Source organism: Panicum hallii, chromosome 2 (assembly GCF_002211085.1).
Source record: "Panicum hallii strain FIL2 chromosome 2, PHallii_v3.1, whole genome shotgun sequence".
NCBI lineage: Eukaryota > Viridiplantae > Streptophyta > Magnoliopsida > Poales > Poaceae > Panicum > Panicum hallii.
This window is the reverse complement of record NC_038043.1, coordinates 14,849,063-14,914,636: the sequence shown is the minus strand read 5'-3', so window position 1 is coordinate 14,914,636 and position 65,574 is coordinate 14,849,063. Positions and strand designations below refer to the sequence as shown.

General features: G+C 44.7%; 1 long non-coding RNA gene across 1 annotated transcript; it reads right to left on the bottom strand.

Annotated features, from left to right (window-relative positions):
* Nucleotides 1–21,527: 21,527 nt before the first annotated feature.
* Nucleotides 21,528–34,252, bottom strand: LOC112879737. The gene is made up of 3 exons (XR_003226152.1): nt 33,868–34,252; nt 22,749–22,867; nt 21,528–22,043 (listed from the first exon to the last, which is right to left on the bottom strand). It is a non-coding gene; the product is annotated as an uncharacterized LOC112879737 (long non-coding RNA).
* Nucleotides 34,253–65,574: the final 31,322 nt, after the last annotated feature.

Here is a 65,574-nt window from a genome sequence, read left to right as displayed (position 1 = left end):
TTGTGTTGGTGATGAATTTGTTTTCTGCATCCCACTAACTCATGGACATCCCAAGGACATTCATCAAAATCAGTATCAATATAAAAGTTCTCAAAGTGAGCCTGATTCATATTATGACCTGTAGTTGAAAGTGCATCTAGGCTCCTAATGGGTTTTGGTTAATTGAATGACAAAATGAAGGACTAATATTTTGTTAAGAGTTGTTGAGCATGAATTCATTTGTAAATCAATTCATGGTATTGGCTCTTGTGATATGCAATCAAATAAAGGAATATATTGTTGAATGGCAAGTGATATGCAATGAGAAATAGAAACAAATGGTCATGCACATCAAAGATGGTTTCTATCTATGGCTTGGCATCTTGGAAAGTGCTCTGTTAAAATTATATGATTATAAAGCAAGACAAGCATTTGAGGACATGGATTTAAAAGTTGGCTATTCATTGTTGATGATAAAAACAAAGCTAAGCTCAAAGAAGGCAAGATAGGATGTAAAAGTCATGCAATGAGATACTAAGCGAAGGTTGATCAAGTGACCACTTGGATCATGAGATCTTTGCTAGGGTGAAGTAGCAAGTACTTGAAGGATTTTGAAGCATCAAGTCAAGCCTTGGAGGGCAAAACAATATGAAGCATCAAGTCTTTATTGAATCATATGGTCAAGTGTCTTAGAGATCAATACAAGCAATATTGATCATAAAGGTTTCTAAGTCACTAGCTCAAGTTGATAAGCAATGTTGGAAGTCCTAAGAATAAGAAAGACAAAGTTGGCAAGAACAAAAGGTTTTCAAGCTGAAGTGGTTGAATTAGATTTCATATTTGATCTTGAGTATAGGTAGTATGCTGTACTATCAAGAGGGATGCAACATTGATTGATTGAAAACACCCAAAAGTGCTCATAGGTTTACCCAAGTGAGATTCCCTGAGAGAAAATCTTGTTTACTTAATTGTGAGCAACCTTGGTCGACCAAGTTTGGGTTGGTCCACCAGGTGAAGCTTTCTGTCTTGGAAGTATTTTTGCTCAAGCTCACACCGGTCTGATCGGTGTGAGGGACCGGTCTAACCGGTCTATGCTGCGTTGAGTGCTAACGGCTAGTTTATTTGAAAATCGGTATGACCGGTCAGTCCAACTGGTCTGAATGGTCGGCCTCTAACAGAACAACGGCTAGTTTTGAAAAGTTGGGTATTTATACCCCTTGGCCCTCTCTTTCGTGGGTTGTTGGTTCCTTCTGCATCCTGAGCTTCCCAAAGCCATTTCTTTGACCAGCAAGCTCTCCCTAACCACTCTTTGTGAGTTGTGCTAACTTTGGTTGCAAATCTTGAGTTGGGTTAAGAGATTGAGTGTGTGTGTGTGTGAGCACTACAAAGCATTCCATAGCTTGAGCACTTGTGGTTGACGTCAAGGCGACTCGTGAAACATTTGTTACTCTTGGAGGTGAAGCCTCCTAGACGGCTAGGCATTGCCGGCTAGCTCCCAAGCTTGTGGTAAGTTGCGGCAAGTTTGTGAAGGTTGAGATCTTATCTCTACAAGGGAAAAGATCACCTCTAGTGGAAATGAGGAGCGGTTGAAATAGACCGATCTCAAGGGACCGAGTTGAAATAGACTCAAGCCCAACCGAGTTCCTCAACGGAGATGTAGGGTTCACAGCGGTGAATCTGAACTTCGGGAAACAAATTCTCATGTCTACTTTGGTTTGTCTCAACTCTTAACTCTCTAGCACTTACTTGTTTAATTCTGCATTGATCTACTTTGTTGTCCTTGTCCCATGTGCAGTGACTTGTTAGAAACACTTGAAAATATCAACAGAAGCACTCCACCAAGTTTGGTGTGTGTTGGAGCTTGAGGAGGGAAGTTACTCTGATTTCTTTGTGCTTTCTGTGTTGGACCGGTCTGACCGGTTAGCGCAATCGGTCTGATCGGTCTAAGTGCTAACAGTTGCAATTAGTGTTGTAATTTGAAGAAAAGCCTATTCATCCCCCCTCCTAGGTGACATCAAGATCCTTTCAGTAGCTTCAATAGACCATTCAGGTCTGTCCTGAACATAAACTGAGGTTTTATGTGTTGTGGTGGAACATATAAGTGCTTTTGTACCATTGCAGAATTACCACCAACATGCTAAGATTTGTACAACATACGATTTGGAACAGAAAAGTGCCCTTGAGGTTGTTGTACCATAGTATTCTTACCCTTGACATTTGAGCCTTTGTCTTCAGGTTTTGGAATACTGGTTTGGCCACTCAGTTTCTTGACACATGCCATCAGGTCATCAAAGTTCTTCTGAACCACTTCATCATTCTGTCGCTCTTGAGTTTTCATGAAGGAATCCAAGGTTCTCCTGATGCCATCCACTTTAGCAGCCGTAGCATACTGCTCTTCTCACTACCAGAATCCCGAATTTTCGTGAGCCGAAAACAGTCATGAAAATAGCTAAAACCATCACGAAAATGATCCGTGACGTCCAACTCTCATTAAAATCCTCTCACGAATCAAACTCCATGAAAATACCATTATCATGGCAGCATTTCATGTCAATGGCCTCCACATTCTACCACCTGGTCTCTAGGATTGTTTTTGGCTCATCACAGAAACACTGCCATGATTTTTTTTCCGTAGGCCTATAACTCTCATGAAAATTTACTTTCATGACCATGTAAAAACCAGCACGAAATACATGCAAGCCGCCATGAAAAAACAGCTGAGCCAAAGGGCAGATTTCATTTTGATGAGTGTTCATCCCCTCATAAAAATAGTGTCATTTCCATGAGAGCTAGTTCCACCACAAAAATAATGTCATTTTCATGAGTTCATGCCACAAGAAAAATACACACAAAACATCTGATCTCATTCTGTGACATCCTAGGTACTAAATATAGCAAACCAATAGGAAGAATGTTTTGCATGTCTTGAATGGTGTAAAATTTGGGCTAAATCATGACAATAAGGGTAATTAGTTGAAGTATAAAAGTAACATCCAAAAATTACCAAGGGTCAAAGTGTAAAAAGGTATATGTCATCATGACATGTCATAAATGCTTGCAATTAGGTCCAAAGTTATAAGAAATTTACCTTGAGAAGGACAAAACTTATTTAAGTTTGATTTGAGTGCAAAATGGTAAAATAAAGCATTATGCTTAAGGGTTTTTGAACTTGAGCCCTAAAGAAAAGATGTAGGATTTGAAAATTTCTACAACTTCTATTTTGACCATTTCCTCAATAGAGCTTTGGATCAGTGGGAAAATTCTGTTTATAGTGAAGTCCCTGAGGTTTTTGCAATTTCCAACGAGGTCCCTCGGACCCCCTCCCCTCTTCTTCCTCCTCTAGCACATGCTCTGCTCCCTCTGCTTCGCCCGATGTTCCTCTGCCGCCGGTGTCAGCACCGCTCACCGCCGCGCCGGACCCTCCCCGGCGCCACCTCCTACTGCCGTCGCCTCCACGCGTCGTTCCCCAGCCCGAGCGCCGCTCTAGCTCCCTTCCCTGGCTCTCTCGCGCACGTGCCACGCCGCCCCGCGCCTCGGCCGTCCGCCACCTCACTGTTGCAGCAGCTGCCTGTGCACGCCCCCTCGCCTCCTCTTTTCTGGTTCAAGAGTAGCACTAGCTCCCTCTCTTCCCATTCCATTCGCTCGTTTGATCTCCAATCGACCGGAGCCCTGAACACCACCGTCGCCTCCTTCCTCCACTCCGGCGACTCTCTGTTCGCCGTGGGCCGCCGCCGTCCATCTCCCATTGCCCACTACAACCCCCTAGGAAGCTTCCCCTCACCTCACTGACGCTCCCAAGCCACCCCTTGTGGCCGGACCTCCACCGGAACTACCTCGCTGTCGATCCTCTCGTCGCCGGTAAGCTCCTGTCGCCATCGAGTCCTTACCTCCGTCCCTCCTCCGTCCAATTCGACTACCCCAACAACTTCCCCTCGTCCTGCTCCAGCTATTAGGCCCGGGCTTGACCATCCTCCTCGCCGGGAACCCCCTCGCCGACGAGCTCCCCTCCGCCGCCGCCTCGGCCGCCGTGGGAACCTCACCTCCAGCCATCCCCTCTTCCTTCCAAGGCCACCCATGGATGCGCCGTGAGCTCCTGGTGCCCGTAGACAAGCCCTTCTCCACCCTCACGCCACTCCTCTTGCTGGAATTTGGCCGGCAAACGCCCCTGCCCTTCTTCCCCGACGAGCCAAGGACCTGATTGAAATGATTTCGAAAGTCCTAAGGGTGTCCCTGCAAGATTCCAGAGCCCCCCCCCAATTCAAAAGCTGTGAACTTCAAAAATGTGTAGAAAGCTGTAGAAAATTTAGAAAAATGCCAAACCAGTTTTGTTTGAATCCTTAAGTTATATTCGACTACTTTAATATAGTGAGTTTGAGCTATATGTGTGTATTTTCTGATGTAGATTAAATACTAGGAAATGAGTGTTTTATTTGTATCTCCTGTTATATGCATGTGTTATAGCTGAATTTTGGAACTTAGGTTGTATGTTCCATGTGTAGCTTTGTGTAAAAATTTCGAGTTCTTTTCTACTCCTTTACTTAGAAATTCGAGTACCTTTGTTATATGTTGATAGAAGTTCCATGATTTAATTCTAGACGCATTCCTTCATGTTTAAAGCTGAAAATTTTACCTTAGCTTTGCTTCAGCATGCTTAATCCAAGATAAAACTTTGAGAGTCAGAATCCAAGTGTAACTCCAGTAATGAATTTAAGTTTAGATTCCAAGAAAAATTCATGAACAATAGCTCTAGTTCATGAAAAATTATGAAAATATTTTGAGGTGTTATTCTTAAGTATTGTGTCATGTCTATAAGCTTTCAACCCATAATCAGATATAGAACACCTAGAATAAATAGGACTTGATGTCATAATGCTATCTTCTTAATTAATCACAATAAGTCCCTAATTAAATAATAACCTAGGGTTATTAAAGACAATTAGCTAGTCAAATAAAATTAATTAATGTAATTAATCAAGCTAATCAAACATGTTACCTTATGCAGTAGATTAAATATTTAGGGTAAACACTTATGTTACTTAATGTAACTAAGTAAATGGGTTAATACCCGATAAATGACTGCCCAGTAAAGGGCAACTGTGTTGTTTGCTAGTTTGTAATGTTAGGTTCATTGGATTGCAACTTTATTGTGAAATAGAATAAAAGTCTATGCATTTTCTAAACTGCATCCTTTACATCACATGTAGACTCGACGCTTCTCGCCGACGGTGATTATCAGATTCTTCCGGAACCCGAAGTAGAAATCTCTGAAGATGCCGGGAACATCGTCGAAGAATTAACTGAAGCCCCGAACCCAAGTTCGGAAGAAATTGTTAACGTCTCTGACCCCAGCCTCGCCAGTGAAGGCAAGCCTCGGACAATAATCTACTATTTTATTTACACTGCAATTTACCTTTATATATATAAATACTTGTGCATTAAGTTCTTAGGAGTTATCTGGAAACCCTAGATGCATATTCCTAGGAACCTGTGTACTGAATGTTAGAAACTGAGTCCGACTAGTGCTATGCTAATAGGACCGGTAGAAGTCGAGTGATTTCCTATCATTCGCGCGATATAGGAATTGGTTGCTTACGATACTGCAATCACTATAAGGATGTCGGACGGGGTTATGTGTAGTATCTTGGAAAGAAAGGATACCCCGTCTGTGTTGATGAATTTGGTTAAGATCGCAGTGTGTGGTAGTGGCAGTTAAGCGTTTGAAAGTACTAGCCACATGCCGTGAAATATGGTAAGCGGTAAGCCTAGTAACCAATCGGCCCGGCACGTGGACTCATCCCCCACCACTCGACTTTTATTTTATGTTTACACGCACCAATTGTGGGAGTACATTCTGCAGAGCAGACGGGAATACGGTCATGTAGTCGCACTACAGATGTATGTCCTGCACATCGGATGTGCGTATGGTCCTGCAGTCGCTTGTGGTGGCTTTGTTCCACGACCCGGAATGAAAGGCAAACGGTTGCTTCGGAACGATCTGTTGGTGTTCCAAGCGTGTGAGTTAGGTTTACCTTGCAAGGGTTGAAATTCGATTCAGAATCGTCCGTTTCTCACGGAGATTGAGACTGCTTAACTCTTTTGCCACATAGAGTAACAAGAGAAACCTTATGAGGAGTAATACTGAGATATGTTTTAAAGAGGCTCTACCTTGCTTGAGTAGTTATAGGTGCTTACCTAGAATGGTTAAAGGAACTAGAAACTGAAAGCTAAAATATGAAATTAAGGATCTACTCTTTGTTGCTTTTAAGCTGAGACAAGACCCAAAACCCCATTAAAGCCTTCATGGTCTAGTTATGGGCTAAGTATACCCTAATTTCGGGTAAGCCTTGCTGAGTATTAGAGTACTCAGCCTTGCAATATGATTTGATTTCAGGTAATGTCTCTGAAGACCCTACTCTTCACATGCCTTGGCCGTATGCTTTGCCTGATGGTTGGTCCGTGGAGTGGGACCCGTCCCCGGCCAACACTGATCATAACGAGTGATGTCATGCCATGGCTTAGCATGATGTCCATACTGGCGACGTGTACAGTTATCGTACTTTGAATTCCGCTGCTATGAACTTGAATTTTTTTAAACTGGTTTGTAATAACTTCTATCAGTCTATAACTTATGCTATTCTATCAACTCATGTAATATAAGTGCTTGTGATTGTAAAAATATGATGGTGATTGTATCTCTGGACTCACCTTCGTGCGAGGTACCTTGTTGGATCCTGCTTTCGGTGGTTTATCGGGACGTTACCCGACAGGCCATGGGGTTACACCGTTTGAAGTACGATTGGAGCCCTTGAGAGAAAGGACTTGCGTACTTGAGCCGGTGTAATTCAGGTTGGTTCTGCCACAGCTGGTATCAGAGCTAACAAGTGTACCATGGAGGTATGATTAGCCTTAAAAATGCTTTGAGTGTAAAATTGATCAACAAAGTATTTTATAAAACTACGTTGGTGTCGTTAAGGATTGTACTTAGTACGTAAAGCCCTAGGGTGATATTTAAGGGAATTAGAGGTGGCTATAATATATGGATATAACTCTAACTTCCAGCACTACTTTCTGTTAAACCTTAAATTCATGCACAATGAACTTTGTATTCTGTAACTACACTTTCGACGATGAGGTAAGAAGGTAAGGATCCTCAGCTAACTAGAGAGTTAGCCTTCCCGTCGGTGATGCGAACCGAACGCTGTTTCTCAAGCAGTGGCCTACTTGAGATGCTGCCAATGTACCAACTTCGGTTGACTATATTGGGAGTATATGGTTAGGCGCAGGGTATGAACAGTAATACCCCCGCATTTTGCGGTACCTCGTGAATACGTTGTTTCGATAACGTATGTAAATGTTGTCTGTACGGCGGTAATTGTACAGATGCTGTTTCTATAGTGAACAGTAATGTTTGAGGACGCTTTTATGAGTGCTGGCATGGAAGGTTCATATATATTGTGATTTTCTGCAGGTACGCTAACCACGGTTAAATAGGTTAAGACGAATAAGGATATTCAACTAGCTATTATAGGGAGAGACGAATATATTGTGCCACCGAAACTAATCACGTAAGTCCAAACATATTTGGCAATTATTTTGAGTTGTAAGGACACGTAGCACGTGCATGCATATTCCTTGATTTGATTGAATGAGTGGCATGGTTGGTTGTTTTATGGATGACTAGAGTGTTGTTAATCATTAGTGCCGCCTTGCAATAGTCATACCAACAGCCTTGGGTTATAGTGATCCGCCCTTTTATTGTTTCATTCTCAAGATCTAGAATAATCTTCTGAATTTCAGATTCTGCTGTTATCAGAATAGGCCATCTTGTTTCTTTTATCCTATGGCCGAGCTTCCAAAGTTCTTTTGGGATTCCGCGGGATACGCTTATACCAATGCCTTGCATTGGGAGGGTTTTCCTCGTCTTTTGTGGGAATCTCTCCAGGTGTTTGGCTATACCGAGCCTCCACCTTATGATGGAGTAGAGTATGATGAAGAAGGTGTTCCTCGTTGCAGGGTGAAGATGACTGTTCCTCCGCACCCTACTTTATCTCTGTGGCAGCCCATTGAAGTTAATGTAATTGGGCATCGCCTCGCTGATACTTTTGAAGCGGCAGCAATGGAAGCTATCCACATCTTCTGCGATCAGCATCCTGAGGAAGTTGCAGGATATCCTATCGGGTTATTTCCTGCGATGGATTCTCGTGACCCAGAATGGACTTTCAGGGTAACGTACTATGACCACTTACTGGGAAATCTGGCTGGAGAGACTCTACGCACTGCGGTCAGATTCATGAATGCACAGTACCACTACCAGACACTTCAGCAGCACGGTATATACCGATTGACTAACATAGCTCAAGGGTATCGTAATCAGGTTGGCCGACAGAATACGCAGATTGAGGGACTTCAAGCCACTGGCACGGCCAAAGAAGAGGTTATTACTCAGCGGGAAGAAACCATTCAGCATCAAGAGGAACAGATTGTTGAGAGTGATGCTCTCGTTGCCCAGCGCGACACTGTCATTGACTTCCTCCAGGAACAAGTTCACGAGCTCAACCTTAATCTTGGCCAAGCTATTGACCATATCTACATGCTTCATGAGCAACCAGTACATCCTGATGTTGATGAGTTTGAGAGTGAAGGAGAAGAAGAAGAACCTGAAGAAGTTGAAGGAGTCTCCGAGATCGACTCTGAGCATGGAGATCCTGTTCTTAGTCCCTATCATTCCTCTTCTGGCAGTCAGTCATACATGGGCAACCTCGATGACTTCTAGTCTCGTTTGAGTTGACAGCATCCTAGATGTAGATAGTGTGACATAGTGTGACATGGGAGTGAGTAGTCAGGTGACCTGCGAGCCACTTGCTGTAATATATGTGGCAAACCTATGTACAGTTTGGTTTGGAACAACGTGATGTAATATGGAATAAGTTCAGTTGGTAATGTAAATCTGAGTTGCTGTTTGGATTGTTGAGTTAATACTCTGAGACTTGGATTATTACCCTGTTCAGTTTCAGTATATGTTATTTTGGTACCATGTGATTTCTGAAAGTAGAAGCAAGTATTGGTAAATGCTAATGGACAACTTCTATATTTCAGATGGTTGGCGCTACGCGCGGAACCCCGGAAGGATTCAGATCAGACCAGGCTAGTGGTTCACACCAACCACCTCCGCCACCGCCAAATCTAGCGGAAGTGATGGCCCGTCAGACCGAACTCCTGGACATGCTAGTGCAGGCCCAGCAACATCAGTTCCGTTTCCCCCAACGTGGACGTGAAGATCATCCTTCGGCTGGTTATCAGGATTTCTTTAGTATGCAGCCCCCGCTCTTCCATAAGACTGAAGAACCCCTTGATGCAGATGCATGGCTTCGTACCATCGAGTCTAAGTTTGCATTACTCTCCGTCCCATGTTCCAAAGCAAATAAGACTCTTTTTGCAGCCCAACAGCTCCGTGGTACTGCTTGCATTTGGTGGGACAACTACTATGCCATGCAACCGGATGGACATGTTGTCACATGGGAAGAATTTAAGGTCACTTTTAGGGTGCACCATATCCCGGAAGGACTCATTGAGTGGAAGCTCAATGAATTTTTGGCACTTACTCAAGGAAGCCGCACTGTACTTCAATACGCACAGGCTTTCAATCACCTGTGCCAGTATGCGGGCTATCATGCTGACACGGACGCCAAGAAAAGAGATCGATTCCGTCGCGGACTAAACACCAAGCTGAAGGAGCGCTTGAATCTGGTCAGGGCTGACAACTTCAACGAATTGGTCAATATGGCCATTATCCAAGAGGACTGTATCTCAGCATATCATGCTGAGAAAAGGCAGAAAGTATCGATTGGACCCTCGAATGCACAACCTTCGAGGTATTGGGTGATTCAGAACCCAGTTTCCCGAGCTCCACCCAGAAATGTTCCAACAGGCAGATGGGTAGCTAGACCTCCTCAGCAGCCCCGATTCAACAGGCCACCAGTACCTCAATCTCAGCAGCAGCAACAACCAGTCGGTCCAAGGCCGAACCCTCCGCAGTTTAATCAAGGGAATAACATCAATCGATGTTTCAACTGCGGTAGCCCGGCACATTTTGTTAAAGACTGCCCACAACCAAGGAGAACATTCCCTGGACAGGCCTCCAACTCCAACCCCAAGAACAAAAGCAAGAGGCAAGTTATGCAAGTTCGTCAAGGAAGAGTAAATTTCACTACTCTATCGGAACATCCGGAAGGTTGTTAAGAAAAAGTATAATAGCAGGGAATGTTCACCTTGGGGATGCCCTGCTCTGTTTGTTAAGAAAAAGGATAATAGTCTTAGACTATGTGTTGACTATCGCCCCCTCAATGCGGTTACTGTTAAGAATAAGTACCCTCTTCCCCGCATTGATATCCTGTTTGATCAGTTAGCCGGAGCCAAGATATTCTCCAAAATTGACCTTCGCTCTGGGTATCATCAGATAAAGATTAGGCCAAGTGATATTCCAAAAATAGCTTTTTCCACCAGATATGGACTCTATGAATATCTGGTTATGTCCTTTGGTCTTACCAATGCACCGGCATATTTCATGTATCTCATGAACTCTGTCTTCATGCCGGAACTCGATAAATTCGTCGTGGTTTTTATCGACGATATTCTAATCTATTCCAAAAATCTTGAAGATCATGCTAGACACCTTCATGTTGTTCTTCAGCATTTGCGAGATCACCATCTATATGCCAAATTCTCTAAATGTGAATTCTGGCTTGATACCGTCAAATTTTTGGGTCATACCATTTCCAAGGACGGTATATCTATTGACCCGAGTAAAGTTTAGGAAGTGATGGATTGGAAGCCCCCTACTTCGGTCCATCAAATTCGCAGTTTTCTTGGTCTTGCTAGCTACTATCGTCGTTTCATTCCAGATTTCTCCTGGATAGCCAAGCCTATGACAGAACTGTTGAAGAAAGGAGTGAAATTCTCCTAGAATGAGAAATGCGAAGAAGCTTTCCACACCTTAAGAGCACATCTTACCACTGCTCCAGTTTTGGCTCAGCCAGACTCATCTAGATCTTTTGATGTCTATTGTGATGCCTCAGGCATCAGACTTGGGTGTGTACTTATGCAGGATAACCACGTGATTGCCTATGCCTCTAGAGCACTTCGGACACATGAGCAGAACTATCCTACTCATGATCTTGAGCTTGCAGCCGTTATACATGCACTTAAACTTTGGAGACACCATCTTATGGGTACCAAGTGCAACATTTACATAGATCATAAGAGTTTAAAGTACATCTTTACGCAAGCGGACTTGAATATGAGGCAAAGACGTTGGTTAGAGCTTATAAAGGATTATGATCTTGAAGTACACTACCATCCAAGTAAAGCCAATGTGGTCGCGGATGCACTTAGCCGCAAATCACATTGTCATTGCTTATCAGTAGAAGTTTTTAGCAACACTCTCTGTTGGGAAATGAGGAAGCTTAATCTGGAGATCATTTCTCAAGGCAGTCTGAATCATATAGCAGCTGAGCCTATACTCCAAGATAGTATCGTTATGGCACAACAACATGATAAAGGAGTCAGAATTATCAAGCAACAATTAGCCCAAGGAGAAGAAAAGTATAAATGTTTCCAAGTGGATCCTAAGGGAATTCTACGGTTTAATGGACATATGGTTGTACCCAAAAACCATCAGCTTTGCAAGCAGATAATAGATGAAGCACATTTATCTAAGTTTGCTATGCACCCTGGCAGTACGAAGATGTATCAGGAATTGAAACAGAATTTCTGGTGGACTCGAATGAAAAGAGAAATAGCAAAGTACGTCTTTGAATGTAATAATTGCCAAAGATTCAAGGCCTGTCACTTAAGGATTTCTGGTACACTGCAGCCTTTACCTATTCCTTTTTGGAAATGGGAAGATATCAGTATGGATTTTATCGTAGGTTTACCCAACACTTCCCAGAGACATGATTCCATTTGGGTAATCGTGGATAGATTAACCAAGACCGCTCATTTTCTTCCAGTACATACCACTTACACTGCTAGGAAGTATGCGGAAATATATCTAGACCAAATCGTGCGTCTCCATGGGATACCTAAAACGATCATCTCTGATCATGGAGCACAGTTTGTTGCTCATTTCTGGGAGCAATTTCAACAAGCTCTTGGAACTAAGTTAATCCGAAGCTCCGCATATCATCCACAAATAGATGGGCAAACAGAAAGGATAAACCAAATTCTAGAAGATATGCTTCGAGCTTGCGTGATCCAGTACGACAAGCATTGGGACAAATGCTTAGCTCTAGCAGAATTCTCCTATAATAATAGTTATCAGTCAAGTATTAAAATGGCTCCTTTTGAAGCCTTATATGGTCGCCAATGCAGAACTCCTTTAAATTGGTCTCAGACTGGTGAACATGAAGTTTTTGGACCTGATATTATTACCGAGGTAGAAGAAAAGGTAAAGATCATTTGGAACAACTTAAAAGTAGCTCAATCAAGACAAAAGAGCTATGCAGACAAAAGGAGGAAACTAATACAGTTTGAAGTAGGTGATTTTGTATACCTGCGAGTATCTCCTACTCGAGGTGTTCAACGATTTGGTATCAAAGGCAAACTCGCTCCTTGCTACGTTGGTCCTTTTGAAATCCTTGAAATTTGTGGACCCGTAGCCTATCGACTTCAACTTCCTCCTCAGCTAGCAGCCATTCATAATGTCTTCCATGTATCTTAGCTGAAGAAGTGTATCAGTGTTCCTACCAAAATCATTGATACACAAAGCATCGACATTGAGCCCGACCTTTCTTACAAGGAGCATCCAATCAGAATCTTAGATGCCAAGGAAAGAAATACCAGAAGAGCAACCGTCAAGATGTTTAAGATCCAGTAGAATCATCATACAGAAGAAGAAGCTACCTGGGAAACTGAAGACTATCTTCAGAAGAACTTCCCAGACTTCCTTAGGAATTCTTAGGTATCTACCCTCTTATTGTATCATTCCGGTAATCTCGGGACGAGATTCCTTTTAGGGGGGAAGGGTGTGACATCCTAGGTACTAAATATAGCAAGCCAACAGGAAGAATGTTTTGCATGTCTTGAATGGTGTAAAATTTGGGCTAAATCATGACAATAAGGGTAATTAGGTAATTTTATGAAAGTACAAGTCCTTTTATGTAAATTAGTTGAAGTATAAAAGTAACATCCAAAAATTACCAAGGGTCAAAGTGTAAAAAGGTATATGTCATCATGACATGTCATAAATGCTTGCAACTAGGTCCAAAGTTATAAGAAATTTACCTTGAGAAGGACAAAACTTATTTAAGTTTGATTTGAGTGCAAAATGGTACAATTAAGCATTGTGCTTAAGGGTTTTTGAACTTGAGCCCTAAAGAAAAGTTGTAGGATTTGAAAAGTTCTACAACTTCTATTTTGACCATTTCCTCATTAGAGCTTTGGATCAGTGGAAAAATTCTGTTTACAGTGAAGTCCCTAAGGTTTTTGCAATTTCCAACGAGGTCCCTCGGACCCCCTCCCCTCTTCTTCCTCCTCTGGCACATGCTCTGCTTCCTCTGCTTCGCCCGATGCTCCTCTGCCGCCGGTGTCAGCGCCGCTCACCGCCGCGCCAGACCCTCCCCGGCGCCACCTCCTGCTGCCGTCGCCTCCACGCGTCGTTCCCCAGCCCGAGCGCTGCTCTAGCTCCCCTCCCTGGCTCTCTCGCGCGCGTGCCACGCTGCCCCGTGCCTCGGCCGTCCGCCACCTCGCCGTTGCAGCAGCTGCCTGTGCACGCCCCCTCGCCCCCTCTTTTCTGGTTCAAGAGTAGCACTAGCTCCCTCTCTTCCCATTCCATTCGCTCGTTTGATCTCCAATCGACCGGAGCCCCGAACACCACCGCCGCCTCCTTCCTCCACTCCGGCGACTCTCTGCTCGCCGTGGGCCGCCACCGTCCGTCTCCAATTGCCCACTACAACCCCCTAGGAAGCTTCCCCTCACCTCACTGACGCTCCCAAGCCACCCCTCGTGGCCGGACCTCCACCGGAACCACCTCGCCGTCGATCCTCTCCTCGCTGGTAAGCTCCTGTCACCGTCAAATCCTTACCTCCATCCCTCCTCCGTCCAATTTGACTACCCCAACAGCTTCCCCTCGTCCTGCTGCAGCTATTAGGCCCGGGCTTGACCATCCTCCTCGCCAGGAACCCCCTCGCCGATGAGCTCCCCTCCGCCGCCGCCTCGGCTGTGGTAGAACCGCTTGAATTACTCCGGCTCAAGTGCGCTAATCATCGCTATACAGTCGATAATAACTCAACGCACTTCAAACGGAACAAGTCATTTGTCTATCGGGTCTCCGCCCGATACAACCACGGTTCAACAGGATCGAAGCAGGTTTACCTCGTACGAAGGCGAGTTTACAATCACAGTACAGCTCATCAACTTTTAATTTACAGAAACGTAAATATTATTACAAACCTTTTTCAAATTTAATGTAAACTTACACAAACCATGTTTAAAATGATAAGCTAACAGTTTGCCCGAGTTTACAGGGGAAGGAAAATAAACTCACGACTACACACGTCGCGAGGGTTGACACCGTACTTAGCCCAAAGCTTGGTGTCACTCAGGAGGGTCACTGCCTGCCGGGGACGGATCCAACTCCACGGACCAGCCAAAAGGAACAGAAGTTGGCCATGCAGGGTTATCCGTGGGGTTCTCGATGGTTAGACCTGAAAGATTCACTAGCAAGACTGAGTATACTAATACTCAGCAAGGCTTACCCGGAATTGGGTATACTTAGCCCGTAATTAGACTCATGAAGGCCTGAAATGGTTCTGGATTTCATTTCAGCTGAAAAGCAGCAAAGAGTATGATCTACTTTCAAATTTTAGCTTTCAAATTCTAATTTGATTATCCATTCTAGGTAAGCACCTACACTAGGCAAGCAAGGTAGAGATTAGCATTCATCAGGATTATTCCATCAATAGTTACAGTTCTTACTCTATGTGGCAGAAGGAATAAGCAGTCTCAATTTCCACGAGAGACGGACGATTCTGAATCGAATTTCAAACCTTGCAAGGCAAACCTAACTCACACGCTTGGAACACCAAAAGGTCGTTCCAAAGCAACCGTTTGCCTTTTATTCCGGGTTGTGGAACAGGGCCACCACAAGCGACTGTAGGACCGTACGCACACCAATTGTGCAGGACATATGTCTGTAGCGCGACTACATGACCGTACTCCTGTCGCTGTGCGGAACGTACTCCCGCACGTCGGTGCGTGGGAAAAACCAAATTACGAGTGGTAGGAGGTATGTCCACTTGCCGGGCTGATTGGTTACTAGGCTTGCCGCTTTACCATATTTCGCGGCATGTGGCTAGTACTTTCAAACGCTTAGCCACCAGTACCACACACTGCGACCTTAACAACTTTTATCAAAATAGACAGAGTAAACTTCCAGGTCATGATACTGCAGATGACCCTGTCCATTATCCTTATAGTGATTGCAGAATAGTAAACATGCAACTCCTATATTGCGCGAATGACAGGAGATCACTCGACTTTTACCGGTCCTATTTAGCAGAGCGTCTATCGATAAGGACTCGGGTACAATACATTGGATTCTAGGATTTATGCAACTAGGGTTTCATTTCAACTCCTAGACCTAATGCAAGATATATAATATATAAGTAAAATGGTAATAAATTGAAATACTGGGTATGCATCGGGGCTTGCCTTCTTGAGTGGGGTTGGGGGCAGGAGCGTCAGAGAGTTCTGAACTTTGGTTCGGGGCTTCAGTTAGACTCTCGGCAACGTTTGTCAGGTCTTTAGAAAACCCTTGATCTTGTTCCAAGACTAGCTCGTAGTCTTCGTCATCGAGCGTCGTCGATTCTACATGGTATGCAAGGATTTAAGTGAGATGGTGCTTGAATTAAGGTTTTTATTTCACAATAAAGTTGCAATCCAATAAATTAGTGCACATAAACTCATGTAACAAGGGGGGTGGGATTTCAAACTACTATCTACATTTAAGTTATGTCATTTTACTGGAATTATTTTGAATTAATTCGACCAGTTGGATTTTTATTTTGAAAATTATAAAGATTCTGACCTTGCATTTTTGTGGATAAGTTTATTTTCAATAATAAGCTTATGGTGATTTTTTTATAATTTTTTGGAAACAGAAACTAAAATATTTGGATTTAAATTCAAATTTCAAGTTTAAATTCAAATCCTGAGTAAATAGAACTATAAAGCCCTAAAAATTTAATTATGAACTAATTATCAACGTATTAAGTTATGGTAAAAAGATCTAATCATAGAAGTCTTACGAACATGCTTAATTAAATTCAAACTATTTCAAATTTGAATTGCCCAAGTTCAAAAGAACTTAAACTACAAAACAATACTAAGCTTGAAACTTTTGCACAAGCTCACACATGACCTAAAGATGCTACCTACCAAAAATCATAAGAAGCTAAGCTTGTATGCAAGAGTTATGCATAAAATACCCCTTTAACTTAGATTTAAAATAGATTCAAAAGTATTTAGTTTCAAACCAAACTTTATTAATAAAATTGTAGAGCTTGAATCCTAGTTTCTAACAAAACTGGTTTGATAATTTTTGGAGTTTCCTACAATTTTGTACAAAATTTACAAGTCAGCTGCTTTGCACACATGAAATAACAAGGGGGTTTACACTGGGGTCCTTGGTTTCTTGCATATGGACCCTTAGAACAGGAAAACTATTCGCAGTTATGCCCTTGACTCTCCCTGACGTCACCGGTGGGTCTGCTCCGGCGCGTTCTCGTCGACGGCGAGGTCTCCAGCGAGGATGGACGGGCTCAGCATGACCTACGGGACATGTAGTGCTGGTTGGGGGGTGATGTGCTCAATGAGCAGGGGTAGAACATGGCTGGCGGCGAGGTGTGGCGGCGGCCGTGATGGCGCGCTCGTGGTCCCGGTGAGGGGCCGGCGAACACGGACCTCTAGAGCGCGCGTGAGCATCATAGGAGTGTGGGGATACTTTCCCCGTGCCTAATTTGGCCGGAGACAGGACGCAGGGTGGTCCTCGACAGTGGGGTGGACGTCGGGCTCTTACCGGCGGTGATGGCAGCCGGTGTTCTACGGGCTAGGGCGACGGAGGGTGGTGAAGGAGGGGCGAGATCGCTTCAGGGGGATGACGTGGTGCTGTTGGTGCCCTTGGTCGGGGTGGAGAGACTCTGTACCGGTGGGTCGGCGGGAGGCCGAGTGGCGGCGGAGGAAGGAGCTCGTCGGCGCTGCGGTCCGGCAGTTCTGGTGGAAGAAATGGAAATTGATTTGCTTTGTGAGCTTCTGTGGGTCGTGGCAATGCTGCTGATGCACTGGATCAGGGTTTAGGGATGGTGTTTGTGGCCATCGACGATGACCAGGGACGGCGGCGGGGGTTGGGCGAAGGGAGGTGATCGGAGCAGGAGAAATTAAGTGAAATGGAGGTGTGCAAATGCAAGGGCAAGTGCTAGAGAAGCTGGAAGAGGTGCTCGGGGTCCAGAAAAGGATGTGGCTGCGCGCAAGCAAGAGCTGGCACGCTGGCGGCGCGCGTGGCGACCGCGGCGGAGCTCGGGCAGTGGCAGAGGTGGCGTGGCGCGCGGAGAAGAAGGCAGCAAAGAGAACTACGACGGTGGCCGGCCGGAGAGCGACACGTAGGATCACCGGGAAGCAGGAGGTGGCACTGGGGTTGCTGCGACGGCGAGCAGCGGCGAGAGGCGGCTCGGGCAGACAGCTAGGCGGCGTGGCAGGACAGGAAGAAGCCAGCGCGAGGCCGGGGAGCGGCGGGGCAGGTGCTGGGGCGGCACGTGGCCTGCCTCAGGGCGGCTCTGGGGCGGGGAAGTGCATGGCACATGGCCGGCAGAGCGGCAACGGTGCGCGGCAGAGAAACAGAGGAGAGGGGGAGAGAGGTAGATGAAGGAGGACCCAGTTACTAATTTCAGAAAATACAGGGACCGCACTGTAATGCACAAGTAACTTTCAAACCAGAGCTCAAATGAAGATGGGCCCAAAAGCAAAAATGTAGGGTTTTTTAAAATGTACAACTTTGCTTTAAGGTTTATCCACAGAAGAGCTAAGGATTTGGAGTTAGTATAAAACTTAACAAAGTTTCTAAACTTTATACAAATCCTATTTAAAAACTACACTACATATACATCCAATGTGTAGTTTCACCTATATTTATGATTTAAACACAAGTTTTTGACTTTTGCTAAAACAACCTTTATGTATTTGAATTCCTCTTCCCATTCTTATCTATTTAACACTAAGGACCTTTATTAGTTTATAATTATATAAAACCAACCCTTTTTCTTAGCATTTAAATTTTTAAACATACTTTCACCACATTTAGCACACAACATCGTACTAAAAGTTAGGGTGTGACAATACTAATTACCTGAGTGTCACATCAGCCGCTGTGGGAACCTCACCTCCGGCCATTCCCTCTTCCTTGCAAGGCCACCCATGGATGCGCCGTGAGCTCATGGTGCCCGTAGACCAGCCCTTCTCCACCCCCCGCCACTCCCCTCGCCGGAATTTGGCCGGCAAACGCCCCTGCCCTTCTTCCCCGACGAGCCAAGGACCTGATTGAAATGATTTCGAAAGTCTTAAGGGTGTCCCTGCAAGATTCCAGAGCCCCCCGCCCCAATTCAAAAGCTGTGAACTTCAAAAATATGTAGAAAGATGTAGAAAATTTAGAAAAATGCCAAACTAGTTTTGTTTGAATCCTTAAGTTATACTCGACTACTTTTATATAGTGAGTTTAGCTATATGTGTGTATTTTCTGATGTAGATTAAATACTAGGAAATGAATATTTTATTTGTATCTCCTATTATATGCATGTGTTATAGCTGAATTTTGGAACTTAGGTTGTATGTTCCATGTGTAGCTTTGTGTAAAAATTTCGAGTTCTTTTCTACTCCTTTACTTAGAAATTCGAGTACCTTTGTTATATGTTGATAGAAGTTCCATGATTTAATTCTAGACGCATTCCTTCATGTTTAAAGCTGAAAATTTTACCTTAGCTTTGCTTCAGCATGCTTAATCCAAGATAAAACTTTGAGAGTCAGAATCCAAGTGTAACTCCAGTAATGAATTTAAGTTTAGATTCCAAGAAAAATTCATGAACAATAGCTCTAGTTCATGAAAAATTATAAAAAATATTTTGAGGTGTTATTCTTAAGGAGTGTGTCATGTCTATAAGCTTTCAACCCATAATCAGATATAGAACAGCTAGAATAAATAGGACTAGATGTCATAATGCTATCTTCTTAATTAATCACAATAAGTCCCTAATTAAATAATAACCTAGGGTTATTAAAGACAATTAGCTAGTCAAATAAAATTAATTAATGTAATTAATTGAGCTAATCAAACATGTTACCTTATGCAGTAGATTAAATATTTAGGGTAAACACTTATGTTACTTAATGTAACTAAGTAAATGGGTTAATACCCGATAAATGACTGCCCAGTAAAGGGCAACTGTGTTGTTTGCTAGTTTGTAATGTTAAGTTCGTTGGATTGCAACTTTATTGTGACATAGAATAAAAGTCTATGCATTTTCTAAACTGCATCCTTTACATCATATGTAGACTCGACGCTTCTCGCCGACGGTGATTATCAGATTCTTCCGGAACCCGAAGTAGAAATCTCTGAAGACGCTGGGAACATCGTCGAAGAATTAACTGAAGCCCCGAACCCGAGTTCGGAAGAAATTGTTAACGTCTCTGACCCCAGCCTCGCCAGTGAAGGCAAGCCCCGGATAATAATCCACTATTTTATTTACATTGCAATATAACTTTATAAATATAAATACTTGTGCATTAAGTTCTTAGGAGTTGTCTGGAAACCCTAGATGCATATTTCTAGGAACCCATGTACTGAATGTTAGAAACTGAGTCCGACTAGTGCTATGCTAATAGGACCAGTAGAAGTCGAGTGATTTCCTGTCATTCGCGCGATATAGGAATTGGTTGCTTACGATACTGCAATCACTATAAGGATGTCGGACGGGGTTATGTGTAGTATCTTGGAAAGAAAGGATACCCCGTCTGTGTTGATGAATTTGGTTAAGGTCGCAGTGTGTGGTAGTGGCAGTTAAGCATTTGAAAGTACTAGCCACATGCCGTGAAATATGGTAAGCGGTAAGCCTAGTAACCAATCGGCCCAGCAAGTGGACTCATCCCCCACCACTCGACTTTTATTTTATGTTTACACGCACCGACTGTGGGAGTACGTTCTGCAGAGCAGACGGGAATACGGTCATGTAGTCGCGCTACAGATGTATGTCCTGCACATTGGATGTGCGTATGATCCTGCAGTCGCTTGTGGTGGCTTTGTTCCACGACCCAGGATGAAAGGCAAACGGTTGCTTCGGAACGACCTGTTGGTGTTCCAAGCGTGTGAGTTAGGTTTACCTTGCAAGGGTTGAAATTCGATTCAGAATCGTCCGTTTCTCACAGAGATTGAGACTGCTTAACTCTTTTGCCACATAGAGTAACAAGAGAAACCTTATGAGGAGTAATACTGAGATATGTTTTAAAGAGGCTCTACCTTGCTTGAGTAGTTATAGGTGCTTACCTAGAATGGTTAAAGGAACTAGAAACTGAAAGCTAAAATATGAAATTAAGGATCTACTCTTTATTGCTTTTCAGCTGAGACAAGACCCGAAACCCCATTAAAACCTTCATGGTCTAGTTATGGGCTAAGTATACCCTAATTCCTGGTAAGCCTTGCTGAGTATTAGAGTACTCAGTCTTGCAATATGATTTGATTTCAGGTAATGTCTCTGAAGATCCTACTTTTCCCATGCCTTGGCCGTATGCTTTGCCTGATGGTTGGTCCGTGGAGTGGGACCCGTCCGCGGCCAACACTGATCATAACGAGTGATGTCATGCCATGGCTTAGCATGATGTCCATACTGGCGACGTGTATAGTTATCGTACTTTAAATTCCGCTGCTATGAGGTTGAATTTTTTAAACTGGTTTGTAATAACTTCTATCAGTCTAGAACTTATGCTATTTTATCAACTCATATAATATAAGTGCTTGTGATTGTAAAAATATGATGGTGATTGTATCTCCGTACTCGCCTTCGTGCGAGGTACCCAACAGGCCAAGGGGTTACACCGTTTGAGTACGATTGGAGCCCTCGAGAGAAAGGACTTGCGTACTTGAGCCGGTGTAATTCAAGTTGGTTCTGCCACACATTCCATCACACATCACTGAAAATTAATGACGACCCCACATATCAATCCAGCACACATCCATTCATTCATATATATATGTCATTACAGTAGACGTAAATGTATGAATCAGTCTATCATATACAAGTCCATAGATGCTAAACAACAAATCATACATTCAAAAGTAGTGTTTCAACAAAAGAACATAATATATGCAATGGGTATGACTATGTTTCAACAAAAAAATAGTGTCGCATAACTTCACTTTGAACCAAAAGAGCTTAAAATAGACTACACAGCAAGTCTAGCTCCTACAGTTAGTTCAGAGCAGCATGTTGAATACGCAAAAAGAGAGGCCCTTTCACTATCAACATCATATAAACAAAGTTACTAACTACACAAGAGGTTATTGTACCCTTTACATGATACAAGTCCCCATACAGATTCTATTATAAATAGCACTTGTATTCAACATGTACATGTATTAACAAATATGCACAGGATAGCGGCGGATCGACGGTACGACGGCGACAGCAGCGTGCAGACGTGGAACGGGCGACCCGCACCAGGCGAGCAGATCACGGGCGGCAAAAGGAATCAACGTTGTGTTCAAAAGAAAGAGCAGGTAAAATCAATGCGTTGGGCTGGTATTGAGATGCACGCAAGTGCAACGTGCAGGGAGAAAAATCTCGTCTAGTTTGGCTCTATACCATGTTACGAATAACATTTGTATTCAATACGTGAGCTCTAGACCTAAATATACATGTACATGTATTAGCAAATATACACAAAACCCCTTATACAATGGGGAAAATAAAGGGTACATATAAATCTAACAGATTCCACCTTAACAAAAGGAGAGCTCTTTTCACTCTCTACAAAGGAGATAAGAGAACTTGTATTAGTACTATCAAGAATAATCTACTGTCAATTTGGTAGCTCAAGCAAAGATGTATGAATTACAAAAGGAACATGGGACTACACCATCATTTCAGCATACACAAGCATCCAGTAAATGTTCCAAAATGAAAAGGTCATAGTTCCCGATTGGTATATGCTAACTAGCCCTGTTCAAGCTACAGGTCATTCTCATTTCTAAATCCAGAGTTACTCCATAAGGCATTCCATTTAAAAGGCCTAAGTTTCAAGGGCAAAGAAATACAGTTCAAGACTAGTCAAATTTTAGATAAGTATATGCTAACTAGTACAGGTGTGTAGTCACCGATAAAAAGAAATAGCATGCATTCAACTGCTACTAAAATTACCAATTGAGTTTTGCAAAAGTGATATGTGAATGCCACTTATAGAAATGACAAATACATGCCTACAGAACAAATAGTTTATGTATGCTAGAGTTTCTATCAACTGGTTGACTCAGTTTCAGAGATTTGCCAAGTATTTTGATGTATTTCCTAAAGTTTCCTGCCTACACAATATATTGATGGTATTCAGATTGAATACCTAAAGTTTCATGAATGCCAAATGCAGAGGACGTATACCAGTACAGATTCTATGAATAATTGTAAGAATCTAGGATTAACCGGTATTAGGTGAATTATCAAAGAAGCATACAAAGCAACCTTTAGTATGTAACCCCCTCAAGTTTCAAGCTCAGATTCTGCTGCTCTTCAACCCTTTGAAGTAAGTTCATCCTTTTTTCAGTTCTTTGAACAAAACTTGTCTTCTCGGGTATTATAACCTTCAAAATACAAGCAACTAATTAGGTTCCTTGAGTCATGCAACAGATTATGCAGGATAGCAAAGTATTCAACTAATCAAAACTGATTCCTTTAAGAACCAGATTACTACAAGAGGAACCTGTCTCAAAATACTTATCAGGATTGGAGAACCCACTAGCTTATCTGAATTGATTCACATAATACCTATACAACCAGTGCTAAATCCTAACGCTTTACGTTTATGAAACACATGCTTCCAAGCTAAGCATATCCTATCTCAAAAAAAGCTAAGCATATCCGTCTTTGTACCAGAGCATTTGAACAAATAGGCTGTGTGTTTGAATCAAACAAACCTGAAGCATAAACAAACTGCCCCTGCAAATCTGCCACCAACACTCTTGAGGAGCGCTGCAGCCGTGGCCAAGCCGAGCGCCAGCACGCCCCACGACACAGGTGAGTCCATCCCAGTACCAGCGGCAGCGACTCCGCCTGAGCCGCCTACGCGGCCAACAACGGCTATGGCCTAGCGTCACCTCATAGAGGTGGAAGGGCAAAGGGATCTTTATGGCACTGCCTTCATCCTCCATCATGACAGGCGCAACACATTGTCGCCTTCGCCGCCCGTCTCTCTCTTGCGTGCAGCCGCCATGGTTGCCCTCGCCTCGCACTGTTAGCAGAGGTAGCGTGGATAGGAGTAGAGAATATGAATGGGGATCGGATAGCAAGCAAGAGACAGGAATTGGATAGATTTGTTTTGGAGGTATGCTTCCTTGGAAAAGCTGTTCTGTTCCGTTCATACATGAGTTCATCCCTCACACTCGACTCGCTTTTAATACAGATCAATGTTAGCCTTCTATAATTATAGCGTGACCTATGAGCTACCCCAGCCTCTACATGTATATATGCACATTGTGGTGGAATAGAATCAGTCGTCTCCGTAATAACACTTTCATGGTATCAGAGCGGTTCCGATCCGCTAGTCTTCCGCAACCGCAGCGCCGCCCCGTGCCTGCCTCCTACGCCGGGCGCGCTGCGGTCCCATCGCCGGCGCTTGCCTCCAATCGCTCACACCTCATGCTGCTCCGTCTTGGATCGCCGGGTGCGGCCGCTGATGCCCGCCCCATCGTTGACGATCGTCATCGGGCGCGGCCGTTGATCGCTCCATGGCTGATGACGCCACAGTCGCCACCACTCTCGCTGCCCAGGCGGCACGCCAGGCCGAGGAGGCGCGCCTCCGCGCGGCTGCCCTGGATGAGTATGAACAGGCACAGGAGACCCTCTGGGCGCAAGCCACTACCATCGTCAACGTCAAGGCCCTCATCCCCATCATCCTTGACAAGGCCATGGACACCTACACCAAGTGGCGCGGCAAGTTCCTCACCGTCCTCGGCAAGTATGCCCTCACCCGCCACGTCCTCGAGGATGAGTCGTTCCCCGCCCACCCGGTGTGGATCCAAGCGGACTGCTGCGTCCTCACGTGGATCTACGGCACCGTCTCCAGCGACCTGTAGCAATCGCTGATGATGCGGCAAGGTCCTGCTCGCAACGCGTGGTGCTACCTCGAGGATGAATTCCTCGGACAGAAGGACTCCCGTGCTCTTATCCTTGAGACACAGTTCCGTACCTTCTGCCAGGAGGCCCTGAGCATCACCGACTACTGCCGCCGCCTTGAGTCCATGGCTGCTTCCCTTGCTGAATTCGGTGACCCCATCGGCGATCGGCAGATGGTACTCACGCTCCTCCGCGGCCTCAGTGGCAAGTTTCGCCACATGGTGTCCATCCTCAAGATGCACAGGCCATTCCCAACGTTCGTTGAAGCTCGCACTCACCTCCTTTTGGAGGAGATGGAGATCGACGCTCATCCTCTGTCCCCACCGGCCGCCCTCGTCGCTGCGACGCCGCGTTCACCGGCCCCTGGCATGCCCGCTCCTCCATAACGCCCCGCTGCACCAACCGGTGGCCAGCGCACCGGCCGTCGTCGTGGCCACGGTGGCCGCGGCGGACCTGCTGGTGCGCCCCCAGCTGGACAGGGCAGCGCCCCTCCCGGTACAGGCATGTACTCGTCGTTCACCCATCCTTGGGCCGGCACCGTGCGCATGTGGCCATACGATCAGTCGGGATGCCCTCCGCTGCCACAACCTACATTCCACGCAGCCCCGCACTATGGCGGCTTCAGTGCTCCTCCTGGCGCCTATGGAGGTGCACACGGCACCCACCGCCTCCGTACGGCACGTACTATGGGGGAGCTCCACCAACGATGTTCCAGGCGCCCTCACTAGCATACCAGGCGGCGCCCTGGAACCCCACACATGGTGGGTCTTGGCATTAGGACTCCCTGGCGCACTCCTTCAACACTATGACGCTAAACCCGCCGGCCTCGATTTCTGAGTGGTATGCTGATTCAGGTGCCGGTTCGCACATGACCAAGGATGCTGGTACACTCTCCACCATTTCCCCACCCTCTTCTATTACTCCTCCGTCAATCATTGTGGTAAATGGTGCTTTGCTTCCTGTCACAGCTACTGGATCACATGTTTTTTCCTGCCCACAGCGCAACCTTGCTCTTAATAATGTCCTGGTGTCACCAACATTATTAAGAACCTTATTTCCATTTGTTGTTTTACCACAGACAATAATTGTTCCATTGAATTTGATCCATTTAGTCTCTCTATGAAGGATCTGCAAACCAGAAATGTGATCGCCAGGTGCAATAGCTCCGGTGACCTCTACCCGTTCTATGCACCTTCCACCAGCACCTCCGCGCTCATCGCTGCACCCACCTCCCTTTGGCATCGCCGTCTCGGTCACCTTGGGCGTGAAGCTTTGTCCAAACTTATCAGCTCCAGTGTTATTTCTTGTAATAAAGATGACATCGATCATATCTATCATGCATGCCAACTTGGCCGTCATGCCCGTTTACCCTTCGGTTCATCTAGCTCTCGAGCTACTCATAATTTTGATTTAATACACTGTGATTTATGGACATCTCCTCTTGTTAGTGTGTCAGGATACAAATATTATCTTGTTATTCTTGATGACTGTTCTCACTACACTTGGACTTTTCCGCTTCGCCTAAAATCTGAGACATTTTCCACTCTTTCTAACTTTTTCGCTTATGTTCGCACGCAGTTTGGCACCACCATCAAGAGCGTTTAGTGTGACAATGGCCGTGAATTTGACAATTCTCTGGCCCGCATGTTCTTCCTCTCCCACGGCTCCGCATGTCATGTCCATACACCTCCCAACAAAATGGTAAAGCAGAGCGTTCCCTTCGCACTATCAATAACACTCTGCGTTCCCTTTTGTTTCAGGCAATTCTCTCTCCAGCTTACTGGGTTGAGGCCCTTCGCACTGCTACATATCTGGTGAACCGCCTCCCCACTAAAACTCTCGCCTCCTCCACTCCCTACAGCGCCCTCTTTTCTGCCCAGCCCTCTTATAATCATCTCAAAGCTTTTGGGTGCGCTTGCTATCCTAACATGTCCTCCACCGCGCCCCACAAACTTGCTCCCCGCTCCTCCTTATGCGTTTTTCTCTGCTACTCCTCGGAACACAAAGGCTATAGGTGTCTTGAGCTTCAGTCAAATCGCATTCACATTTCTAGACATGTCATTTTTGATGAATCTTCTTTTCCTTTCTCCAACATGTCTACCACACCCATGGCTCCCTCCGTCCTGGATTTTCTCGTTGATGATCATGATCTTACCGCTTTAGTTCCTAGAGCTCGTTTTGTGCGTGCAGGTACCACAGATCCCTCGGCGACACACCCCGTGCCTAAGGCCGCCCCTGTGTCGCCCAGTCCTGGCGCAGGACCACAGTCCCCTGGGCATAGCATCGCTGCCCATGGTGCCACCTTCACGCCGATGTCCGCGTCGATTGGCACTGCTACCCCTGTGCACCCCACACAGGCTGCTGCCAGCAGCGCCATCCCCACGGTACCCCCGAGTACTGCCGGTTCTGCTGCCCCTGGCGCTCGCGCCCAGGTTGTTGCCAGCAGCACCGGTCGTACAGCTGACACTCGACCGGTCGCTGTCCCGCCGGTCACCAATGCGCACTCGATGCGCACACAGGCAAGGCTGGCATCGCACAGCCCGTGGATCGCCTCAACCTCCACGCTGTGCCTATGTAGCCTCTCCCATGCTCTGTTCGTGATGCACTGTCAGACCCCAATTGGCGCACTGCTATGCAGGCCGAGTATGATGCTTTGCTCGCCAACGACACCTGGAGTCTTGTGCCACGCCCTCGTGGCATCAATGTTGTATCTAGCAAGTGGATATATCGACACAAATTGCTCTCAGATGGGTCTCTTGATCGCTACAAGGCACGTTGGGTCCTTCGGGGTTTCACACAGCGGCTTGGTGTGGACTATGATGAGACTTTCAGTCCTGTTGTCAAGCCTGCGACAGTTCGTGTTGTTCTCTACCTGGCATTATCTCATAATTGGCCTATTCATCAGCTGGATGTCAAGAATGCATTTTTGCATGGCACTCTTACTGAGATAGTGTACTGTGTACAGCCATTTGGTTTTGTGGATCCCTCTGACTCAGATTATGTCTGTCGGCTCAACAAGTCCTTATATGGTTTGAAATAGTCTCCCCGTGCTTGGCATCACAGGTTCGCCTCTCACTTAGTGTCACTAGGCTTTCTTGAAACAAAGTCAGATACTTCACTCTTCACATATCATCGTGGACCAGACACGGCCTATCTGTTGCTGCATGTGGATGATATTGTTCTCATTGCCTCCTCTGCCGGTTTTCTGATGCATATCATCGTAGCACTCCAGCATGAATTTGCTATGGTAGACATGGGCCAGCTACATCATTTTCTGGGGATCTCTATAACACGCTCTACAGATGGTCTGTTCCTCTCTCAGTGGCAGTACACTCAGGATATTTTGGAGCGCGCCGGGATGAGTGCGTGCAAGCCTTGCAGCATGCCTGTGGATCTCCACTCCAAATTATCTGCTGATGGACCTCCTGTTGTTGACTCCACAGAGTATCGCAGTCTTGCTGGCGCTTTGCAGTATTTGACTTTCACCCGTCCAGATATTGCCTTCGCAGTTCAGAAGATATGCCTCTATATGCATGATCCTCGGGAGCCGCACCTGGCTGCTCTCAAGCGGATCCTACGCTACTTGCAGGGAACACTGTCTCTTGGATTGACCATGCGTCGATCCTCACCTGCAGAGCTTGTTGTGTACACGGATGCCGACTGGGCTGGATGTCCCGACACTCATCGGTCGACCTCAGGCTATGAAGTGTTCCTCGGGGACAACTTGGTGTCCTGGTCCTCCAAGCGTTAGCACACTGTCTCCAAATCTAGCACTGAAGCTGAATATCGTGCTGTGGCGAATGGTGTTGCTGAAGCCACTTGGCTGCGTCAGCTGCTTCTTGAGCTTCGCCACCCACCTCTCCGTGCCACCCTGGTCTACTGTGACAACATCAGTACTGTATACCTCTCCAGCAATCCAGTGCAGCATCAGTGGACGAAGCATGTTGAGATTGACCTCCATTTTGTTCGAGAGAAGGTTGCCCTCGGTCACGTTCGGGTTCTTCATGTTCCTATGACATCACAGTACGCCGACGTCTTTACCAAGGGCCTTCCTACCTCAGTATTTCAGGAGTTTTGGTCCAGCCTGAATGTTAACGATGCTCCCGATTAGACTGCGGGGGAGTGTTAGCCTTCTGTAATTATAGCGTGACCTATGAGCTACCCCAGCCTCTACATGAATATATGCACATTGTAGTGGAGTAGAATGAGTCGTCTCCGTAATAACACTTTCAATCAGAACGCATACCGAGCAACTAGCTCATGCTACTCCCTCTCTCGGCTAGACACACACGTGTTACGCTTTCGGGCCCGCTCGCCACGATGCAGCCCAACAGAAGCAAGCTCTTCAGAAGCAGGTCCATAAGAGGCAGTGCTAACATCCCCTCCTAGAAGAGAACCTGCTTGACCCCAAGCAGGAGCCAGAGGAAATGGTTGACGCAGCGTAGTGAAATCCTCCCAAGTAGACAACGATGGAGGCAAGCATGACCATTACACAAGCACTTGAGAGAACCCAGCAGTACCTTCAGAAGCCATTCGCCGCTGAAGAATCTTCTTAGGAACTTGAAAGCCAGAGTGACCAAAGGGTAACTGAGCCACTCCCACAGAAGGAGGAATTGCCTTCTTCAATTGCAAAACATGAAAGACAAGATGAATGGAAGAAGATTCAGGCAATTGCAATTTGTAAGCTACACTGCCAACCTTGGATATGATCTTGAATGGACCGAAGAACTTGAATGTGAACTTCTGATTGGCCCGAGGAGCAAGAGACAACTGAATGTAAGGCTGAAGCTTCAGGAAAACCATATCGCCCACCTCAAAATGACGCTCAGTACGCCATTTATCAGCTTGTGACTTCATTCATTGCTGAGCACGCCCCAAATGCTGCTGCACCAACTGCTGCATTGTAGCATTTTCCTCCAACCAGTCACCAAGAGAAGGTATTGGGCAAGCTTGCAACAAGTCAATGCCAAAGTGTTTAGGATCATAACCATACAGCACCTCAAAAGGAGAGAAACCCAAGTCTGAATGCCAGCTAGAGTTATACCAAAACTCAGCCAAATACAACCAGTCCAACCATTTTGTAGGACAAGCACTCCCAAAGCACCTGAGGAAGGTTTCCATGCGCTGATTCACCCTCTCGGTTTGGCTATCAGACTGGGGGTGATATGCTGAGCTCATGCTTAATCACCTAGCCATGTCAAGCAAATGCTTCCAAAGGTTACGGGTAAAAAATTTATCCCTATCTGAGATAATTATAGAGGGAAAACCATGCAACTTACGAATATGTTGCATAAAGGTCTTAGCAACAGATCCAGCATTGAATGGATGCTTCAAGGGAACGAAATGACTGAACTTGGAAAACTTATCTACTACCACCAAAATGCAATTCTTACCCCAAGAAACAGGCAGCCCCTCCACAAAGTCCATGCTGACTTTTTGCCAAGCTCGAGAAGACACTGGCAAGGGTTGCAACAATCCAGGGTACTTAACCCTCTCTGCTTAGCTTGTTGACAAATGGTACAGCTAGCCACATAATTCTTAACATCCTGCCCCATCCAAGGCCAAGAGAACAAAAGAGAACAATTTCTTCACCCTCTGGTAATTGGCGGGACACTAGAAATGTCCCCCAATGACTGAACTATGAAAAGCTGATAGAACACTTTGCTGAGCTACTTTGTTATTGCCCAACCACACTTTTCCTTTGTAGAAAAGTAAGCCATCCTTGAGAGAAAAATGCTGCACAGACTGAGCATTAACAAACAACTTAGTCAACATTTCCTTTGCCTAGGAATCCAACATATAACCTTCCATAACAGCTTCTGTCCAATCAGGAGTACACACAGAAAGTGAAGACAAGACAGACTGATCATGAGCCTTCCTAGACAGTGCATCTGCTTATACACAATTCTATAGTGCATGCCCAATAGCTTAGTAAACACTTTCTGTTGCCAAGGAGTACTAAGCCTTTGTTCATTCAAATGGACCAAGCTCTTTTGATCTGTGAAAATCACAAACTCACCATGCAACAGATAAGATTTCCATTGATCATTAGCAATGAGGATAGCAAGGTACTTCTTTTCATAGGTAGAAAGGCCTTGAGAGTCTTAGGACCTAGAGGTTTGCTGATGTAAGCCAAGGGATGACCATCCTGAAGAAGTACAGCCCCCACACCATTGTTGCAAGCATCTGTTTCAACACAAAAAGTCTTGGAGAAATCAGGCAATGCAAGCACAGGAGCGGAACTGAGAGCCTGCTTGAGAGTAGAAAATGCCAATTCATGATCTTGGGTCCACACAAACAGCATCCCTTTCTTTAGCAATTCAGTTAGAGGCTTACAGATAACTGCAAAATGTTTGACAAATTTTCTATAACACCCTGCCAAACCCAAAAAGCTCCTCAGTTGCTTGACATTAACTGGAACAGGCCAATTGAGAACTGCCTCAACTTTAGTTGGATCAGTGCTGACTCCCTCTTCACTAATTACATATTACATGCCCCAAATAAGAGATTCTCCTCTGTGCAAGTTTACACTTTGACATCTTCACAAACCACTGATCCTATTGAAGAAGTTCTAACACTTGCCTCAAATGAACTAGGTCTTCCTCATAAGTCCTGCTGTAAATCAGTATATATCATCAAAAAAGACAATGACATATTTTATCAAGAGAGGTGCTAGAGTTGAATTCATAGCACCCTGAAAAGTACCATGGGCCCAGACAACCCAAAATCCATCACCAAAAACTCAAAGTCACCATGGTGGGTTTGAAAGGCCATCTTATACTCCTCCCCCTACTTCAATCTAGTTTGGTGGTAGCTAGAGATTAAAGTCCAAAGTAGAAAACCAGCTAGCTTTGGAAAGCTTATCCATAACCTGGTCAAAAAGGGGAATAGGAAATTTGCTTTTGATTGTCAGTGCACTCAAGTAACGGTAATCAACGCAGAACCGATAAGAACCATCTTTCTTCCTCACAAGCAAAACAGGTGAACAGAATGATGAAGTACTAGGCCTGACAATGCCCAATTTGATCATGTCAGCCACCTGCTTTTCAATCTCATCCTTAAGAGAAGGAGGGTATCTATAAGGACGAACATTGATAGGTCTTGCTCCGACCACAAAAGGAATACTGTGATCACAAGACCTCTTAGGAGGGAGACTATCAGGGGCTAAAAAGACCAGTGCAAACTCAGCTAGCAAGGCAGCTACCTCATCAGGAATACCAGCCACAGCAGGAGAAGCAACAGAATCACCATGCAATTCAGAAATTTGGAGACTAAACTCAATCTGGTCATCATGTAAGGCACCATGAAGCACAGCAGTAGAGTCCTGATGAGGCAACACCATCCATTTTTGGCCCCAAAGCACCTGCATAGGACTGAAACTCTCTAACCAATCCATGCCAAGAATCAAGTCAAAGGACTGGAGGGGAAGGTGACAAGATTAAGTACCACGGTACCCCAAAGAATGGCCCTCAAGGGCCTGAGCAAGAATTAGCCAGCCGCTGTCGTGCGGCCTGGCCCACCAGGGTAGAAGGTGCAGCCAGCACCAGCCCGTCAATGGGGGAAGCCGCCACAGCTCAGCAGCAGCAGCGGAACCCGGGACGCATGGCGGCCCGCCGACCACATAACCATGGGGGTCGGGAGGGCCAAGCCAACCCCGGGAAGGAGCCCGACCTCGAGATATCCTAGGGAAGGCACGAGGCAGCATTAAATGCACAAGATCCGACAAGATGTGCATGTGCGCCACTCACCCAATAGCCGGGGTAGGGGCGCCGCCTACGGACCAGAGGACCGGCGGGAGCACCCCCGGTCAACCGGCCATCATGACGAGGGAGGTCGGCCCTGCCGACCAGACGGGAGGCCCGCCCCCAGCGCATCAAGAGGGGTGCGCCGCAAGGACGACAGCGTCATCCCCTGCCACAGGGAGTGCAAACAAGACCAAGGACATGTCAGGCGGCACCGCAGATCGGGCGGACGAGACTTGTTCGACCGAGGACCCCGGACAGGACATGTGTAGGATAGTCGACCTCCCTCCTGAGATTCAACCGGGGGGGCGTGGTAGCCCCTCTCTCACGCACTGTAGCCCAGCCCGCCAGACATATAAGGTGGAGCTGGGCCTTCTCTCTCAGAAGGCTTCAAAAGCTACACACCGCTTGCAAGCGTTCCGTCATTAGAATCCAGCATTCGAACATGAGGAACACGAAGAACATCCTCCATACAAGATGTAGGGTGTTCGCCCGAACCAGTCTAAATTCTTGCCTTCGACTGTTAGTCATCGAGCCACAGAGAAGCGCGGCGTAAATTACTAGTCGGTGATCAAAACACCAATAGAAGGACTTCCAAGTTCTGCTGAAAGACAAGCTCGTGAATGACCCATTCAGCTGCAGGGACAACAGCCAAGCACTGCATAAAACCTCCATTAGCCACTTTCACTGAGCACTAGCAGTAGTAGTGGAAATAGCAGGGATCCTATCCAAAACTCTTTCTGATACAAGAGTGAGTACTACCCGAGTCCACCAAAATATCAACTGGCAAGGAATGAAAGGCGCCACTGAACTGCATTGTGCGCTTAGACTAACCACCTTGAACAGCAGTATCAGAGATTGCCAGAAACAACTGTTCCTCAGAAGCAGACTCGTCCTCCAGGACAGAAACCGTATCCTCAACTGGAGCAATTCCCATACCTACTAAAAGGCATGCAATTGAACTGTAGCAGCACAAGAATGACCACGATTCCACTTCTCCGTGCAACGCTCACAGAGCCCTTTTGCGCGTCTGTAGGCACGCAGAGCAGCCAATTTGCCATCAAGGATTCGTGGTCAATGAATAACGCCTGTCGTCGATCGGTGTGGTACGAGGATCACGATCTGGGACGGGAGGCAATGGCAACGCCATTGGACCCTTCTGCTGAGGCTTGGGCTAGAATCCCGAGTCAGGCTTGCAAAATTCACGACGCCGAGCCGGCTCAGCCACCTCTTCCTGTAAAAGGGCAAGAGTGCAAGCAGTATCCAAATCACCCGGCCTCTGAATAAGAACTGCTCTAATATCCTCAAACCATCCACAAATCTAGTGGCATAGTAAGGGGAATCAGTGGAAGACTCATACGCAAGCAACTGATCTACCAAACCAGAGAACTGCTCTTTACCAAAGCGCTTGAGCACTAACTTACAAAGATCAGGCCACGAATCGTGAGCCAACATCTTCTCAACAGCCTGAAACCAACGCGCAGCTGCGCCAGAGAACTGCATGACTGAAACTTTCACCCACATAGACGGATCGACATGATATATAACAAAATACTTCTCACAGCGGGAGATCCAAAGCTTAGGATTCTCACCATCAAAAATAGGTAACGGAACCTTAGGCAATTTCTCCATGAGAAATTCCCCTGAGTCACTACTGCGAGGACGAGTAGAGGACTCAAAAGTAGAACCATGAGCTTTAGGCATAGTATGAGGAGGCGAGGTCGTACCCTTGACCGGGACATGAGTAAAGGTCGTAGCAGACCCGAACCCAAGATCCCGGTGATTGTTGTCATGGCGGTGCCCATCAGGGCCGTCGACGTGCTTCCCCGCAGACGAGCGCGGCGGCGTCGACTCGGGCTTGAGGTCCCGGAATCCACACCAAGGTGCTCTAGAGAAGAGCGCTCCCAGTGCTGGTTCAGCTTGCGAATCTCTAACTTGATGTTGTCCATGGCGGCATCGACCTTCGGCCGCCAAGCTGCCAGGTCCTCGCTGGCGTTCTCAAGAGCGCTGATCCGCTCTTCCTTCTTGTCAGCGAGCTCCTAGAATCGCCGATGTCCATCGTGGCGAACTTCTTGTCGATCTCATCGAGAAGCATCTTGGAATTGGGATCCATCGCACCGTGACGGCGCTGAAGACTGTCACAACCCGAAGTTTAAAAACCATTTAACATGTAATTTGCAGCATCATGGACATCATCTAGTTATAATGGAGCATCATTTATACATGGATTGGATTGTTTATATTTAATTCTTTGCTTTGTTTGAGTGAAAGTTGTGAAGCAAGTCTGATTTCAAATGGAGGAATTAAAGTATTTTTGCTCAATTTTGTGATGTTTAGCCTTAGCCATAAAATTCTTGGAAGCTTTAAAAACTGCTGTTTTGTTTGAATTTCTGTGAGCAATCCTTAATAGTTGTTTGAATTCTTGTTGTTGCATTGTGTTCTTGGTAGTTTGATCTTGCTCTAGTAAACTTTTGGCAATTTTTGGAGCCCGCGAAGTGCCAGTTTTTTAATTTGGAAGTTGAACCACCATTTTCTTTTTTTCCACTCACTTCGGGCCCACCTGTCAGCCGCAGCCCCCGCCTTCCCCGTGGCTCTGGCCTCGCCTGTCGGTGCTTTACCGCCTGCCCACCGACGGGTATACCCGAGGTGGGCAGTTTCAGGTAGGGTGTCGCCGAGATCAGGAACTCGAAGGTGCAAGCAACACAAGCTTTAGATAGGTTCGGACTGCGAGGTGCGTAATACCCTAGTCCTATTTGGTGGTTTGTATTACCTTGGGTGTTGATGTGTTTTGAAGGGGTCCCTGCCCGCCCTTATATATCCGGGAGGATAGGGTTACATGAATTCTAGTCCGACACTAGCCTAGAAATCGTACTCGAGTACAACTCGAGTAGCTTTCTTCTGTATCGACCCGTTCTACTTTGCATGCGAGTAGAATACAATATAGATAACGTATAGCACATGTCCTATCCCCTATTCCTGTATGAACTACATTATGTACACCGTCCCATAGTCCCGGGTCTGACAAGCCCCCGAGCTCTTCGTAGGTGAGTACTGCAGGCTCCTCGAGTACTTCCGAAGTAGTCTTCGGCTTCTTTTGAAGCTCCGTCTTGAAGTTCTTCTTCGAGTAGTTCCTTGGCTGCATCGAAGCTATGAGGTGCTCATGCTCCGAATTACTTCTTTGGTATGGGGTGCGATGGAAAATCGCACTCCATATGGAGTAGCCCTCGATCCTTGAATCTAAGAACCAGGCTGAGTGTCACATTAGTCTTGAATCTTTCTTGCTTACGCTTCGAATGTATTCAAAAAATAAGTAGTCGATGCCACGTATCCCACAGCCCCTGAGCCTTGAATCGAAATCTCTCAAGCTTGGAAAAAAGGATCCAATGTGTGACATTCAGGTATTTAGAATTATAAACCTTAGATTTTAGTGTAAAGTGTGCATGTTTAATCTTGTGTATGTGTGTTCAAATTTAAGTACAAAGGGAAAAAGGGTATTTATGTAATTCAAAAAAAAATTTAGGCCCTTTAGTGTTAAATGGGAAAGAATGGGAGGTAAAAACCAAAAAAATATAGGGAGGTTGTGACACCGTAGGTGTCAAGTTTGTATCACATTAGGAAAGAAATTGTAAAAAATATGTTGAATTATATGAAATTTGGGTGTTTATGTGAAAATAAGGATTTAGATGTGATTAATGCAAAAGTATGGGGTCCTTTTATGCAAAATAATTGAAGTACCGGCCGATTACCACCGCCGCCCACTCCTCCCTTCCGGTGAGCTACTAGCCGCCGTGGATAGCCGCTGTCGACCGTCCATTGCCCCCACCGACCCCCTAGCAAGCTTCCCCAACCCCTGCTCGTGCTCACCAGCCGCAGCCGCTAACCACCATCGGATTTCGGCCGGAGCGCCACTGCCGGCGACCGCCGCCCGCCGCCGCCCCCTGCTCGCCGTGGAGCACCCCTTTCCGACCCTTCTCGACTCCAATTGACCCCACATCTAGATTCCCCACACCGCCCTGAAGCTTCCCGACCCCTTCCTCGCCGCTTACGACCATCGGAGCGCCGCCTCCACCGTTCTCCTGCTCTCGTCGCACCGCCGCTACAGGCCACCCCGACCCCAATCCCGGACGTCTGCAGGTGCGCAAGGACTTGGTGATGCTCCCACGCCCCTCCACCCTCGCCGCCGGCGATCACCATCACCGGATTTGGCCAGTCAAACCCCCGACCCCCCTCTAACCACGGCCAAGGACCTCGGGTTGAAAGGAGCAAAAGCCCAGGGGGCTATCTGCGAAGCCGTGACTCAAATGAATAGGGCCTTTAGGGACGCCCTTTTGTTATTTTTGTTGCAAATTTTGAAATTCCCTAGCAATTCAGAGAAAACTTGGAAAAATACAAACTAAAATTTGTTGGATTCCTTGTTCCAAGATCTACAACTTTCCTTATGCGTTGATCTTCAATTTCCAAATAGTTTTTGCTCTAATTTAAATGTCAATTTATGTGGTTGCAAACTATGAAAATGCTTAGTAAATAGTAGAAAAATGGTAAAAATGTAAAACCAATTGGGTTAGTTTTGCTTTGACCTGTAGTATTTATGAAAAATAATTAACCTACTATTTGTATAATATTTTTTATAATGTATGAGTTTAATCATGGATAATGCTTGTTTAATCTTGTGTATTTAATATCTACAATTCTAGATGTTTAAAAATTATGAAAATATTTTGAGGTGTTGGACTTGAGTAGTGTAACCTGTGCACAAAAATCTAGAACAAAATCTTGTGTGTATGTACAGTTATAAATAATACTTAATTTGTTAGTGCTGTTGTTATTTATTCTTGTGGCCTAATTTCTGTAAAAATAAAATCTTGATAAATTTACAATGGCTCAGACATAGCTTAATCTATAATTAATAAAAATTTCAACCCCAGTGCTATGGTAGTTTATTTTGTAAAAATAAAACATGTTATCTAATGTAGCTAACTAGGTTAGTTTATACCCGATAAATGACTGCCCAGTAAAAGAGTAAATGATATGTGTGATGAGTGAACTGTGTTTTCATTGGATTGCTACTTTATCGTGAAATAAAATAAAAATATATACATCCATTAAACTACATCTTTGCATATCATGTAGACTCAACTACTCTTGCCGACGGAGACTACGAACTACTCCCGAAACCAGAAGTGGAAATTTCTGAAGACCCCGGAAATGTCATCGGAAATCTAACTGAAGCTCCGAACCAAAGTTCGGAAAACTTTGACACTCCTGCCCCCAACCCCACTCAAGAAGGCAAGCCCCGGATATAAACCTGCTACTTTATTTACACTGCAACCTACATTTATATATATATATATATATACTTGTGCATTAAGTTCTTAGGAGTTGTTTGGAAACCCTAGTTGCATATTCCTAGGAATCGATGTACTGAATACTAGAACTTGAGTCCGAATAGCTGCTATGCTAAATAGGACCGGTAGAAGTCGAGTGATTGCCTGTCACTCGCGAGCTTTATAGGAATTGTAGTGTTTACATTCCTGTAATCACTATAAGGGTGACAGACGGGATCTATGTGAAGTATCATGGTTGAGATGATACCCCGTCTGTGTTGATGAATTTGGCTAAGATCGCAGTGTGTGGTAGCGGGGGTTAAGCGTTTGAAAGCACTAGCCACATGCCGTGAAATATGGTAAGCGGTAAGCCTAGTAACCAATCGGCCCGGCAAGTGGACATACCTCCCACTACTCGTATTTGGTTTTTCCTGTTACTCGCTTCGATATGTGGGAATACGTGTTGCAGGGCAACCAGGAGTATGGTCATTAAGTCGCGCTACAGACATACGTCCTGCACATTGGATGTGCGTATGGTCCTGCAGTCGCTTGTGGTGGATCTGATCCACGACCCGGAATGAAAGGAAAACGGTTGCTTCGGAACTGTCTTTTCGATGTTCCAGGCGTGTGAGTTAGGTTTACCTTGCAAGGATAAAATTCGATTCAGAATCGTCCATTTCTTGCGGAGATTGAGACTGCTTGATTCCTTTGCCACATAGAGTAACAAGAGCAACCTTATGGTTATCAAAGATGATGTTTGTTTAAAAGATTCTACCATGTTTGAATAGTTATAGTTGCTTATCTAGAATGGATAATCAACTAGAACCTGAAAGCTAATATTTGAAAGTAAGGATCTACCCTTTGTTGCTTTTTAGCTGAAAACTAAATCCAGAACCATTTAAAGCCTTCATAGTCTAGTTACATGGCTATGTATACCATGAAACGGGTAAGCCTTGCTGAGTATTAGGATACTCAGCCTTGCATTGTGAGTTTTGTTCTAGGTAATCCCCCTGAGGACTCTACTCTACCTGTGCCATGGTCCTATGCTCTTCCCGATGGTTGGTCCGTGGAGTAGGACTCTAGGTGGTTTATCGGGACGTTACCCGACAGGCCAAGGGATTATACCGTTTGAAGTATGTGGGAGCCCTTAGAAGTGGACTTGCGTACTTGAGCCGGTGTAATTCAGGTTGGTTCTGCCACAACTGGTATCAGAGCTAACAAGTGTACCCTGGAGATATGGTTAGCCTTAAAAATATTTTTTGTATAAAATTTGGCCAACAAAGTATTTGGTAAAAACTACGTTGGTATCATTAAGTATTGTGCTTAGTACGTAAAGCCCTAGGGCGATGTTTATTAAGGGAATTAGAGGTGGCCATAGTATATATATAACTCTAACTCCCAGCATTACTTTTCTGTCAAAATTTAAATTTATGCACAATTCAACTTTACATTCTGTAACAACACCTTCAATGGTAAGGTAAGAAGGTAAGGATCCTCAGTTAACTGGGGAGTTAGCCTTCCTATTGATGATGCGAACCGAACGCTATTTCTCAAGCAGTGGTCTACTTGAGATGCTGCCAATATATCAACTTAGGTTGACTATATTGGGAGTAAATGGTTAGGCGCAGGGTATGGCGATCGCTGTTCATACCTCCGCATTTTGCGGTACCCCCGTGAATACGTTGTTTTGATGACGTATGTTAACGTTGTCTGTACGGCGGTAATTGTACTGATGCTATTTCTATAGTGAACAATAATGATTGGGGATGCTTTCATGATATGCTTGCATGAAAGGTTCATTGGATATATATTGTGGTTTTCTGCAGGTACACTAACCACGATTAAGAGGCTAAGATGGATAGAACTTATCGACTAGTTATTAGTGAGAGACGTATGTATTGTGCCACTGAAACTAACCATGAAAGTTCGAAGATATTTGGCAGTTGTTTTGGTTGTAAGGTCGAATAATAAATACATGCATAATCTATTAGCAAACAAAATGAGTGCTTGAATATGTTGTTCTTTTAAGGATAGGTAAAGTGTTGTTATCTTTAGTGTGGTTTCAATAGAATTCTTGTGGTAGCCTTAGTTGAGTACTTTAAATATTCATCTGATTTCTAGCCTTGCTGTTACCAGAATCGATTGTCTCGTTCTATTTATCTGGTGAGTTCTCAGTAGGGTAAGTGAATCTCGTCATCTGAATTCTTATTTCAGATGGCAGCTCCTTCGAACGTCTCTTGGGATCATGCAGGGCATCTTCATACCAATGCCTTACATTGGGAGGGTTTTCCCCATCGTTTATGGGAATCACTTAGTCTATTCTTTTACACCGAGCCTCCTCAGTATGATGGAGTGGAATATAGAGAGGAAGGTGTTCCGCGGTGCAGAGTCAAGATGACTATTCCTCAGCATCCCTTTCGTTCTTAGTGGCAGCCCATCGAGGTCGAAGTGGTTGGTTATCGTCTTGTCGACACCATCAAGACTGCTGCTCTTGAGGCCATTCATATCTTCTGCAACCAGCATCCCATGGAGGTTGCCGGGCATCCCATCGGTCTATTCCCTGCTATAGACTCTAGTGATCCTGAGTGGAATTTTAGGATAGCCCATTATGACCATATGTTGGGAGATTCAACCGAGGAAACGATTCGTGATACCATCAGGTTTATCAATATTCAACACCATTATCAGATCTTGTTGCGCCACAGCATGGGTCAGTTGACTGGTGTAGCTCAAGGTCACTACCGGAATGCTGATCGACAAGTTAATCAGATAGTGGAACTTTAAGCCTTGGTCACAGAGAAGGATGAAATTATCGCAGCACGAGATGAGACCATCCTTCATCGGGAGGATCAGATCAATGAAAGTGATGCAATAGTCACTCAGCGCAACACAATCACTGAGTTCCTCCAGGAGCAAATCCACGACTTGATCCTTGAGGCTGATGACGCCCATGCTCACATCGAAGAACTTTAGCAGCAACCAGTACCTTCTGTTGCACCCGTAGTACCTGAAGGTGGAGAAGAAGACCCGGAGGAAATCGAGGGAGTTTCGGATCTCGACTCCGAGCATGGAGATCCAGAACCCAACCCTCAGCCAGATTACTCTTCTTTCGGCAGTCAGTCTTCTGTAGGCAATCTCGATGATTTCTAGTTTGTTCAGATCGTCAACTCTTTAGATGTAACCAGTGTAAAGTGTAGTGACTTAGGTAGTAATTAGCTTACCTAGACCTTGTGCCATTTGTTGTAATATAGATGGCCTGTGTATGGACCCTTCTGATGTACGATGTTAAGGACGACCAGAATCTGCGATGTAATCTAAGCCTTGTGTATTATCATCTTGTTCAATATCTTTACTTCTGAAATAAGTTAGTTGAATGGAATATGTGAATTACATATCTGAGTAGTGATATGTCTTCTGAAAATGGGAGTAAGGCTATGTGGTTAATAATGGACATCTCCTTTATTTCAGATGGTTGGAGCCACGCGCGGAACCCCGGAAGGTTTCCGAGCAGATCAGGCCAGCGGTTCCCAACAACCACCACCTCCACCTCCAAATCTAGCCGAGGTTATGGCTCGGTAGACCGAACTTCTTAATCTGCTAGTACAGGCACAGCAGAACCAACAACGCCAGCAATCACGAGGAGGTCGTGATGATCCTCACTCTCAGGTGGCAAACTACCAATATTTCTTTAGTACTCAGCCCCCGCTATTCAGCAAAGTTGAGGAGCCCCTTGCTGCCGATGCTTGGCTTCACATCATTGAATCCAAGTTTGCTCTTCTTACGATTCCATGTGCGGACTCTAATAAAGCTGACTTCGCTGCCCAACAACTACGTGGTGCTGCCCATATTTGGTGGGATAATTATTGTGCCATGCAAGGTGATGGCCATGTTATCTCCTGGGAAGAATTTCGGAATGCTTTCAGAGCACATCATATACCCGAAGGATTGATGGAGCGGAAATTGAATGAGTTCTTTGCACTCACCCAAGGCACCCGCACCGTACTGCAATATGCACAGGCTTTTAATCACCTATGCCAGTATGCGGGTTATCACGCTGACAGTGACACCAAGAAGCAAGATCATTTTCGTCGGGGTTTAAGCACTAAGCTCAAAGAACGCTTGAACCTTGTGAAGGCCAATACCTTTAGTGAGCTTGTTAACATGGCCCTGACCCATGAAGATTGTATCACGGCACATCATGCCGAAAAGAAATGAAGAATTTCCACTGGACCTGCGAGTGTTCAACCACCGCGGTATCGATTTGTTCGGAATGCACCGCCCAGAGCGCCACAGCGGAATGCTCCACCTGGCAGACTGGTTTTCAGGCCGCCTCAGCAAACTGGAGGATATAGACCTCTAGTGCCTCCACAACAGCCGCAACAGTTTGGCCCACGGCCCAATGCTCAACAATTTCAATAGAGAAGCAGCACTAATCGCTGTTTCAATTGCGGTAGTGCGGACCACTTTATCAAAGATTGTCCGTGGCCCAGAAAGCCTAATCAAGGGCAAGGTTCTAATTAGAATAACCAGAACAAGGGCAAGAGGCCAATGATGCAAGTCCGGCAAGGGCGAGTTAACTTCACCACCCTTGCGGAGCTTCCGGATGGAGCCCCCATCATGTTGGGTACATTTTCTATTCATCACAAACCAGTTGTTACATTATTCGATTCAGGAGCAACTCATAGTTTTATTAGTAACAACTGTGGTACCCGAATAGGACTTGATCTTTGTCCTACCAAGGGGTCGTATATGATTTCTACCCCCAGAGGAAAAGTTACTTCTAACCAAATGGTTAAAAGTGTGCCAATTTAGTTAGGTAGCAAAATAATCAAAACTGATTTGATTCTACTAAATTTAGAGGGCATTGATGTTATACTAGGGACAAATTGGATGACAGAACATAGAGTACTGTTAGATATCTCTTCCCGAGTTATTGAGATTGACTCACCGCATCAAGGAGCCACCACTCTCTACCTGTCTCAGCAAGAGTTTATTCACTCATGTGGCTATGCTATCACAGACATTAAAGTAAAAGATATTCCTGTAGTCTGTGAGTATCCCGATGTCTTTCCAGACGATTTGCCTGGAATGCCACCAGACAGGGACATCGAGTTAATTATTGAGCTTCAACCTGGCACCACTCCTATTTCAAAGAGGCCATATCGTATGCCTCCTAATGAGTTGGCCGAGCTAAAAATCCAACTCCAAGATCTTCTTGACAAAGGTTTTATATGCCCAAGTGCTTCACCTTGGGGATGTCCTGCTCTCTTTGTAAAGAAAAAGGACAATAGCTTAAGGCTATATGTCGATTATCGTCCACTCAATGCGGTCACTATCAAAAATAAATACCCTCTTCCCCGTATTGACATCTTGTTCGATCAACTCGCTGGAGCTAAGGTCTTTTCTAAGATTGACTTACGCTCTGGTTATCATCATATCAAAATTAAGCCTAGTGATATTCCAGAAACGGCTTTCTCAACCAGATATGGATTATATGAATATCTGGTTATTTCTTTTGAACTCACAAATGCATCGGCATATTTCATGTATCTTATGAATTCAGTCTTTATGCCGGAACTCGACAAATTCGTCGTGGTTTTCACCGACGATATTCTGATATATTATAAGACTAAAGAAGATCATGCTAATCATATATGTGTTGTTCTTCAACGGCTACGTGATCATCGCCTTTACCCCAAATTCTCGAAATGTGAATTCTGGCTGGATAGTGTGAAATTTTTGGGACATACTATGTGGTAGAACCGCCTGAATTATTCCATCTCAAGTGCGCTAATTATCGCTATACAGCCGATACTACCTCAACGCACTTCAAATGGAACAACCCATTGGTCTGTCGGGTCTCCGGCCGATACAACCACGGTTCAACAGGATCGAAGCAGGTTTATCTCGTACAAAGGCGAGGATACAATCACATTACAGCTCACCAACTTTTAATTTACAGAAGCTTAAACTTTATTACAAACTGTTTCAAGCTTTAACTAATCTTATACAAACATTGCTAAAGTGACAAGCTAAACAGCTTGTCCAGGTTCATAGTGGAAGAAAGTAAACACGCGACTAAGCACGTCGCGAAGGTTGACACCATGCTCAGCCCAAAGCTTGGTGCCACTCAGGAGGGTCACTGCCAGCTAGGGACGGATTCCACTCCACGGACCAGCTATACGGAACAGAAGTTGGCCATGCAGAGCTATCCGTGGGGTTCTCGAAGGTCATACCTGAAAATTTTACTAGCAAGACTTAGTATTCTAATACTCAGCAAGGCTTAGCCGAGATTAGGGCATACTTTGTCCATAACTAAACTCATGAAGGCTTAAAATAGTTCTGGGCTTAATTTCAGCTGAAAAGCAATAAAGAGTATGAACTAATTTTTCATATTTTAGCTGTCAGGTTCTAGTTTCATTAATCATTCTAGGTAAGCATCTATTCTAGGCAAGCAAGGTAGAGATTAACATTCATCCCAATTATTCCATAATAGTTATTGTTCTTACTCTATATGGCAAAAGGAATAAGCAGTCTCAATCTCCGCGAGAAACGGACGATTCTGAATCGAATTTCATAACCTTGCAAGGCAAACCTAACTCACACGCTTGGAACATCCAACGATAGTTCCGAAGCAACCGTTTGCCTTTCATTCCAACTCGTGGAAAAGGCCACCACAAGCGACTGTAGGACCGTATGCACACCAATTGTGCAGGACATACGTCTGTAGCGCGACTACATGACCGTACTCCTGTCCACTGCGCGGAACGTACTCCTGCACGTCGGTGCGTGAGAAAAACCAAATTACGAGTGGTGGGAGGTATGTCCACTCCTCGGGCCGATTGGTTACTAGGCTTACTGTTTTACCATATTTCGCGGCATGTGGCTAATACTTTCAAACGCTTAGCCACCACTACCACACACTGCGACCTTATCAACTTTTATCAAAACAGACAGGGTAAATCTCCAAGTCATGATACTGCACATGACCCTGTCCATCATCCTTATAGTGATTGCAAAATAGTAAACATGCAACTCCTATATCGCGCGAGTGATAGAAAATCACCCGACTTTTATCGGTCCTATTAGTAGAGCATCTATGCGATAAGGACTCAGGTACAATACATTGGTTCCTAGTATAAATGCATCTAAGGTTCCATTTTAACTTCTAGACTTAATGCACGATATAATATATAAGTATAAAATTGTCGTAAATTGAAATAATGAGTTATGCAACGGGGCTTGCCTTCTGAAGTGGGGTTGGGGGCAGAAGTATCAAAGATCTCCGAACTTTGGTTCGGAGCTTCAGTTAGGGTCTCGGCGATGTTTATCGGGTCTTCAGAAAACCCTTGGTCTTGTTCCAGGACTAGCTCGTAGTCTCCGTCGTCGAGCGTTGCTGACTCTACATGATATCCAACGATTTAAGTGAGATGGTTCTCAAGTTAAGGATTTCACTTCACGATAAAGTTGCAATCCAATAAATTAATAAATATAAACTCATGAGACAAGAGGGTTAAATATAAACTCATTAGGGTTATTCTAATCCAATTATCCCATTTAATTGAATTAGGTTATCAAGTTAGATTTTTAATTTGAAAACCATAAAAGTTCTGACTTTGAATTTTTGGTGGCTAAGTTTACTTTTAATAATAAGTTTATTGTGAATTTGTCATAATTTTCTGTAAACAGAAACTAAAGCATTTGAATTTGAATTCAAATTTCAAGTTTAAATTCAAATCTTGAGTAAACAGAACTTTAAATTCTTGTAAATTTAATTATGAACTAATTATCAACAAATTAGCTTATGGTAAAAAGATCTAGACAGAAAAGCCTGAGGAACATGCTTAGATAAATTCAAAACACTACAAATTTGATTTGCAAAAAATTTGAAGGAACTTAAATTACAAAGCAGTACTAAGCTTGAAATTTTTACACAATCTTACTCATGACCTAGACAAGCTTCATACCAAAAATCATAAGAAAATAAGTTTACATGCAAAAGTTATGCCCAAGATACCCTTTTTATTAACTTTTAAATAACTTTGAAATTATTTAGTTTTAAACAGACTCTATTAACCAAAGTTGTAGAGCTTGACTTCTAGTTTCCAACAAAACTGGTTTGATAATTTTTGGAGTTTCCTACAATTTCCTATCAATTTTACAAGGTGGCAACCTTGCCCACATGAAATAACAAAGAAGTTTACAGAGGGGCCCTCGGGTTTTTGCACAGGGGCCCTTAGAGCAGGAAAAGTATTTGCAGATGTGCCCTTGACACTCCTCGACGGCGGCCGGTGGGTCTGCCCGGCGTGTTCTCGCCAGCGGCGAGGGCTTGGGCGGGGAGGAACCGGTCCAACACGACCCACGGGACCTACTGTGCCAAGGGGTGGGTGATGTGCTTGAGGAGCAGTGGCGGAGCATGGCCGACAACGATGGATGGCGGCGGCCGTGACGGCGTGCTCGTGTTCCCGGCAAGGGGCCGGAGAACATGGATGGACAAGGCACGCATAAGCATCATGGTAAAGAGGGGATGCTATTGCAATACCTAATTGGGCCGGAGATGGGGCAGAAGGGGGTGATCGACGGTGGGGCGGTTCGGGTCTTCACCGGCGGCGATGGCGGCACGGTGTTCTGCAGGCTGGGGTGTTGGAAGGCGGTGAAGAAGGAGCGGAATCGCTTCTGGGAGATGATGTGGTGCTGTTGGAGCTCCTGGTTGTGGTTAAGGGGCTCGGTAGCGGCTGGTCGACGGCGAGGCCGAGCGGACGGCGGAACTGGAGCTCGTCGGCGTTGTGGTCCGGCTATTCCAGTGGAAGAAATTGGAATTGACTCGCTTGGTGAGCTTCGATGGGTCGCGGCGGTGCTGTTTGTGCTTTGGATCGGGGATGGGGAGCAGCGGTGGCGGCTGTCGACTATGAGCCGAAGCCGCGAAGGAGGTCCGGTGAAGTGTGGTGGTCGGAGCAGGGGAAAATGAGCGAAATAAGTGTGTGCAAATGCAAGAGTGAGTGCGCGAGGAGCTCCAGGATGTGGTCGGGGTCAAGAACAAGATGTGGTTGCGCGGGAGCATGAGCTGGCATGCCGGCGGGAGTCGTGGCGGCTCGGGCGACGGCGGCGCAACGTGGGAAAAGCAGGGGCAGCCAGCGCGGGGTCGGGAAGGCGGCGGCAAGGCAGAGGAGGACGCGTGGCATGGCTCAGAGCAGCGCGGAGGCAGCGGGGGCGCTGCACATGGCCGGCAAGAGCGGCGGCGGCGCATCGGGCATGGAAACAGAGGAGGCCGGGGCTGGAGGAGGAAGATGGGGACTAGTTTGTGATTTCCCAAAAGTGCAGGGATCTTACTGTAATGTCTTGGTAACTTTTAAACCAGAGCTCCAATGGAAATGGGCCCAAAAGCAAAAGTGTAGCGTTTATCAAAATCTACAACTTTGTTTTAAGGTTCATTTGCAAAAGATCAAAGGATTTGAAACTACTATAAAACTTAGCAAAGTTTCTAAACTTTATATAAATCCTATTTAAAAACTACACTACATTTACATCCTATGTGTAGTTTCACCTATATTTGTGATTTAAAAGCAAGTTTTTGACTGTTGCAAAACCACCTTCATGTATTTGGATTCTACCTCCCATGTTCACTCATTTAACATTAAAGGACCTTTATTAAATTATAACTATATAAATACCCCTTTTTCCTTGTCATTTAACATTTTAAACACACTTTCATAATATTTTTGCACACAACTTCATACTAAAATCTAGTGTGTGTCAATACTAAGTACCTGAGTGTCACATACTATCTCCAGTGAAGGCATATCGGTTGATCCAACCAAAGTTCAGGAAGTTATGGATTGGAAGCCTCCAACTTCAGTCCATCAAATCCGAAGTTTCCTTGGGTTGGCAGGATATTATCGCCGATTCATTCCAGACTTCTCCAAAATAGCCAAACCTATGACTGAGCTACTTAAGAAAGAGGTTAAATTCCATTGGGATGACAAGTGTGAAGAAGCATTTCACACCTTGAGAAAACTTCTAACAACTGCTCCAGTGCTAGCCCAACCAGATAGCACTCAACCTTTCGATGTATATTGTGATGCTTCCGGAACTGGACTTGGTTGTGTTCTTATGCAAAACAACCGGGTCATTGCTTATGCATCCAAAGCACTCCGGAATCATGAGCAAAACTATCCAACCCATGATCTTGAATTGGCAGCAGTTATTCACGCTCTTAAGATTTGGAGACATCATCTTGTGGGCGCCAAGTGTAACATTTACACTGACCATAAGAGCCTCAAATATACCTTTACTCAAGCTGACCTAAATATGAGACAAAGGCATTGGTTAGAACTGATCAAAGACTACGATCTTGAGGTACACTACCATCCTGGTAAGGCCAATGTGGTTGCGGATGCACTAAGCCGCAAGGCACATTGTCATTGCTCATCCATAGAAACTTTCAATAAAACTCTCTGCTGTCAGATGAGGAAACTCAATCTGGAAATCATTCCTCAAGATAGTCTAAATCTATTATCTATCGAACCCACCCTTCAAGATAAAATCATCATGTCGCAATTACATGATGAAGGTATCAAAATTGTCAAATTGAAGCTATCTCAGGGAGAAGCCAAGTATAGATGTTTCCACACTGATCATCAAGGACCTCTATGGTTCAACAATCGTATTGTTGTACCTAAAGATCATCAGCTACGCAAGCAAATCCTTGGTGAAGCACATCTATCCAAGTTTTCTATTCATCCTGGTAGTACTAAACTAATTCGAAGCTCTGCGTATCATCCACAGACTGATGGACAAACTGAGCGAGTTAACCAAATTCTTGAAGACATGCTCCGAGCTTGTATTATTCACTATGGTACAAGCTGGGGCAAGTGTCTCGCCTTGGCCGAGTTTCCTCACAACAATAGCTATCAGTCTAGTCTTCAAATGGCTCCCTTTGAAGCATTATACGGTCGTAGATGTCAAACTCCCTTGAGTTGGTCTGAGACCGGCGAACGCAAAATCTTTGGACTAGACCTAGTTGTCGAAGCCAAAGATAAGGTCAAGGTTATTCAAGCCAATCTCAAAGCAGCCCAATCCAGACAGAAAAGCTATGCAGATCAAAGAAGAAAACCTCTGCAATTCCAAGTAGGGGATTTTGTCTATCTATGAGTATCTCCTACCAAAGGTGTTCAGCATTTCGGCATAAAAGGGAAGTTGGCACCCTGATATGTCGGACCCTTCGAAATCCTTGAAATCTACAGCCCAGTGGCTTACAGAATTCGTCTTCCTTCTTACTTAGCAGCCGTTCATGATGTCTTCCATATCTCTCAACTCAAGAAATGCGTCAAAGTGCCTACTGAGATCGTTGAATCACAAGCCATTGAGATTGAACCTGATCTATCTTACACCGAACAACCCATCCAAATCCTTGATACCAAGGAGAGAGTCTCCAGAAGAAAGAAAATTAAGATGTATAAGATCTTATGGAATCATCATACTGAAGAAGAAGCAACTTAGGAAACTGAATCCTATCTTCAACAAAATTTCCCAAACTTCTTTCCAACCAATCCCCAAGTCTAATCGCCCGATTCCATTCTGCTCCAGAATCTCGGGACGAGACTCTTTTTAGGGGGGAAGGCTGTGACATTCAGGTATTTAGAATTATAAACCTTAGATTTTAGTATAAAGTGTGCATGTTTGATCTTGTGTATGTGTGTTCAAATTTAAGTACAAAGGGAAAAAGGGTATTTATGTAATTCAAAAAAAATTTAGACCCTTTAGTGTTAAATGGGAAAGAATGGTAGGTAAAAACCAAAAAAACATAGGGAGGTTGTGACACCTTAGGTGTCAAGTTTGTATCACATTAGGAAAGAAATTGTAATAGATATGTTGAATTATATGAATTTTGGGTGTTTATGTGAAAATAAGGACTTAGATGTGATTAATGCAAAAGTATGGGTCCTTTTATGCAAAATAATTGAAGTATAAAAGTAACTTTCAAAGTTTACTTAGGATCAAAATGTAAGAATGCAAGTCATCATGACATTGCATGAAAACTTGTAATTATGTCCAAAACTGCATGAAATCTACCTCAGTAAGGACAAAACTTATTTAAATACAACTTTTGTTCAAAATTTAAAATTAAAGCTGTGTGCTTTGGGTTTTGAACTTGAACCCTAAAGCAATGTTGTAGGGTTTGAAAAACTCTCCAACTTCTATTTTGGTCATTTCCTCATTAGGGTTTTGGACCAGCGGGAAATCTTACTTTACAGTAGGGTCCCTAAGATTTTTGAAATTTCAAAAAAGATCCCTCGGACCGCCCCCCCTCCCTTCTTCTTCCTCTGGCACGCCCTGCTCTGCTCTGCCTCCGCTGCCGCCGGTGCAGTACATCTCCCCCAACGGCCGCTGTGCAGCTCGCTGCCGCTCCACCTCCTGCCTCCACCCTCCGCACGCGTCACTTGAACGCTGGCTACCGCCCTAGCTCGCCCCTGCTAGCCCTCCCCCGCGTGCGCCCCGCCGATCCTGACGCCGCCCGGCCGACACCTCGCTGCCACCGTGGCACGGGCCGAGCACCCCCTCCGGGCCTCTAATCTCCTGCTCTCGGGCTTCTTCAGCTCCTGCCCAACTCAATTGCGGTCTTTCCTCCTCCTGCACAGCACCCTGAACCCCCGATCACCACCGCCGCCCACTCCTCCCTTCCGGTGAGCTACTGGCCACTGTGGATAGCCGCCGTCGACCGCCCATTGCCCCCACCGACCCCCTAGCAAGCTTCCCCAACCCCTGCTCGTGCTCACCAGCCCTTAACCACCATCAGATTTCGGCCGGAGCGCCACAGCCGGCGACCGCCTCCCGCCGCCGCCCCCTGCTCGCCGTGGAGCACCCCTTTCCGACCCTTCTCGACTCCAATTGACCCCACATCTAGCTTTCCCACACCGCCCTGAAGCTTCCCGACCCCTTCCTTGCCGGTTACGACCACCGGAGCGCCGCCTCCGCCGTTCTCCTCCGCCGCCGGCCACCTGCTCTCATCGCGCTGCCGCTACAGGCCACCCCGACCCCAATCCCGGACGTCTGTAGGTGCGCAAGGACTTGGTGATGCTCCCACGCCCCTCCACCCTCGCCGCCGGCGATCACCGTCGTTGGATTTGGCCAGTCAAACCCCCGCCCCCCCTCTGACCACGGCCAAGGAACTCAGGTTGAATGGAGCAAAAGCCCAGGGGGCTGTCTGCGAAGCCATGACTCAAATGAATAGTGCCTTCGGGGACCCCCTTTTGTTATTTTTGTTGCAAACTTTGAAATTCCCTAGCAATTCAGAGAAAACTCAGAAAAATACAAACTAAAATTTGTTGGATTCCTTGTTCCAAGATCTACAACTTTCCTAATGGGCTGATCTTCAATTTCCAAGTAGTTTTTGCTCTAATTTAAATGTCAGTTTAAGTTGCAAACTATGAAAATGCTTAGTAAATAGTAGAAAAATGGTAAAAATGTAAAACCAATTGGGTTAGTTTTGCTTTGACATGTAGTATTTATGAAAAATAATTAACCTACTGTTTGTATAATATTTTTTATAATGTATGAGTTTAATCATGGATAATGCTTGTTTAATCTTGTGTATTTAATATCTACAATTCTAGATGTTTAAAAATTATGAAAATATTTTGAGGTGTTGGACTTGAGTAGTGTAACCTGTGCACAAAAATCTAGAACAAAATCTTACGTGTATGTACAGTTATAAATAATACTTAATTTGTTTGTGCTATTATTATTTATCCTTGTGGCCTAATTTCTGTAAAAATAAAATCTTGATAAATTTACAATGGCTCAAACATAGCTTAATATATAATTAATAAAAATTTCAACCCCAGTGCTATGGTAGTTTATTTTATAAAAATAAAACATGTTGTCTAATGTAGCTAACTAGGTTATTTTATACCCGATAAATGACTGCCCAGTAAAAGAGTAAATGATATGTGTGATGAGTGAACTGTGTTTTCATTGGATTGCAACTTTATTATGAAATAAAATGAAAATGTATGCATCCATTAAACTATATCTTTGCATATCATATAGACTCAACTACTCTTGCCGACAGAGACTACGAACTACTCCCGGAACCAGAAGTGGAAATTTCTGAAGACCCCGGGAACGTCGTCGGAAATCTAACTGAAGCTCCGAACCAAAGTTCGGAAAACTTTGACACTCCTGCCCCCAACCCCACTCAAGAAGGCAAGCCCCGGACATAAACCCGCTACTTTATTTACACTGCAACCTACATTTATATATATATACTTGTGCGTTAAGTTCATAGGAGTTGTTTGGAAACCCTAGTTGCATATTCCTAGGAACCGATGTACTGAATACTAGAACTTGAGTCTGAATAGCTGCTATGCTAAATAGGATCGGTAGAAGTCGAGTGATTGCCTATCACTCGCGAGCTTTATAGGAATTGTAGTGTTTACATTCCTGTAATCACTATAAGGGTGATGGACGGGATCTATGTGAAGTATCATGGTTGAGATGATACCCCGTCTGTGTTGATGAATTTGGCTAAGATCGCAGTGTGTGGTAGCGGTGGTTAAGCGTTTGAAAGTTCTAGCCACATGCCATGAAATATGGTAAGCGGTAAACCTAGTAACCAATCGGCCCAGCAAGTGGACATACCTCCCACCACTCGTATTTGGTTTTTCCTGTTACTCGCTTCGATGTTGTGGCAGAACCAACTTGAATTACATCAACTCAAGTACGCAAGTCCACTCTTGAGGGCTCCAATGTACTTCAAACGATATAATCCCTTGGCCTGTCGGGTAACATCCCGATAAACCACCGAATGCAGGATCAAACAAGGTACCTCGCACAAAGGTGAGTCCAGAGATACAATTGCCATCACATTGTACATCACAGGCATGTATATTACATGAGTGTTTTAAAAGTAACTTTAGTTCCCAACTGATGGGAATTATTACAAAACAGTTTAGAGTTTCAAGTCATGGCAGTGGAGTTTAAAACACGATCACTGTACACGTCGCCGGTATGGATATCATGCTAACCCTGGCATGATATCAGTCGGTAGGTTCTGTGTTGGCCGGGGACGGGTCCCACTCCACGGACCAACCATTGGGCAGCGGGTAAGGCCATGGCATGGACAGATCAGAATCGTCAGGGGGATTACCTGAACAAAAAGTCACATTGCAAGTCTGAGTATTCTAATACTCAGCAAGGCTTACCCGTTCATGGTATACTTAGCCATGTAACTAGACTTATGAAGGCTTTAATGGTTATGGGTAAAGTTTTCAGCTGAAAAGCAACAAAGAGTAGATCCTTAATTTCAAATTTTAGCTTTCAAGTTCTATGTGATTAATCATTCTAGATAAGCACCTATAACTATTCAAGCATGGTAGAATTTTTAGCCAAACATCATCTTTGATAACCATAAAGTTGCTCTTGTTACTCTATGTGGCAAAGGGATCAAGCGGTCTCAATTTCCGCGAGAAACGGAAGATTCCTGAATCGAATTTCAGCCTTGCAAGGGTAAACCTAACTCACACGCTTGGAACATCCAGAGATTGTTCCGAAGCAACCGTTTACCTTTCATTCTGACTCGTGGATCAAAGCCACCACAAGCGACTGCAGGACCATACGCACATCCAATGTGCAGGACGTACGCCTGTAGTGCGACTACACGACCGTACTCCTGGTTGCCCTGCAACACGTATTCCCACATGTCGAAGCGAGTAACAGGAAAAACCAAATACGAGTAGTGGGAGGTATGTCCACTCCTCAGGCCGATTGGTTACTAGGCTTACCGCTTACCATATTTCGAGGCATGCGGCTAGTACTTTCAAATGCTTAACCACCGCTACCACACACTGCGACCTTATCAAATTCATCAACATAGACGGGGTATCATCTCAATCATGATACTTCACATAAATCTCGTCCGTCATCCTTATAGTGATTACAGGAATGTAAACATTGCAACTCCTATATCGCGCGAGTGACAGGAAATCACCCGACTTCTACCGGTCCTATTAGCAGAGCATATACTTGAGAAGAACTCAGGCACAATACATAGGTTCCTAGGATTCAATGTATCTAGGGTTCCATTTCAACTCCTAGACTTAATGCAAAATATAATAGATAAGTATAAGATTGTATAATGTAGTAATTGAAATACTGGGTTATGCATCGGGGCTTGCCTTCGTTGGCAGGGCTGGGGGCAGGAGTGTCAAAGTTTTCCGAACTTTGGTTCGGAGCTTCAGTTAGATCTCCGACGGTGTTCCCGGGGTCTTCAGAGATTTCCACTCCTTGATTCGGGATCAGCTCATAGTCTCCGTCGGCGAGAGTAGTGGAGTCTATATGATATGCAAAGATGTAATTTAACGGATGCATATACTTTTATTTTATTTCATGATAAAGTTGCAATCCAATGAAAACACAATATGCTTATCAAACCTTTCATTTATCCCTTTACTGGGCAGTCATTTATCGGGTATGAGTTAACCTAGTTACTTCATTAGGCAACATAATTTGTTGTTACAAAATAAGTTATCATAGTACTGGGGTTGAAATCTTGATACCTACAGCTTAGGCTATGTCTAAGCCATAGTAAATTTATTAAGATTTTATTCCTAAAGAAATTGAGCTATAATAATAAATAACATTAGTACTAATCCATTAGGTATTATTTAAAACTGTATATCTATGTTAGATTTTGTTCTAAATTTTTGTACTCAGGTCATACTACTCAAGTTCAACATCTCCAATTATTTTCATAATTTTTGACCTTTTAAGTCCATAGATATTAAATATGCAAAGTTAAATAGGTATTATTCATAATTAAACTCATACATTATGAAAATATTATACAAATAGTAGGTTAAATATTTTTGCTATGTACTACATGTCAAAACAAGACTAACACAATTGGTTTCACATTTTTACCATTTTTCTGTTATTTACTATGCATTTTCTTATCTTACAACTATTTAAACTTAGCATTTAAATTAAAGCACAAACTACTCAGAAACTGAAAGTAAACCTATAAGGAAAGTTGTAGATCTTAGAATAAGGAATCCAAAAAATTTTAGTTTGTATTTTTATGATTTTTTTTGAATTGCTATGGAATTTCAAAGTCTACAACACAAATAACAAAGGGGTCCCTGTATGGTACTATTTATCTGAGTCATGGTTTTCACAGACAGCCCCCTAGGCTTTTGATTCTTCCCACCCATGGTCCTTGGCCGTGGTCAGAGAGGAAGGCAGGGGTTTGACCGGCCAGTTCCAGCGACGGTGATCGCCGGCGGCGAGGGGAAAGGGGCGTGGGAGCATCACCACGTCGTTGCGCACCTGGGGGCGGTCGGGATCGGATCAGGATGGCCTGTAGCGGCGGCGCAATGAGGATAGTGCAGCCGGCGGTGGAGGTGAACGGCGGGGACGGTGCTCCGATGGTCGGGGGTGGCGAGGAAGTGATCGGGGAGCTTCAGGGCGGTGTGGAGAAGCTCGGGGTAGAGGCAATTGGGGTCGAGGAGGGTCAGAGAGGGGTGCCCCACGGCGAGCAGAAAGCGGCGGCGGGTGGAGATCACCGGCACACGTCGGGGAGCCGGTGTGGTGCACAAAGGGACTAATTGAGGGGTCATAGAGCTTCACGGGATCGAAAGGGAACTGGCTGAGGGGTTGTCGTGGTGCGGGGATGACTGAGGTGGGCTGTCCACGGCGAGCAGGAGACAGCGGCGGATGGCGATCGTTAGCCACGGTGCTCCGGTCGAAATTGGAGAGTGACTGGGGGCTGCGGAGCTCGAGTAGAGGTTGGAGAAGCTTGCCAGGGGGTCGGTGGGAACAATAGGCAGTCAACAGTGGCTGCCCACGACGGCCCGTAGTTCACCGGAGGGGAGGAGCGAGCGGCGGAGGCGATTTGGGCTCGGGGTGTGCACGACAAGGGGAAAAGAGGTGCAAATGGTTTCACTGTGATCTCCTGGTTCTGTTGGGTAGAGAAGGGGAGGAGAAGAAATACGCGCGAGCACAGAACGCGGCGGCGATGATGTGGTAGCCGGCGGACGGTTCGGGAGGTCGTGGCGCTCGCGGAGGAGGGCAGCAAGGAAGGGCTAGAGCGGCGGGCAATGTTCAGGCGACATGTGGGGAAGGCGGCAGCAGGAGGTGGAGCGGCGGCGGCCTGCACAGCGACGACGGCGAGGGGCTCTGCACCGGCGGCAGAGACGGCAGGGGCGCAGAGGGGGCCAGAGGAAGAAGAATGGAGGGAGGGGTCCGAAGGACCTATGTGCAAAACTAAAAGATTCTAGGGACTTCTTGGTAAAGCAAATTTCCCACTAATCTAAAAGTCTAATGAGGAAATGCCCAAAATAAAAGTTGTAGTGTTTTTCAAACCCTACAACATTGATTTAGGGTTCAAGTTCAAAAACCCAAATCTTATAGCTTTACATGTTAAATTTTGAACAAAGGTTGTATTTGAATTACTTTTGTCCTTACTAAAGTAGTTTTCCTGCAATTTTGGACACATTTGCAAGTTTTCATGCAATGTCATGATGACTTGTATTCTTACATTTTGGCCCTAAGTAAAATTTAAGAATTACTTTTACACTTCAATAATTTTGCATACAAGGACCCATGTTTTTACATTAATCACATCTAGGTCCCTGTTTTCACATAAAGAACTATTTTTCTTAGGATTTAATATATCTATTGCACTTTCTTTCCTATGGTGATATAAATTTGACACCTAGGATCACATTTTTCCTAGATTTTGATGCTACCTCCCATTCTTACCTATTATCACTAAAAGGCCCATATTTTTCAAAATTACATAAATGCCCTTTCTCCCTTTGCACTTAGATTTGGCACACATACACAAAAACAAACATACACACTTTACCTAAGACCTAATGTTTTCTAATTCTAATTACCTGAATGTTACAGCCTTCCTCCTTAAAAAGAATCTCATCCCGAGATTCTGAAGTAGAATGGAATTGGATGATTAGATTTGGAAATTGGTTGGAAGGAAGGTTGGGAAATTCCGTTGAAGATAGGATTCTGTTTCCCAAGTTGCTTCTTCTTCGGTGTGATGATCCCATAAGATTTTATACATCTTAATTTTCTTTCTTCTGGTAGCTCTTTCCTTGGCATCCTAGATTTGGATAGGTTGTTCGATGTAAGATAGATCAGGTTCAATCTCAATGGCACGGGTTTCAACGATCTCCGTAGGTACTTTGATACATTTCTTGAGTTGAGAGATATGGAAGACATCATGAATGGCAGCCAATTGAGATGGAAGACGGATTCTGTAAGCCACTGGGCCACAGACTTCAAGAATCTCGAAGGGTCCGACATATCGGGGTGCTAACTTTCCTTTTATGCCGAAACGCTGAACACCTTTGGTAGGAGATATTCGGAGATAGACAAAATCTCCTACTTGGAATTGCAGAGGTTTCCTTCTTCGATCTGCATAACTCTTTTGTCTAGACTGGGCTGTTTTAAGATTGGCTTGAATAACCTTGACCTTATCTTCGGCTTCGATAACTAGATCTGGCCCAAAGATCTGGCCCAAAGATTTTGCGTTCGCCGGTTTTCAGACCAACTCAAAGGAGTTTGACATCTTCGACCGTATAACGCTTCAAAGGGAGCCATTTGAAGACTAGATTGATAGCTATTGTTGTAAGAGAACTCGGCCAAGGTAAGACACTTGTCCCAACTTGCACCATAGTGAATAATACATGCTCGGAGCATGTCTTCAAGAATTTGGTTGACTCGCTCAGTCTGTCCATCAGTCTGGGGATGATATGCAGAGCTTCGAATTAGTTTGGTTCCAAGAGCAGACTGCAATTGTTCCCAGAAGCGTGCAATAAATTGGGTCCCTCGATCAGAAATGATGGTCTTAGGACACCATGCAATTGAACAATTTGATCAAGATAGAGTTCGGCATACTTCTTAGCAGAATAAATGGTATGCACCGGAAGAAAATGAGCAGTTTTAGTAAGTCTATCAATGATTACCCATATGGAGTCATATTTTTGAGACGTGTTAGGAAGACCGACAATGAAATCCATACTAATGTCTTCCCACTTCCATGACGGAATGGGTAGTGGTTGGAGTGTACCAGATGCTCTTAAATGACTGGCTTTCACTCTCTCACACGTATCACACTCGGATACATATTTAGCAATTTCTCTTTTCATCCTGGTCCACCAAAAATTTTGTCAAAGATCTTGATACATTTTGGTACTACCAGGATGAATAGAGAATTTAGATAGATGTGCTTCATCAAGGAGTTGTTTACGAAGTTGATGATCCTTAGTGTCACGGTTCATGTACTTGTAAGCTAGGCACATTATTTGTTAGTGCGAAGTATGTGCTTGTTAGTGTAAAGCTTTTGTGTGTTTGTGTGAAGTTAAAAAAAACTTAAATACAAGTAAAAGGGGTATTTTTATAATTACGGAAAAAACTAGGGTTGTTTTTGCAAAATATGATTGGATAGGAGATAACTTTAAAATAAGTGAAGGGTGGTTTTGCAAACACATTTTCTTTACTTTACCCCCTGTAAAAAAATGTGTATTTACCCAAAGGTTTCGTTTGTAATGGTTGTGTTGAAATGTGTGTGTTGAATTGAGTGCATTTGTGAAAATAAGGACCTATGTATGATTTTCCAAAAGTATGAGTCCTTTTATGCAACTGTTGAATTACAAAAGTAACTTTCAAAAGTTACTAGGGGCCAAAATGTAAAAATGAAAGTAATCATGACCAGTCATAATTGTTTGCAGTTAAGTCCAAGATTTCATAAAATTCACATGATTGATGACAAAAACTTTATTAAGTTTGAGTTGAGTGCAAAATGGAAAAATAAATCATTGTGCTTTAGGTTTCTGAACTTAAGCCCTAAAGCAAAGTTGTAGGATTTGAAAAAACTCTATAACTTTCATTTTGACCATCTTTTCATTAGAGCTTTGGAACAGTGGGAAAATTTAGTTTATAGTGAGATCCCTGAGGTTTTGTAAATTCCAGAAAGGTCCTTCGGACCCCCTCTCTCCTTCTTCTTCCTCTGGCTCCTGCTCTGCTCCTCTGCTCCGTTTCACGTCTGACGCCGCCGCTTCCTCGGCCATGTGCTGAGCCTCGGCCGCTCCCCGGCGCCACCTCCAGCTTCTAGCCACTCCACGCGTCGCTCCTTAGCCCAGCTACCGCCCTAGCTCTTCTTGCTGGCCCCCTCGCCGAGTGCCATGTTGCCTGTAATGCTGCCAGCGCCGCCCGGTCTCGCCGGCACTTCTGCTCGCCGCCCACCGCATCAACGCAGCCACCCAGGGCCGCGGCATTGCGCCTTTTCCACTCTCCTCTATCTCTACAGCCTATAAAAGGCCGGTTCTAGCTCACGGTCGCACTACCAGAAACCACCGTTGTCCTCCATTGTTGCTGCTCAACCATTCCACGCCGAGCTTGCCCCTCCGGCCTCTCTTCCCTCGAGCTGACTCCCAAAATCGCTTGCCCCCAGCCCCTTGAAGCTCCTCCACCTGTTCCCCATCAACCCCGCCCGCCGGAGCTCGCCGGAGCACCACTGCCACCATTGGCAAGTTACTGTCACCATCGTGGGCCCTCCTCCGGCCACCCCGGCATCACCCGAGCCCATCCAAAGGTAGCCCTCGTGTCCCTCATGCTCCCCCACCTATCCCTCACCTCCGGGAAGCACCCCATCGCCGGAATCAAGCTCCCTGAACTTTCTCTATTCCAAAAATCGTGACCAGGGACCCCATACAACAATAGAAAGAATTCCAGGGGCCTATCTGCACAGACCATGTCTCCGATGAATAGTATCGCGCTGGATCTTTTTGAAATCTTTGGCTGAAACTTTGAAAAATTGTAGTAAATCATAGAAAAATCAGAAAAATGCCAAACCAGTTTTGTTGGAATCTTTAAGTAAAATTCGACTACTTTTATTTAGGAAGTTTGAGCTGTAAGTATATATTTTCTGATGTAGATTAAATATTAGGAAATGAGTGTTTTATTTGTATCTCATGTTATATGCATGTGTTGTGGCTGAATTTTGGAACCTAGGTTTTATGTTCCATAAGTAGCTTTGTGTAAAAAATTCGAGTACTTTACTGTTCATTTACTTAGAATTCGAGTACTTTTTGTTGTATGTTGATAGAAAGTTCATAATTTAATTCTAGCTGCATTCCTGCATGTTTAATGCTGAAAATTTTTACCTTAGTTTTGCTTCAACATGTTTAGTTCACTGTAAAAATTTCGTGCCCAGAAACTATGTTCATGTTTGTAAATTTATTTTTGTTCAGTTTGTCTTGTTGAGGCTAAAATAAATACTTTAGGTTGGCAATAAATGCTGGTAAATTGTTTTTACACTCCTTATCAGTGTGTTATCGTGCAAGTTAATTTGTGCTACCAGATCCTTGCTGCATGTCAAGTTGTTGCATTTATTTGGTTCCTAGATATAGTTTTCTTTTTGAGTGTTACTAAGAGGTGCTTTCCTACCTGTTAATTTCAGTAGCTAATTCTTGTTCCTGAGTAAGTCATGTTACCCTTGTTGGATAATTATAACATGAGTTATGGTTACAACAAGTGTCTCTGTGCGGCTGCTCAGATTCTGAGCATGTGCTTTAAAGTTGATTGCTTACGCGTGGTATTGTTTGTATGCTTGCTAAAACTAGCTCGTAACCCCAGTACAACTTAGCTAACATACCTGAGACCTTGTGACACTTGAGTCATAATGTACGACTTGGAATAAATTATAAACAATTTAAAGCTATATTTAGTCATGTGTGCTTGTTGTTATAATATGATTATTGTGCCACTTATTCGAATCTTAATTAGACTTGTTGTGCAACTCTAAAACATATGAGATGTCTAATCTGAAAGTGAAACATTTGATTTATATTTAACCTGCTGGTTGTATGACGCTAGACTTAATTAGCTCTTGGTAGCCAAAGTCCATGCGATAGATTGACTGAAGTTAAATTGTGCACCATGCCTGATGTGCTTGCTGCCCCTATGGCAGACTGTTGTGATGTTTGGTTAACCTTCTCTGTCGGCACACTTATGTCAGCCGATTTATCGACTGAGATGTTGGCCACACACCCCTTTAGCTATATATCCATAGGACACACACCTATCGGCCACATACCCTCAACCACACTACAATCGGCTGCACATCTGTAAAACATATCCTCCTCGGCACAAGCCCATCGGCCACATTATCGTTAGACTAGTTCCGCGCTTGTGATCTCATCAGCCTAGTCCAATATTAGTGTTCTGTTCCACCTAGTTCTTTGTAGCAGGTCTGATTTAGATGAACCCATCGGCTGTACGTCAATTGATTATTGTACTGACGTAATCAAGCCGATACAACCACACCTAGTTACCTAGGATAACATTTAAGCACATTTTAGTTAAGCACAGTTAGTGCAGAGTAGGACAATCAGCTACACGGCTGATGTGCCCCAGTAGATATAGGAGAACATTAAGGATGAAAACCGGCTACACAGCTGATCCACCAATCGGCTGAATACGCTGAGACACAGACCGTACGGATACATAGTTCGACTAGTCTACCAATACACCATCGGCTAGTTACTCGCACTCATCAACTAGCTATGCCGATACATCACTCGACTAGTTCTACCCGATGTATAAATCGGCGAATGTGCCGATACACTAAATCGGCTAGAAGGCCGAATCACCGATCGACTAGTTTTGCTAAAGCATGCATCAGCTATGCTGATACGCACGTGATCAGTTAAGTACGCCGATACTCGCACAGATTAGTTAAGACACAGCCGCTTTAGGAAACACCCCTCTGCTAAAATAATCGATACCTTCGTCGATCAATTAGGAAACCCTATCAATCGGCTACACAGGCCAAAGTACACAACCCTAGGTCAGTAAGATAGCACAGTCGACACGCCCCTGTTAGGCACAACCAAGGCACATCAATCGGCTAAATCTGATGCACCCTCGTCGACTAAGGCAAGCCGATACACCAACCATCAGTTAGGCAAAAACATGCTGATAACTAAATCCAATCAGCAAGATCCTTCCTTGTTCTATCCTTGGAACATTGTACCTTTAACATTCCTACCTCTATTAGCCATTTTAACCTTAGGTGAAACCAAATCGGTTAATCTCTTCTGCTCATATATAGAAACTACTCATGCCGATTTCTCTTCTAAACAGAAATCAGCAGATTTCCTAATACTGTATAGAGAGCTCCCTTCTTTACCAATTCTATCGATGGAACCCCTGTTGTTTCCAATAGACTCTGCTGTAGTCTTCAACAAATAGTCCATCTTAATTAGTTGTCCTCCAAAAGCTCTATCTAAGTTTAGTTCAGATCTTTCTGGTTGTTATGTGAGTAGTATGTTAAATGAGTGTTGAATTGCAACCTTATCGTAAAGTAAAATAGCTTATGTGCACACTTTGAATGAAATGTTGCATTGCATGTAGATACGACTATTTCCGCAGACGGTACCTACAAGATCTTCCAAGAGTCTACAGAGGATACTTCTGAAGACCAAATGAACATCACCAAGGGATTATCGGAAGCCCCGAACCAAAGTTCGGAAGATATTGACCTTTCTAACTTCAGCCCCATCAGTAAAGGCAAGCCCCGGACATAACCTACTATTTTATTACACTGCAATCTATATCTATCTATGTATTCTATGCATTAAGTTCTTAGGAATTGCTTGAAACCCTAGATGTATGAATCCTAGGAACCAATGTATTGCACCTGAGGTCATATCGAATAGATGCTCTGCTAATAGAACCGGTAGAAGTCGGGTGATTTCTTGTCACTCGCGCGATATAGGAGTTGTAATGTTTACATTTCTGTTATCACTATAAGGATGACGGACGGGAGTTTTGTGAGGTATCATGGTTGAGGTGATACCCCGTCTGTGTTGTTGAATCTGTTAAGGTCGCAGCGTGTGGTAGCGGTGATTAAGCGTTTGAAAGTACTAGCCACATGCCGCGAAATATGGTAAGCGGTAAGCCTAGTAACCAATCGGCCCGAGGAGTGGACATACCCCCCACCACATGTATTTGGTTCTTTTGGTTACTTGGTTCGACATGTAGGAATACGTGTTGCTGGGCAACCAGGAGTACGGGTTTTGTAGTGGCGCTACAGACGTACGTCCTGCACTTTGGAAGTGCGTATGGTCCTGCAGTCGCTTGTGGTGGATCTGATCCACGAGTCGAAATGAAAGGCAAACGGTTGCTTCGGAATGACCCTTTGGTGTTCCAAGTGTGTGAGTTAGGTTTATCCTTGCAAGTTTGAATTCGATTCAGAATCGTCCGCTTCTCACGAAGATTGAGACTGCTTGATCCCTTTGCCACATAGAGTAACAAGAGCAATATTATGATTATCAAAGTTGATGTCTGGTTAAAGATGCTACCATGCTTGCTTAGTTATAGGTGCTTACCTAGAATGAATAATCAACTAGAACCTGAAAGCTAAAAGTTGAAATTAAGGATCTACGTGTTATTGCTTTTCAGCTGAAACTAAACCCAGAACCATTTCAAACTTTCATGAGTCTAGTTATGGGCTAAAGTATACCCAATCCCGGGTAAGCCTTGCTGAGTTTTAGTATACTCAGTCTTGCTAGTTATGTGTTTCAGGTAAAATCTTTGAAGACCCTACTCTTTCCCTTGTCTTGGTCCAGAGCTCTTCCAGACGGTTGGCCCTTGGAATAGGATCCGTCCCCGGCCAACACTGATGATACCGAGTGATGTCGTGCCCGGGCTTAGCATAACATCCGTCCTGACGACGTGTTGTAAATCATCACATTTGTTTTCCGTTGCCAAGAACCTTAACTTTAACGGTTTGTAATAATTTTACTAATGTAGAACTCAGTACTACTTTTGGAAACTCTTGTAATGTAATCCCTGTGATGTAAAATATAATGGTGACTGTATCTCCGGACTCATCTTCGTGTGAGGTAACCTTATTCGATCCCGGAAGTTAGGTGGTTTCATCGGGACTCTACCCGACAGGCCAAGGGGTTACACCATTTGAAGTACGTTGGAGCCCTTGAGAAAGGACTTGCGTATTTGAGCCGGTGTAATTCAGGTTGGTTCTGCCACACTTAGGTACCACAATACGATTGTTGAACTATAGAACTCCTTGATGATCGGTGTGAAAACACTTATATTTGGCTTCTCCCTGAGATAGTTTCAATTTGATAATTTTGATACCTTCATCATGTAATTGCGACATGATGATTCTATCTTGCAGAGTAGACTCGATAGACAATAGATTTAGACTATCTTGTGGGATGATCTCTAGATTGAGTTTTCTCATCTGACTGCAGAGAGTGTCATTGAAAGTTTCTATGGATAAGCAATGACAATGTGCCTTGCGGCTAAGTGCATCCGCAACCACATTGGCCTTGCCAGGATGGTAGTGTACCTCAAGATCGTAGTCTTTGATCAGTTCTAACCAACGCCATTGCCTCATATTTAGGTCAGCTTGGGTGTAAATGTTACACTTGACGCCCATAAGATGATGTCTCTAGATCTTGAGAGCATGAATAACTGCTGCCAATTCAAGATCATGGGTTGGGTAGTTTTGCTCGTGATTTTGGAGTGCTCGGGATGCATAAGCAATGATCCGGTTGTTTTGCATAAGAACACAACCAAGTCCGGTTCCGGAAGCATCACAATAGACATCAAAAGGCTGGGTATTATCTGGCTGAGCTAGTACTGGAGCAGTTGTTAGAAGCTTTCTCAAGGTGTGGAACGCTTGTTCACACTTGTCATCCCAATGGAACTTAACCTCTTTCTTAAGTAGCTCAGTCATGGGTTTAGCTATTTTGGAGAAGTTAGGAATGAACCGGCGATAATATCCCGCCAGTCCAAGGAAACTTCAAATTTGATGGACTGAAGTTGGAGGCTTCCAATCTATAACCTCCTGAACTTTTGTTGGATCCACTGATATGCCTTCACTGGAGATAGTATGTCCCAAAAATTTCACACTATCCAGCCAGAATTCACATATCGAGAATTTGGCGTAAAGGCGATGATCACGTAGTCATTGAAGAATGACATGTATATGATTAGTGTGACACTCAGGTAATTAGCATGGTCACACTATAGATTTTGAGTGTGTTATTACGTACAAAATGTGGTAAAAGTGTAATTAGGAATTTCAGTGCTAAGGAAAAAGGGTACTTATATAATTATATTTTGCTAAAGGTCCTTTTGTGCTAAATGGGTGAACATGGAGGATAAAATTCAAAAGTATGAGGGTGGTTTTGCAAAAGTTGAAACTTGCGTTTAAATCGTAAATGTATGTAAAACTACACCTAGGATGTAGATGTAGATGTAGTGTAGTTTTTATATAGGATTTATATAAAGTTTGAAAACTTTGCTAAGTTTTATTTTGATTTCAAAACTGTTGCTCTTCTGCAAATGAAACCTAAAGCAAACTTGTAGATCTTGAAAAACCATACACTTTTGCTTTTGGGCCCATCTCTATTTGAGCACCGGTTTAAAAGTTATTGATGCATTTCTCTGAAATTGCATTTGGGTCCCCTTCGTCTACCTCCCTCTCTCCCTCCTCTGTTTCTCCTCTGCTGCACGCCGCCGCCACTGCCCGGCCATGTGCGCCGCCTCTGCCGCTCCCGCACCCCTCTGCACCCATGCACGTGTCGCTCTGGCCTTTGCCCCGCCGCTTCCCGCCCCCGCGCTGACCTCTCCCCACTCGGCCACATCGCCCACCGCCTGCCCGTGTGCTCCCTGCCGCCGATGCAGCACACCTCGCCGTCGTTGCTGCGCAGGCCACCGTTGTGCAGTCCTGCGCCGCTCCCCTCGCCCACGCGTCGCCTGCCATTCCTCCCACCGCCAATGCTGCCTCCGCTGTCCTCCCCTCGCCATTCCACGTCGGGCAGACGATTCCGAGCGGCCGCCACGACACCCCGTCAAGCATGCCGGCGCCACCCGTCGATCTGTGCCTGACCGCGCGACTGCTCTCCCTCCCTTTCACTTCCACCAAGCCTTGCATCCCTATAAAACAACCGAGCTCCTCCTTTCTGCTGCTCCCCCTTTCTTCTTCCCCGTGACCACCAACACCGAGCCGCCGCCGCAATTTTCTCGCTGGAATTCCCCTCGACCACTCCACCCCGC